The sequence below is a fragment of the Heterodontus francisci genome, chromosome 1 (genome assembly GCF_036365525.1).
Source record: "Heterodontus francisci isolate sHetFra1 chromosome 1, sHetFra1.hap1, whole genome shotgun sequence".
Lineage (NCBI taxonomy): Eukaryota > Metazoa > Chordata > Chondrichthyes > Heterodontiformes > Heterodontidae > Heterodontus > Heterodontus francisci.
The window spans coordinates 270,357,988-270,430,076 of NC_090371.1; positions in this window are offsets into that span (position 1 = coordinate 270,357,988).

The window sequence follows — 72,089 nt, forward strand, 5'->3', positions numbered from 1 at the left end:
CTCCGATAATGCAACAATACAGGTAGGAGTATATCCTTTTAACTAGGTGACAATCTTTGAAAAAATAGGCAACACTGAGTAAAACCTGAGCTTTGCAATCAGCAGCTGCATCAGTAAGCACTTCTTTTGTTATATACCACATAACTTGGAGCTCTTGGGAAAAAACAATCTGGTAGTGATGGCTCTATTCTATGAGGTATAGAATTGTGTACGAGCACAGACATATAACAGAGAGAGGGGGCAGGATTTTCCATGCAGGCTTCAGGACTCTGCTGTCAGGCTCAAATCGAGGTCAGAAGCTCACATTGCAATGAGAACAGTCATTCACCTGTGATTTTTCCCAAATTGCTCAATGAATGGCCTAAGTGTGGGTTCACCATCCAATTAAGAACGGCAGACTGGCTCTCGAATCTGGGGGAGTCAGTAGGAGGCCCTTCAGCTTGGAAGAAGTGGCAAGATGCCATGGCAGGAAAGTGAGGGAGAGGGTGTCCAACATGGAGGTGCCCTCTCTCCAATTTTTAAAATCTAAAATAAAAAAAGACCTCAGCATCTGGGCCACTATTGTGGAGGGGGAAGCCTGCCTGGGGTACTGGTCCCCCAGTCTGCTGCTGAGAAGCCTCCTGCAGGCAGCTGTACTGTCCCCTGCTGCTTGCAGGGACCCGGAGGCTGACTGGGAAATCCCAGCCGGCCTCTGGCTATAGGCCTTAATAGGCCTTTAAGTGCTTCAGTTGGCTACCCTCCACTTGCCGGCAGCTAGCCCTGCAGGAAAATGTCCTAGGGGCAGGATGGAGCCAGAGAATCAGCAAGCTGGCTAGCAGCATGAAATTCCATGCCTGACCACCTCTGTACCTCTCCCAACGGGGGCTAAAAATTCAGCCCAGAGTGTAATGTGTGAATGTGTGTGCAATCATCTGACAATGCCAGCTCTGGTCTTTGGGACATCTTCTGCTGTTTGACTTTAGGCTTACTGGGGTGAGAGGATCTCTGGCTTCATGTAGCTGCTGCTTGGCAGAACATTCTAGAATAAATTGAGAAATTTTAATGTTGGATGCCATTAAACGACATCGAACAACTTGGGTAATAAACTAAAGGGCAAACAGTACAACCCTCCGAGAAATTTACATTCCTCCAATCTGGCCTCCTGCATATCCTCAATTTCCTTTGCACCACCTTTGGTGGTCATACCTTCAGCTGCCTAGGCCTTAGCTCTGGAGTTCCTCCCTAAACCTTTCTGTCTCTCTACCTCTTGTCCTAAGACGTACATTAAGACTTTTTTACCGAGTTTTTGAACACCTGGCCTAATATCTCTTTATGTGGCTTGTGGTCAAATGTTGTCTGATAATGCTCCTTTGAAGCACCTTGGACTGTTTTACTACGTTGAAGGCACGATATAAATGCAAGTTGCTGTGGTTGCCTGTTTCTTGAGAGGTCTCCAATGGTCACAATCAAAACATTTTCATCTTTTAGGTTTTTTTGAGGCCAGGAGGATCAGGCTGTTCCTCTGGGCCGCACAAAAATAGCCCGGCCTGGTGCTGTCCCTTGGGCCTTTCAAGCCTCGCAAGGATAGCCTCACCATTCAGGCCTGGACTGTAAACCAGCCCCACGTAGGACTCAGCTGATTCTCCACTCTCCCCAACCGGTGAGCTCCATTGGAGTGCCAGGTTGGTGCTTGCAGCTGGCCATATCCATGCAAGTGAGGCCTGGGCCTCAAAAATGATTCAAGCCTCACTGTAGCAACTGTGAGCGGTTGACAAGATTACCTGTAATCTGTGCACGCCTGGCCAGAACTTCTAAGCCAGAGATTATAGCGAAATCATCCAAAATGCACTGAAATGTAGGTCCCATCAGATTAAAGATTCTTATTGTTGTTGTTTCTAATCTTTTCAAGTGGCTACATTGCACTGCAAGAATTAGCGCAGAAATTCATGTCAAGTGGAGTCGAGAGGCTCAGGAGAATAGAGCCCATTCAAAAAGTCCCAGCCTACTGGTCTTTGTAGCATTTCACCCTATGAAATACTAAACATTTATTTATGGAACTGACATCACAAAAGTAGTCTTTGAGTGGATTATCATTTAATATAAATTGGACCACAGTTATTCAGCAGTCTTTTTATTTAAAAAAAAAACATTCTTCTTGGGGTGATGCCCAGGTGAGCCACTGTCTCATTCTCTCTCCCTGGGGAGAGCTATATGTGAGAGTCTTTCTCCCGAGTTGTGATATATGGTCTCTTCCCTACTTCGCCCACAACATCACAGTCAAACTACAGAATTCAGTGTCCCGGATATGATTTGCCTGAACCCACATTGTACATTTTTGTACTGGAGGACACTTTGAACAACACCCTTCCTCCTCCCAACCCATCAGAGAATCAGTAAAGGGAAGAATTGATAGTCAAATAACATTGGTGGCAATAAGACTAGCAAATTAAGATGATCAGAGCAAGGTTATTATCATAAGTTGCATCACTTGTAAACTGAAAAAAGATTAACAAGTAACTGGCTGGACCAACAAATCTGATAGAACTATTGAAGTACTTTGAATAACCAGTGAATGACCCTTTGAAAGAAGGCACTGTGTGATAGCGACACATTATTTCAATGTTTGCTCAGTTCTGTATCACAAAAATGGCATGAGCTTTGCTTGCTTAAGGCCAAGAAATCAATGTGACTTTTTCCGCATGATGCTGTTTTGTTGCTGTCTCATAGTTACAAGCACTTTCCTTGGCCTGTGATGCATGAGGGTGTCTCTATGCTTTAGGTTTCCAACCACATTAACAACTCAGGTTTGAAATGATTGAATGTCTCCTGTTACCAGCAGCTGTTAATGCCCATAAATTCAACAGGTTCTGAAAGGCTCAACCCAGTTTTGACTGAATCTGGCTCCGCCAAACTGTCCTGCACTCAGCGTGACTGCTCGTCCTGTTCTACCCTTTGTTAGATTCCCGTCCACACTTATGCCAGTGTTCTACTTTGAATTTGAAAGAACAGCAATTTGCCACAAGCTCTGGTAAAATATTTTCACATTTATTAGTGGCATCATGTATAGCTGCAAATGTAGAGTGAAACAATACAGGGTAACATGCAGAAAATTACTTGGTGCACCCAGATTCAAGCAAGCTGGAAACTCAACTGCTTTGTCTTTATTTAGACTGCAGTTGGGTGCAAGGTTGTTGCAAATCAGATGGAAAGTAGCCCATTGCAACAATAACTTGGATTTATATTGCACCTGTAACTTAGTAAAACGTCCCAAGGCACATCACAGGAATGGTGTCAAACAAAATTTGACACTGAGCCACAAAAGGAGATAATAGGGCACATGATCAAAAGTTTTGTCAAAGAGGTAGGTTTTAGGAAGCACCTTAAAAGAGGAAAGAGAGATAGGGAAGTAGAGAAGCAGAGAGAGTTAGGGAGGGAATTCCAGAGCTTAGGGTTTAGGCAGCTGAAGGCACGGCCATTAATCGTGGAGCGATTAAAATTGGGGATACACAAGAGACCAGAATTAGAGGAGCACAGATATCTCGTAGGTTGTAGGGCTAGAGAAAATTATGGAGATAGTGAGGGGCAAGTCCATGGAGGGATTTGAAAACATGGATGAGAATTTTAACATCAAGGCGTTGCTTAAACAAGAGTCAATGTAGGTCAACAAACACAGGGGTGATGGGTGAATGGGACTTTCTGCGAGTTAGGATCTTTTTGGATGACTTCAAATTTATGGAGGATAGAAAGTGGGATGCAGGCCAGGAGTGAATTGGAATAGTCAAGTCTAGAGGTAATGCTGCAGTTATGACCTTTGTTCCAACACACTAGGGTAGTTTTAGGAATTTGACAGGAACCAAGGATGGGAGCGTGGAGAATAATTAATAATGTAAGGCTTAAGCATGAAATCTAAGCAGGTACTTCAGTACTGAGGGCTTCTCCATTATCAGAGGTGCTGCTTTTCAGGTGGGAAAAGACTGATGCCCCCAACTACCTGACCTGGTGATTCAGGTAGATTCACAGATCCCATGGCACGATTCAAAGAACTCCAGCGAGTTCTGACAGTATCTTGGACCAACAACAGATCAACTGACCATTTGTTTCATTGCTGCTTGAGAGGGGTTTGGCGAACAGAAATCAATGGCTGTGATGGCCTCTATAACAAGTCACTGCATATGGCACTTCATTGTAATTCATTGGCTGTGAAATGCTTTCAGATATCATAGCTTTTGTATAAATGCAGTTCTTACTTATTTATTTTTTAATGACTATATTCTTGTTTAATAACTGCTCTCCCACTAAGATATCTGCCAATATGTCTTCTCAAGTGCTAGAAATGTACAATAACAGATAATCCCCAATAGTAGGTAAATAGGAAGTTTCATAGCTTCTGTTTTTAATAGCTGGGAACAACCCTGTCCTTCACAATAATAATAAAATAAAAACAAGAAATGCTGGAAATACTCAGCAGGTCTGGCAGCATCTGTGGAGAGAGAAGCAGAGTTAACGTTTCAAATCAGTGACTTTTCTTCAGAACTGGAAAATATGAGAAATGTAAAAGGTTATAAGCAAGTAAAGCAGGGGTGGGGCAAGAGATAACAAAGGAGAAGGTATAGATAGGACAAGGTGACAGAATAGCTGACCAGAAGGTTGTGGAGCAAAGGCAAACAATATGTTAATGGTGTGTTGAATGTCCTTTACAAGACAGCCAACTTTTTGTTATTGCTTTGTTTAAATGAACAAACTTACAGCATTTCTTTGCTGTTTGTGTCCAAGGTATATAATAATCACACTTTAGAGATGTTTCTTCATAACCTCCATCAAATGAGTATAAATATTAAGGGGATATCTAAAGGAACTGGGTACCAGAGTATGTTATAATAACTGCCCTTCACCAATGTGACCACAGTTTGAATCCAGTCTCTACCAATAGGATTGAAATTTTCTCTGTCCGATCTCTCTCGGCCTCAGAAGTGAATCTCATTAAACAGGTCTCCTAATGAGCCTGACTTCACACAGCTAACTGCAATCATTTGGAATTGACTGACACTAAATTGGCACTTAAGGTTAAGGTACATTGTTTCAGCAGAGTAGAGATTTCCACCCTCTATTTAACTCTGTGCCAATGGCACTCTGTAATCAGATGAATACAGGGCAGATCACTGAACAATCAGTAGGGCACACAATATATTTCTCCAATATAATGATTAAAAAATTTCCAGTAAAATACAATTTTATGGGAGATTATATAATCTATTGCAGAATGATTGGGTTTCTAGGGGATGAAACAGTAATTATATGTGGAAGAGAAAGTTATAGTTCAAATTTTCCCTTCATGATTGGACTTTCGATGCATTTCCTCACTCACACATCTCATCACAGGTGCATCATACCTCAATTGGCCAACAATCTCTCTGATAGGGAAAACCTGAAGCCCAATCAAGAGCCGAAGACAATCCATAAGGAATTGTTTAGCGAGCAATTCTGATATTTCAAAGGAAATCACCTTTCTCTGTGGATGTCTCAGGAAAACTCAGTTGTTGTGGGGTCTGTTGGTCCCATTGGGCAACATAATGATGGAATTCCTGGGGTTAGCTTGAAAGTTGCTTCAAGGTGCTGTCTTTCCCCAGGATGTTGGGGTGGGGCAGGAGAGGGGGAAAATGGTAGTCCAACTCACTCTCCACCACCCACCCCCCCACTCCTCCAAAATTTAAGGTGTTAGATTTGGCTCAGTAAGTGGCACTCTCACTGCTGAATTAGAGGTCATTTGTTCAAGTCCCACTCCAGAGGCATAAGCGCATAATCTAGGCTGAAGGAGTGCTGCATTGTCAGAGATGCCACCTTTCATATGGTATGCCAAACTGAGGCCCCATCTGCCCTCTGAGGTGGACATCAAATTATTTGAAGAAGACCAGGGGAGTTCCCCTGGTCTTTAGGACATTTAACCTCAACTACTTGGCTAACTCTTCTCACTGCTGTTTTGTGGGACATTGCTGTATACAAAGGCAAAATCTTTGGACCTAAAAATCTGAATAGGCACATGACAGGTCACCTAATGGAGCCACAGTTTGAAGCAGAACCTGGATTCTCCCCATGCAAAGTCCTGCCTCAAAAGAAGAAAGAACTTGCATTTATATAGCGCCTTTCACTATCTCAGGATGACCCAAAGTGTTTCACAGTCACATTTCAGAGCCACGGGGTCATGATGCAGCTGTACAAAACTCTGGTGAGGCCGCACCTGGAGTATTGCGTGCAGTTCTGGTCACCGCATTATAGGAAGGATGTCGAAGCTTTGGAAAGGGTGCAGAGGAGATTTACTAGGATGTTGCCTGGTATGGAAGGAAGGTCTTACGAGGAAAGGCTGAGGGACTTGGGGTTGTTTTCGTTAGAGAGAAGGAGGAGGAGAGGTGACTTAATAGAGACATACAAGATAATCAGAGGGTTAGATAGGGTGGATAGTGAGAGTCTTTTTCCTCGGATGAGGATGGCAAACACGAGGGGACATAGCTTTAAGTTGAGGGGTGAAAGATATAGGACAGATGTCAGAGGTAGTTTCTTTACGCAGAGAGTAGTAGGGGCGTGGAACGCCCTGCCTGCAACAGTAGTAGACTCGCCAACTTTAAGGGCATTTAAGTGGTCATTGGATAGACATATGGATGTAAATGGAATAGTGTAGGTCAGATGATCGGCGCAACATCGAGGGCCGAAGGGCCTGTACTGCGCTGTAATATTCTAATCTAAATTCTAAAAACAGTCGATTAGGTATTTTTAAAGCATTGTAGCTGTTGTAATGTAAGGAGACGAAGCAGTTACTTTTCACACAAAATCCCAGAAATAGCAAACAGATAAGTGACTGGATAATCTGTTTGGTTATGATGGTTGAGAGATAAATACTAAATATACTTACACTCTGAAGGGGAAAGAATTAATGTCAATACAGAAAGACAGATATCTGGGTTATTTAGTGCATCACTCTTCACAGCTCAAGAAAAGGTCATAGAGTCGTACAGCATAGAAACAGGCCCTTCGGCCCACTGCGTCCATGCCGACCATAATGCCTATCTATACTAATCCCACCTGCCTGCATTAATTCCATATCCCTCTATGCCTTTCTCATTTAAGTACCTGTCCAGATGCCTCTTAAATGTTGCTACTGTTCCTGCCTCCACCACCTCCTCTGGCAGCACATTCCAGATACCCACTATTCTTTGTGTGAAAAATTTACCCCTTTGATCCCCTTTAAACCTCCTCCCTCTCACCTTAAATCTTTGCCCTCTAGTTTTAGTCACCCCTACCATGGGAAACAGACTTTGGCTATCTACCCTATCTATGCCTCTCATAATATTATATACCTCTATCATGTCCCCTCTCGGCCTCCTTCGCTCCAGGGAAAACAGACCCAGCCTATCCAATCTCTCTTTATAACTCAAGCCCTCCAAACCAGGCAACATCCTTGTGAATCTTTTCTGCACCCTCTCGAGCTTAATCACATCTTTCCTGTAGTGCGGCGACCAGAACGGCACACAGTACTCCAAATGCGGCCTAACCAATGTTATCTACAACTGTAACATGACGTCCCAACTTTTGTACTCAATGCCTCGGCCGATGAAGGCAAGCATGCCATACGCCTTCTTCACACACTACCTGTGTTGCCACTTTCAGGGAACTATGTACTTGCACCCCAAGGTCTCTCAGCTCAAGAACACTCCCCAGGGCCCTGCCATTTACTGTATACGTCCTGCCCTGGTTTAACTTCCCAAAATGCATCACTTCACACTTGTCTGCATTAAATTCCATTTGCCAATCCCTTGCCCACTTTCCCAGTTGATCTATAGCCTGTTGTAACCTTAGACAACCTTCTTCACTGTCCACTATACCACCAATTGTGGTATCATCTGCAAACTTACTAATCATGCCCCCTACATTCACATCCAAGTCATTAATATATATGACAAACAACAGAGGGACAGGCACCGATCCCTGCGGCACACCACTGGTCACCGGCCTCCAATCTGATAAACAACCCTCCACTACCACTCTCTGCCTCCTATCGCCAAGCCAATTTTGTATCCAATTGGCTAGCTCACCCTGGATCCCATGTGTTCGAACCTTCCAGCCTACCACGCTGGACCTTGTCAAAGGCCTTGCTAAAGCCCATGTTGACAACGTCCATCGCCCTGCCCTCGTCAATCCTCTTGGTCACCTCCTCAAAAAACTCAATCAAAGTCGTGAGACATGATTTCCCACGCACAAAGCCATGCTGACTATCCCTAATCAGACCTTGCCTTTCCAAATCCATATAAATCCTGTCTCTCAGAATCCCTTCCAATAACTTTCCCACCACTGATGTAAGGCTCACCGGCCTGTAGTTCCCTGGCTTATCCCTGCTGCCCTTCTTAAATAAAGGCACAACATTAGCTATCCTCCAGTCGTCCAGTACCTCACTCATGGCTAACGATGACACAAAAATCTCTGCCAGGGCCCCAACAATTGCCTCCCTTGCTTCCCATAGCATCCTAGGATACACCTGGTCAGGCCCTGGGGATGTATCCACTTTAATGTGCTTCAAAACCTCCAACACCTCCTTCTTTGTAACGTTGATATGCTCCAGGATATCGCTGTTCCCTCCCTTGAACTCATTAGCTTCCATGACCTTCTCCACGGTAAATACAGACGAGAAGTATTCATTTAAGACCTCGCCCATTTCCCATGTCTCCACACATAGGTTACCACACTGATCGTTAAGGGGACTTACTCTCTCCCGAGCTACCCTTTTACTCTTAATATACTTAGAGAATCTTTTAGGATTCTCCTTTATCTCATCTGCCAGGGAAATCTCATGGCCCCTTTTTGCCCTCCTAATTTCCTTCTTAAGTGTACTCCTACATCCCCTATACTCCTCGCGGGACTCACTTGATCCCAGCTGCCTATACCTGACATATGCCTCCTTCTTTGTCCTGACTAGATCCTCAATATCCCTCGTCAACCAAGGTTCCCTAAACTTGCCAGCCTTGCCCTTCCATCTAACAGGAACATGCTGGCCCTTGTTGGCCAGGGGCTGCAAGAAATACAGAGTCTGTTACAAACTGTTGCATAGCTCATGAACTAAAGTAACCGGCGCTCAGACACTGTTAGATTGTTTGTGAACGATAGTAACCTGTGCTCAGACACTGGTCTGTGCTGGTAAAAACCAGTTTGAACTAATTCATTTATGTGACAAGACAAAGGAGAGATCACAGGAATAGAACCTTATTTGGACACGGTATGATATCGGGGTCTTTGGGCCTGGGCCAATAAGGAGAAGATACGAACGAGGTGAGCAGGCTTAAACCAACCGGAAAGAGACAGCACAGTTTTGAAGAGATAAGAAAGAGAATAAGTATAGAGATTCTCGGGCATAGAGCCAGCGAGAAATTCCGGAGACCAACCATCGCGGAAGTGGAAGACCCTGCGTGAGCAACGCGGCGACGACGTAAAAGAGAGAGAGAACGGAACGCCTGGCCAGCGTCAGCTCTCCCCTTGATCGGGTATTATCCTTTGTTTTCTGTGACTAGGTCAGGGAAAGGTCAGAGGAACCTAGTGGGTGTGCTTATTGATTCTAACTAGCTTTGTTATTAACTGTATAACCCAGTTTGAGTTGCATGCTTTTGTCTAACCAAGTGTATAAGCCTTATTCTTACAGTGTACAACAACGTGAATAAAGTAAAGTGATAGTTAAAGAAAGGACTGAGTTTCCTCCTCTTTGTACGAAGCCATTAACTGTAGCCGGTGGATTAGGTGGAGGGTGGCTCTCCTGTAACCCGATATCCCAAACACCCAGCCTGAGCCTGAATTAAGAGGACTTAGTCCCACGTGACGGCCAGGATCAAGTGTGTGAAGGGAATAAAGGGGCCAAGGGGGAGTTGACTCCGCACCATGGTTTACATAATTGGCGTCCCTTGGTGGGCACGAGGATAAATCTCTCCGTTGAATCAGCGGGAGACTTGAGCCGAACTGAATTGGCAAAGTACAGAGAGAACAGGAATTTAGAGGTTAATTCGTAGCTACTAGCATAAGATGATGAATCAAAGGGAATCTCCACGCCCTGGAGACTTGGATTGTTTTAACTGGAAGGGACTCCTCCAAAAATACGTAATAGGGAAGTGGCCGCAATACGGGGAGTATGCAGGTCACACTCGCGACAAGGGAAAACCCGTAGGAGAAACCCTTTGGAAGATTGCACAAGCAAAGATGTCAGCTAGGAAATTTTTAAAAATACAGAAGTCAGTAGCTATCGGCTGTTTACTTGAGGAATTGATAGAATGCCAACAGCAGGCTAAAAATGAGCAGAACAGACTCGAGGAAGAGAATAAAAAACTCCGTGAGGAGGCAGCCCGCCTTAGTGAAAAAGTAACTGATTTGCAGGGACAGAGATGTGCAGATTTGATACATATGAACCAATATCAGTTACAGTGCGAAAAACTAGTTACGGAAAAAGTAGGCGAGAGGGAGAAGCCCAAGCAGCTGAAGCTGAGGTGGAAGAATGGAAACAACAATGTAGTGATTTTAAAACTGCCATGAATGTGATTCAGAGAGCAGCTCAGGAACAGGGAAGTAATACAGGTGATCACACAAAGTGTCAAAAATACATAGCGAGACTGCAAGAGCAGCTAGCCGCGCAGAGAGGTATAATCTGTGCTTCTGCACCCGAAGGAAATGAGGAGAACGGTGAAGGGGGCATAGATTGGAATGAATTAGCAGACGAAGCTGCTAGATACGGCCATGATGACGGAGACCCTCTACCCGAGGATCCTCTGCTGGCGTATGAGCCAGAGCCAAAGGAGCCATCGGCCCCCATGGCCCCCCTTGTGACTACTAGGGCAGCGATAGGGGCAGATGGCCAGGTGGCAGCTGGCCTGCGTATGACATATTCCACTCCAATGGGGGTACAGCAATTGAGGGATATTGCGAAAGACATTGGGACGTGCGCACCCGGGGATGATCCGAGGGAGCTATTCCAAGCAGTCAGTCAACAGAGAGGAATACACAGCTTAGATGATGCTGAAGAAAGAAAATTAATTTTAATGTGCCTACACCCACACATACACTCCGCCCTACCAGAGGAGCAAAAACTCAGTACAGGCACAAATGAGGCTTTAAAAGATCAAGTATTAAACGTCATGGGCGCTAACAGAGGGGACCCAGTGGAGGCGCTAACGAAATGCTATCAAAGAAAAGGTGAATACCCTGTCGCGTTTGCGACCCGCATCTGGGCGGTGTTTCAAAGGGTATATAGCGCAAACCTAGATAGAGCAAATCCAACGCCAGAGATTAGAAACCGATGGCTGAGAACGCTGGTGTCGCATGGCACTGAGGAGTCAAGAAGGGCACTAGATCAATTTGATCCCTCTGATGACACGCACACAGAGGCTTGGGTACTCAGGAGGATAGTTAGAGCATGGGAGAAGGAAACAACAAAATTCTCCAAGGCCCCTGGGGGAAAGGCGATGCCTGTCAAAGATCAGACAATAACCTGGAGAAATGAAGGGAGGGGAACTACACAGGGGGCCCCCACCCAGCCTTTCAGACAGGAGGAAGGGGTAGAGGCATCGGGAGAGGAACAGTCCCAGGACCAGGGAGAACTCCGGGCGGGCCAACCCACTGTTATAACTGTGGCCAGGAGGGACATTTCAAAAGAGAATGTCCAAACCCGAGACGAGAAAATGTAGGTCAGGGAGGAGGCCAGAACAAACACCAGAGCCTACCCGTGGAAGGACTGAATAGGTCAAATCCTCAATGTGATATACTAACGATAGCACCGTCTTCTGGGCCGTACCCCGAACCACAACGACAGTCGCAGGCCTCTCCGTTATGGATGTGTGACAGGTGGTGGGATAACACAGGGAGACCCCTAGTGAATGGTAAGGTTGGAGGCCGCCCTGTCACGTTCCTTTGGGATACTGGAGGATCCCGAACCACCGTAAACACCACCAATGTTAGTAAAGTAGATTGGAAAATGCAAAGTAAACTTGTTTTAAGCGGATTCACAGGACATTCACAAATGGGATATGTGAGCGTACCGTTGGAAGTCAGTGTGGGGGACGCAGCAATAGAGCACTCAGTGGTTCTTATTAAGTTACCCAGAAAACAAGAACATATATTAGGGTGTGATTCTATGGCTAAAGCGGGACTCTGTTTTGACCCTGTTAATTGCGCGATTTGGCAAATGCCCTTGGGCATGGGTAGTATAGATCACACATCCATCCCGGTGGGGGAATATCAGGATAGGATATGCACGTTCGGGGAAATGTGGACAAGACCAGATGAAATGAGTAGCGATCGTGAAGTACAACAAATTATCACACGGAATTCAGTAGTATTTGCTCAACATAAACATGATTGTCGGAAAATGACCGGGAGTGTGTGTGTACAGGGTCCAGACCCCAAACCACAGAAGCAGTATGGTTTTCCGAAACAGGCAGAAGAGGAGGTGGGAAAGGTGATATAGAGTTTGCTGCTACAAGGGATACTAAGACCGGTAGCCTCCACTAACAACTCGCCTATTTGGCCAGTGAGGAAACCGGACGGTAGCTGGCGACTGACGATAGACTATCGAGAATTAAATAAGGTAACCCCATTAACGGCCCCTACCGTAGCAACTAGCCCAGAGACAGTAATTAAACAAAATGAGGATGCACAGTGGTTCACGGTTTTAGATATAAGTAACGGTTTTTGGTCTTTTCCACTGGAGACAGAATGCCAGTATAAATTTGCGTTTACCTTCCAAGGACAACAATATACATGGACCGCCCTGGGGCAGGGATTTCATAATTCCCCGTCTATATTTCACCAACATCTAAGGGAAGGGTTAAAAGGGTTCTCAAAGCCTGAATGTCTGGTGCAGTATGTAGACGACTTACTTCTACAAACTGAAATGGAAAAGGAACATTATCAGTTACTAAGTGAATTACTACAATTGTTACATGAATTGGGATTAAAAGTAAACCCTAAAAAAGCGCAGGTTATGAAACAGAAGGTTACTTACTTGGGAGCGATCTTGACACCAGGAAAGAGAGAAATTGACCAACGAAGGGTAGTAGCGGTTGGCAGACTCCCTGTCCCGAGGGATGTAAAAGGGTTGAGATCCTTCCTGGGTTTGGTGGAATATTGCAGGGACCACATTGATGAATTCGCTACAAAAGCGGCCCCATTAATGGAGCTATTGAAAAAGAATGTGGCCTGGGAGTGGAAAACTGAACACACACAGGCCATTTCAGATTTAAAGCAGGCACTAGCTGTTGCGCCTGCTCTGAAAACCCCAAATCCAACTGAGCCGTTTTCATTGGAGGTAGCTACCACAGATACCACCCTCTCAGCAGTTCTGTTACAGGAGACACACGGGGAAATTGAGACCAGTAGCGTATGCCTTGCGTATACTTTCACCGGTAGAGCAGGGGTATACGACGTGCGAGAAACATTTATTAGCAGTTTTTTGGGCAGTACAGTATTTTACTTACATAGTGGGACTGAATCCACTTACAATATTGACAGAACTTGCCCCCTGTACAGTTACTATTAGACGGTAGGATCAAAGATGGGTCAGTAAGTCAGAACAGAATTGCTAGGTGGACACTATTGTTGCAAGGAAGAAACATAAGTGTAAAAGGGGTAAAAGCGACCACTATGTTGGCAGATAACGTAGTGTATCAAGGAGAGAAACATGAGTGTCAAGTCATGATAGCAAATGATCCCAAGGGACTATTTGTATCAAAACAAAAAGGAGGGAGTAGGAGTGGATTGGAGAAAGCAAAGGGGCCCGAAAGCAAAGATGCAAAGGAAACAGAAGAACCCCACTTAAAAATTTTTGTGGATGGTTCCTCATCAGTACAGGATGGCGAGAGGAAAACTGGGTGCGGGATATATGTAGAAGACGGACACGGTCAGGAAAAATTTAGCGCAGCCTTAAAATTGCCTAAAACCATGAGCGCGCAGGCGGCAGAATTAGCAGCCGTCGCATATGTGGTTGGCCACCCAGAATACTTCCCGCCTGGATCGGTTATATATTCTGATAGCATGTATGTCTGTAATAGCCTCACAGAACATTTGCCCTTATGGGAGGCGAGAGGTTTCGTCTCAGCGGATGGGAAGCCCCTTCCATTTGGCCCCATTATTAAGATACATCTTTGAAGGAGCACAGGGGAAAGGACATGGGATCACGAAGGTAAGGGCTCATTCAAAACTTACTCCAGAAGGGAACAGGAAAGCGGATGAGCTAGCCAAACAAGGTGCTGTTAGTGGGCAGGAATGGCAGCCACCGATTGAGGACATTGGGGAACAGCAAGGGAAACAGGTTAAGGTAATGGATTTAACAGAGGAGCAGAAGAAAGATGGATAATTTAAAAAACTGATAGAAGGAGTAGAGTCAGACACATACAAAGAACACAAGAGGGTCTATATTGAGGACGGAGTGGTTTTATGTGAAGGAAAATTTGTAGTGCCAGAGGGGGGACGAAACCAAATAATCCACTGGTACCATGACTTATGGAGACATAAAGGGACAGAGAGTACCCTGGAAAGGATAAAGGAGGTTTGCTGGTGGCCTGGAATGAAAGGTGACGTGGAACACGACGTCAAGAATTGTTTGATCTGTGCACAACACAACCCCGATAGGAATGTCAAGAAAGGGGCCCTCCGACATACTAGACCAGTAGAAGGGCCTCAGACTAATTTACAGATAGACTTTGTAGGACCCCTACCCCCCACTCCAGGAGGGTTTAAGTACATTCTAGTAATAGTAGATACGTTTACCAACTGGGTGGAAGCTTTCCCAACCAGAACAAATACAGCCAAAATCACCACGAAAATTCTGTTAGAAAGGGTATTCACTCGGTGGGGTTTACCCCGAAGCATAGAATCAGATCAGGTAACACATTTTACAGCCCAAGTAATGCAAAATGTAATGACACAGAAATTCCACATACCCTATAGACCACAGTCTAGTGGAATTGTGGAAAGGATGAATCGAACATTGAAAAACATGATAGCTAAAATGGTACAGCAGCACAAGACGACCTGGCAGGTCGTTCTGCCCTATGTGTTGATGGTAATCAGGAATACCACAGCTTCATCAACAGGCTATACTCCCTATACACCCATGGCAGGAAGGGACATGAGAGGAATGGAGGGGTTGGTAGGTTTGGACTTGTCCGAACCTGAGGTTGCCAGTATTATATCAGAAAAATAGGTGCAACAACTAGTAGAAACAGTGAGAGAAGCAAATTACGTAGCAGCCCACCAACAGGGAAAGAAGAGACAGCAAAGCAAGGCTTATTTCGATGCGAAAGCCAGCCCGATAGAGTTGGACCCTGGACAAAGGGTAATGATCAGAATATACCAGCCCACCTCATTCTTGAGTCCCTATGAGACAGTAGATAAAGCTAGTCCATATGTATACAAAGTATTGACGGCACCAGATAAGAGTGGCTGGTATCACATTAATCAGTTAAAGTTAGTAGGAGAAAAACAAGATAATCACAGTTGGCATGTGATGCTTGATGCTACCGATGTTTCGACCGAAGATCAAGAGATCAAGAGCAGGATCAACTGCGGATCCAAGCGGAAGTGTTTGAAAGACAACCTGATGTTGTACATCCACATACAGAGAGAAATCGAGGGGAAAAACAAAAGAAAAATAAAGAAAACAGGGGAAGTAAGTGGGCTAGAAGAAATGGACGGTTAGAATCAGAAACAAATTGGGAACAAGATACAGACAGTCTGGCTCAGTGTATGGAGAGACTGGACTTAAAATAGGATATGAAAGAAAGTGTAAATAAGAGCAGAAATTACACTTGTATATTACAGGTCCAGCCCACAATGAAGAGGGTGAAACATTTTATTGCTATTGGATTGACCATATTTGGGACTATAGGTGAACCCGCATCAGAGCTGTCATGACGAATGAACGCGCCTGAAGCAGTGTCGACGCGGGAAGATTATCCCGTGGCCAGAAACAACTTTGCTCCGCAAATCAAGATAGTTCGAACCAACAAAGGAAAGTGAGAAGATTTAAATTTGTATTATGCAGGAGTGGATGGGTTGGCGTGCGCGGGAAAAAGATTGGGTATACCGGAGGGAACGGAAGTTTGACCTTAACTAACAGAGTGTTAGGTACCTGTGACGAGGATAGAGGAAGATATTATGTTGGGGCAGTGTTTTGTATTCCCCGACACGGAAGCAATTTGACCTACCCTTTAAAGAGAGTCCATAATCTGGGCAAGTACCAAGAGGGTATTTGGATATCTTTAAGTAACCCACCATCTCATGCCATTGTAATGGATGGTGTTGAGAAAGGGGTAGATTTGTCAAATTGTCATCAAGGGGGGCATCACTGGGCCTGTCCGGAAGAGACAACGAGACAGAAACTTACAAATTGCGGGCTCAGCACCTTTTTACAATATGCCCTTGTGGGGCAAACGTATTACATAGCCACGGCTGCTATGAACTACAACAAGGGATGGAAACAGTGGCCTCTGGAGGGACACAATGTAGCCATTCACAATGTAACCTCGGACTTGGTTGTTGGTGGACAAGTCCTGCCTAAGTCAATAACGAGGATCGTGATAAAGGAGAACCTCACGATCCAACGTACTGATACAGATCAAGAGGTACGGGAATATATTGCCACCGAATTACCACCCATCCCACACCTATCAGCGGATTGGGCACAAATAGCAGAAGCGGCAAAAGAGATAATTCATCAATGGAATAAACACACTAAAACAATTAGAACTCATGCCGACAAGGCAAATGAACTGTTGCGTGACCCAGGGTTTTGGAGTAAGTTTTGGAATTGGGGATCTAATGTTCAAATACATCCATGGGTCAGAATTGTATCACATATTGTTGTCATAGTGATTCTATGTGCGCTAATAATTGTTGTACTCAATGTATATCAGCTTAGAAGGTGGAAAAATGAAATTTTGCGAAGATTGGATGATGGGGCTATAATGAAACAGAAGGAACGGTTATCAATATAAACTAAAACTGTAAAAAAAAACAACTGTATATACCAAGTTTTATAAACATATCTTTTTGTATGTAACGGTATTGCACACCCATTGGGGGACAATGACGTTCTCAGGAATGGTCCACAGAGAAGGGAAACTTGATGATCCTAAGATAAGTATCTTTGGATCATGAGGGGGGAGATGTTGGCCAGAGGCTGCAAGAAATACAGAGTCTGTTACAAACTGTTGCATAGCTCATGAACTAAAGTAACCGGCGCTCAGACACTGTTAGATTGTTTGTGAACGATAGTAATCTGTGCTCAGACACTGGTCTGTGCTGGTAAAAACCAGTTTGAACTAATTCATTTATGTGACAAGACAAAGGAGAGATCACAGGAATAGAGCCTTATTTGGACATGATACCGGGGTCTTTGGGCCTGGGCCAATAAGGAGAAGATACGAACGAGGTGAGCAGGCTTAAACCAACCGGAAAGAGACAGCACAGTTTTGAAGAGATAAGAAAGAGAAAACGTATAGAGATTCTCGGGCATAGAGCCAGCGAGAAACTCGGGAGACCAACCATCGCAGAAGTGGAAGACCCTGCGTGAGCAATGCGGCGACGACGTAAAAGAGAGAGAGAACGGAATGCCTGGCCAGCATCAGCTCTCCCCTTTTTCGGGTATTATCCTTTGTTTTCTGTGACTAGGTCAGGGAAAGGTCAGAGGAACCTAGTGGGTGTGCTTATTGATTCTAACTAGCTTTGTTATTAACTGTATAACCCAGTTTGAGTTGCATGCTTTTGTCTAACCAAGTGTATAAGCCCTATTCTTGCATTTGTACAACAAAGTGAATAAAGTAAAGTGATAGTTAAAGAAAGGACTGAGTTTCTTCCTCTTTGTACTAAGCCATTAACTGTAGCCGGTGGATTAGGTGGAGGGTGGCTCTCCTGTAACCCGATATCCCAAACACCCAGCCTGAGCCTGAATTAAGAGGACTTAGTCCCACGTGACGGCCAGGATCAAGTGTGTGAAGGGAATAAAGGGGCCAAGGGGGAGTTGACTCCGCGCCACGGTTTACACCCTGAACTCTTCCTATCTCACTTTTAAAAGCCTCCCACTTGTCAGACGTCCCTTTACCTGTAAACAGCCTCTCCCATTCAACTTTTAGCCTTCCCCCAATTTAGGACTTCAACCTGAGGACCAGTTCTATCCTTTTCCATAACTAGCTTGAAGCTAATAGAGTTATGGTCACTGGTCCCAAAGTGCTCCCCCACTGACACATCAACCAACTGCCCATCCTCATTTCCCAAGAGGAGTTCGAGTGTAGTCCCTTCTCTAGTAGGGCCATCCACATACTGCTTCAGAAAACTATCCTGGACACACTTAACAAATTCTTCCCCATCTGATCCCTTAGCACTAAGGCAGTCCCAGTCAATATTAGGGAAGTTAAAATCACCTACTATTACAACCCTATAATTCCTACACCTATCTGTGATTTCCCTACATATATGCTCCTCCAGTTCCCTCTGACAATTGGGGGGCCTATAGTATAATCCCATCAAAGTGATCACCCCTTTCTTATTTCTAAGTTCTACCCAAATGGTCTCGTTGGACGTTTCCCCCGGGATATCCTCTCTAAATACTGCCGTGATGTCCTCCCTAATCAATAGTGCAACCCTCCCTCCTCTCTTACCTCCACCTCTGTCACGCCGGAAGGGTCGGTACCCTGGAACATTGAGCTGCCAGTCCTGCCCATCCCTCAACCACGTTTCCGTAATAGCTATAATATCACAATCCCATGTACTGATCCATGCTCTGAGTTCATCTGCCTTACCTGTAAGGCTTCTTGCATTAAAGTAAATGCAGTTTGGCCTACCAGACCTTCCATGCTCCCTGTCCTGCTCCTGCCCGGCCTGCCAACTGGACTTGCTTGCTTTAACCTCTACATTTGCCTCAACTATCTCATCGGAGAGACTACTACCTTGGGTTCCACCCCCCTGCAAGACTAGTTTAAACCCTTCCGAGTAGTGCTAGAAAACCTCCACGCAAGGATATTGGTCCCCTTCCAGTTCAGATGCAACCCGTCCCTCTTGTACAGGTCACCTCTGCACCAGAAGAGATCCCAATGATCCAGTAGCTGAAGCCCTCCCGCCTACACCAGCTCTTCAGCCATGCATTCATTTGTCTTATCCTCCTATTCCTACCCTCACTAGCACTAATCCTGAGATTACAACCCTAGAGGTCCTGCTTTTTAACTTTCTACTTAACTCCCTATATTCACTTTGCAGGACTTCATCTCTCTTCCTGCCTATGTCGTTAGTACCAATATGGACCACGACCTCTGGCTGCTCACCTTCCCCTTTCAGAATGTCCTGCAGCTGCTCCGTGACATCCTTGACCCTAGCACCAGGGAGGCAACATACCAACCTGGAGTCTTGTTTGTGGCCACAGAAACGCCCATCTGCACCCCTTACGATAGAATCCCATATCACTATAGCTCTTCCACCCCTTTTCCTTCCGTGGTGCCACAGACCTGGCTGTTGCTGCTTTCCCCTGGGAAGTCATTCCGCTCCAACAGTATCCAAAGCCGTATATCTGTTTGAGAGGAGGCTGGCCACAGGAAACTCCTGCACTCCCTGTCTGCGCCTACTACTCAGTCTGGTGGTCACCCATCCCTTTTCTGCCTGTGCAGCCATTACCTGCGGTGTGACCACCTCACTAAATGTGCTATCCACGACGTCCTCAGCATCGCAGATGCTCCACAGTGAATTCACCTGCAGTTCCAGCTCCCTGATTTCCCATATAACGCAGGAGGAGCATATCATTGGACTGAGCTCTCCTGCCATGTCTTACCTTTAAATTAATTTAGTTACTCCCTTTAAAAAATACTAATTACACTAGGGGCCTTGTTCTACCCACTACAATCTAAAACCCTTGATAAGCTACACTGAATTTAAAAAAAATACTTTAGTAGTACTCACCTTATCACCAGAGGCTTCTTTTTAGCAACAAAAAAACTTTCCCCCTTTTTTTTCTTACCTGAGATATTTACCCAGCTATTTAGAGCTATTCCCTAACAGCACTGTTGGCTTTTTTTTTCAAAACTCAGGCACGCTGCTGCTGCTCTTTTTAAATACTGCTGGTCTCACTCAGTCTCGTTCTTTCCCGCTGCCGCTGCACTTTTTAAACACCGCTGGTCTCACTCAGTCTCGGGTTCTAGGGTGCATTTGCAGGACAATTCACTATAGAACAGAATATACTATTTTGTCCTTGTACAGAGCTTGGTTAGGCCTCAGATAGAATATGGTGCCCTGTTTGGTTCTCCTCAGATGGTGGGAGTTATTGAGGCTTTGGAAAGGATGCAGAGGAGGTCCACAAGATTAATGGCCATTTTAGGCTCAAAAAAGCTGGGCCTCTATGCTTTGGAGAAGCATGGATGCAGGGGTGGTTTGACTAAGGTTGATTAAAATAACGAAGGCATGGTGTTTATGTGGACCAATTACTTCAACTACATAACTTAGGGAGAAGCAGGGGTCACACTTATAAGTTACATAAGGGCAGAACTAGATTGGATGTTAGGTAGTTATTTTTCCAGACAATACTGGACGTAAAAGAAACCATGGTACTATTCAAAGATGAGCAGGTGAGTTCTCCCTGGTTTCCTGGCTAATATCAATCCCACAACCAATATTTTTTAAACTAAAATGATCATTTGGTTATCACATTGCTGTTTGTGCGAGCTTGCTGTGTGCAAATTGGTATCGTGATTCCTACATTACAACAATGACTACACTTCAAAGGTACCTAATTAACGGTAAAGAGTTTTGGGATGCCCTGAGTTTGTAAAAGTTACTTTATAAATGCAATATTTTTATGGAGAGATTTGTAAATAAGGATAAGTATTTGGAATGCACTGGGGATAGGGGCCAGTGGAGAACACTGAAGACTGGAGTGAAGGATGAGTAGATCACAAAGTTTTGGAGGAGTTTTAGTTTCTGTCGGGTGGAACTGGGTAAAAGGGTTTCAGTAGTTGTTGGGGAGGGGGGGGGGAGGTGCGGGTGCAGACGTTGGTGGCGAATGGTCAAGTAAGCACAAAGGTGGGTGTTGCCCCTCTAAAAGATTGACTCTTGTGGTTTCAGACACTGGGTAATTTAGCACAAAGGAACATGTTTGTGGTTGTTGGAGGCCAATCATCTCAGCAACAGGACATCAGGGCAGAAGAACACAAGAAATAGGAGCAGGAGTAGACCATATGGCACATGGAGCCTGCTCCACCATTCAATACGATCATGGCTGTTCTTGGGCTTCAATTCCACTTTCCTCCCCACTCCCCAAATCCCTTGATTTCCTGTAAGAACAAAAGTCTATCTATCCTTTCCTTAAATGTATTGAACGATGGAGCATCCACAACCCTCTGCGGTAGAAAATTCCAAAGATTCACAACCCTTTGTGTGTACCTCAGGATAGTGTCCTAGGCCCAATCATCTTCAGCTGTTCCATCAATGACCTTCCGTCCATCATAAGGTCAGAAGGGGGAGGTTCACTGATGATTGCATAGTGTCCAGTACCATTTGCACGCCCGTAGATATTGAAGCAGTCCATGCCCTGGACAACATTCAGGCTTGAGCTGATAAGTGGCAATAAGTTGATTTGCACCACAAAAGTGCCAGGCAATGACCATCTCCAACAAGCCAGTCTAATAACCTCCCCTTGACATTCAACAATATTACCATGATTGAATTCACCGCCATCGACAACCTGGGGTGACCATTGACCAAAATCAAACTGGACCAGTCACATATATACGGTGGCTATAACAACCAGTCAGAGGCTGAGTATTTCACAGCGAATAACTTATCTCCTGACTCCCCAAAGCCTGTCCACCATCTACAAGGCTTAAGTCAGCAGTGTGATGGAATACTCTCCACTTGCTTGGATGACTGCAACTCCAACAACACTCAAGAAGCTCGATATCATCCAGGGCAAGTGGCCCATCCACCACCTTAAACATTCACTCCCTTTATCATTGGTGCACAGAGGCAGCAGTGTGTGCCATCTACAAGATGCAGTGCAACAACTCACCAAGGCTCCTTCGGCAGCACCTTCCAAACCCATGACCTCTAACACTTAGAAGGATAAGGGCAGGAGGCTCATGGAAACACCACCACCTGCAGGTTCCCTTCCAAGTCACACACTGTCCTGATTTGGAACTATGTCACTGTTCCTTCATCGTTGCTTGATAAAATCCAGGAACTCCCTATCTAACAGCATTGCAAGTAGACCATACTGACTGCAGTGGTTCAAGAAGTGGGTGTACCACAACCATCTCAAGGTCAATTTGGGATGGACAATAAATGCTGGCCTTGTCAGCAATGCCCAGATCCTGTGAATAAATTAGAAAAACATTAAATAATCAACAATTTTGTTTGATAACTGAGATATTCAGAAAGATATAACATTACTAAGGATATTATAGACACACACACATTACAGCTTTATCAAAGCTACCACTTCAACATGATAACAGTAACGGTTATACTGATAAAATAATTCAGTAACTTTTCCATTCTCTTGTAAATTCATAACAGTAAAGCAGCACACACATCAGCTCAACAAAATTTCACCTGTCTGAGAATAAACCAGTCTGTTCGCAATCTTTGTGTCTTATTTGACCCTGAGATGAGCTTCTGACTACATATTCGCACCATCACAAAGACCGCCTATTTCCACTGTCGTAACATCGCCTGACTTTGCCCCTGTCTCAGCTTATCTGCTGTGGAAACCCTCACTCCTGCCTTGATTGTGAAGAGGATATAAGGAAGCTACAAAGGGATATAGATAGGTTAAGTGAGTGGGCAAAGATTTGGCAAATGGAGTATAATGTGGGAAAATGTGAAATTGTCCATTTCAGTACGAAGAATAAAAAATAAGCATATTATCTAAATGGGGAGAGATTGCAGAGCTCTGAGATGTAGAGGGATCTGGATGTCCTAGTGTATGAATCGCAAAAGGCTAATATGCATGTTCAGCAAGTAATTAGGAAAGCTAATAGAATGTTATCATTTATTGTGGGGGGAATTGAATACAAAAGTAGGGAAGTTCTGCTTCAGTTATACAGGACATTGGTGAGACCACATCTGCAGTACTGTGTACAGTATTGGTCTCCTTATTTGAGGAAGAATGTAAATGCATTGGAAGCAGTTCAGAGAAGGATTACTAGACTAATAGCTGGAATGTCTTATGAGGAAAGGTTGGACAGGCTAGGCTTGTATCCGCAGAATTTAGAAGAGTAAGAGGAAAATTGCTTGAAACATATAAGATCCTGAGGGGTCTTGACAGGGTGGATGTAGAAAGGATGTTTCCCCTTGCAGGAGAACCTAGAACTAGGCGTCACTGTTTAAAACTCAGGGGTCACCCATTTAAGACAGAGATGAGGAGAAATATTTTCTCTCAGAGGGTCGTGAGTCTTTGGAAATCTCTTTCTCAAAAGATGGTGGAAGCAAAGTCTTTAAATATTTTTAAGGCTGAGGTAGATAGATTCTTGATAAGCAAGGGAGTGAAAGGTTATTGGGGCTAGGCAGGAATATGGAGTTGAGGTTATAATCAGATCAACTATGAACTTATTGAATGATGGAGCAGGCTCGAGGAGCCGACTGGCCTACTCCTGCTGCTAATTCTTATGTTACCTCTAGACTTGACAATTCCAACTGGCCTATCACATTCTACCCTCCGAAAACTTGAGGTCATCCAAAACTCTGCTGCCCGTGTCTTAACTTCCACCAAGTCCCATTTCCCTTTCATTCCCTGTGCTCACTGATGTACATCGGCTGCTGGTCAAGCACTGTCTTGATTTTAAAATTCTCATCCTTATTTTCAAATCCCTCCATGGCCTCGCTCCTCCCTATCTCTGTAATCTCCTCCAGCCTCACAACCCTCTGAAATATCTGCGGTCATCTAATTCTAGCCTCTTGAACATCCATCTGGGTTTAACTGCTCCACCGTTGGTGTCCACATCTTCAGCTGTGTAGGCCCTAAGTGCTGGAATTTCCTCCCTACACCTCTCTCCCTCTCTTTCCTACTTTAAGACATTCCTTAAATCCTACCTCTTTGACCAAGCCTTTAGTCATCTGACCTAATATCTCCTTATGTGGCTTGGTGTCATATTTTGTTTTATAGTGCTCCTGTGAAGTGCCTTGGGATGTTTTATTACATTAAAGGTGTTATATAACTAGAAGTTATTGTTATAACAATGAGTTATAATGGTAAGACTAGAAGAATTGATAACATTACACAGCAGTACAAGGTGTGTACACAAGCATTATGGTCAGATGATTCTGGCTAGCCACAGGTTTACACTACTTGAGTGATGTTGTATAGATGGAAGTAAATAGTTTTGGTGATGGATAGGTTATGGGGTTTGAAGCTTATGTCAAGGTCAAACAGGACACTGAGGGGAGCACCATCTGGTTCGGCCTGAATTCATCAGTTGGACAGGGATGTGGAATCAGCAGCAAAAGTACCTAGGTTTTTGGCAGGAGCTGAATAAAATGGCTTTGGCCTTCTCAATAGTCACTATAGACTGTTTTGATTCAACTGTGATTTAATGATGGACAAGCAGTCTGACAACATGGAGTTGTGGGTGGTGGAGAGGTTGAGTTTGGTATCATCACTGTCCATGCAAAATTTAACTCCAGGCCGATAAATGTTGCAACCAAAAGGTAACATATAAATAAGAGACCAAGTTGAAACCACGAGTTACCTGGAGGTGAATGTGTCAAAGTGGGTGGAAAAGAGTTCTGGCTATGTTGGGACAAGTCGGAATGGAACCAAGCAAGGGTGGTGTCACAGAGGTGGACAATAGAAAAAAGGGGATAGAGGCAGCTGGAATGATCAGTCATGTCACATACTAAGAATAGGTAAAGAAAAATAGGAGGGATACCTCAGGGCTCAGGAAGACCCAGCTGATGTGGATTATGCTGGATGGAATTCCTGGGGTAGTTTGGAAATGCCCTCAAGCATATACCCTGGCTCCAGGATGTGGTGGGAGAGGGTGCAGGTGAAAGCTTTAATCACTCCCCCCACACCATCACCCCACCCCCCACCATCAAACCCACACTCAACCAGAATTTAAGGTGATGAGAGGAAGGTAGTGTTAATGTTTTAGGTTGATCACCTTTCGTCAGAGCCAGTGATGACTTTAAGATGACCTTCCTCTTTCCATAGATGCTGCCTGACCTGCTGAATCTTTGCAATACTTTGTTTTTATTTCAGATTTCCAGCACCTGCAGGGGAATTTTTGTTTTATGGAGAAATTGGAGATTGTATTTCCAAGCAGCCAATTGGAGAACCTTATTGGCAGATTAGATCTTAGCCAATGATTGTTCCCAGAGCAAGAAAGAAATAGGACAATGACAAACATACAAGTTGTAAAAGGGGAAACGAAACAAATACTTGTTCATTTGTCGCCTTGGCAAGAGGCATAGTTTTCCTTTTATATTTCCTTTGTTTTTAATTTTGTTTCTTTTTAGCCATAAAGAACGAAGAAGGTTCTCTTTTCAAACCCTTTTTCCTTAAATAAATGGCACACAGGGCATTCTGGAATCCTGAGAAAATGTGGGGGGGGGGGTGGGGGTGGGGTGGGGTGCGGGGGGAAGTAAAGCCTGGCTACCCGACCCGAATCCGACTACGTGTCGGGTTCTGGTCAAAATTCCGAGTCCAGCATTCGAGCTCAGGTTGGGTTGGGCTGGACGGTGCTGCTTCCGGGAAGTCACGGGATCAGGCTTACCCATGATTCCCCACAACTCCAGCTGCAGGAATAGCCTGCTGCCGGAACAGATGAAGGAGATTCGTTTCGGGTCATGTCGGGCGTGAAAAAAAATTAAAGGGCTCGGCTTCGGGTTGGGTTGGGTTTTAATTTTATACCCGAGCCAGGCTTTAGGGGGAAGGGGAGGGGGAGCAGGTGGTCCTGAACCTCAATTGGTTTTCTCGGAGTTTGCTTCGTCCTTAGGACGGGGTTGCTAACCCTCCAGGACTGTCCTGGAGTCTCCGAGAGTTTATTTTATTTATTTAGAGATACAGCACTAAAACAGGCCCTTCGGCCCACCAAGTCTGTGCCGACCAACAATCACCCATTCATACTAACCCGACAGTAATCCCATATTCCCTAACACCTACCTACACTGGGGGCAATTTACAACGGCCAATTTACCTATTACCTGCAAGTCTTTGGCTGTGGGAGGAAACCGGAGCACCCGGCGAAAACCCACACGGTCACAGGGAGAACTTGCAAACTCCGCACAGGCAGTACCCAGAATCGAACCCGGGTCCCTGGAGCTGTGAGGCTGCGGTGCTAACCACTGCGCCGCCCAAATTGAAGATGAATTTCCAGGACACTGCTGCAAGGAAAATAAAAACAGAAAGGGCTGGAAATACTCATCAGGTCTGGCAGCACCTGTGAAGAGAAAAGCAGAGTTAACATTTCAGGTCAGTGACCCTTCATGAGGAGGAAAATCATTGGGGCAAGAAAAAAATTGTGTTTTTTTCATATTCTTTAAACACTTTTGTTTTACTTAGAGAAATGCTGGAAGTGGGAAAGAATTATTATTTAAATCTGGATTTTTCAAATTAGCACCTATGGGCAAATTTAAAGTAAAACATGTTTGGAAAAAGCAAGAAAATATCTGCTTACTGTGCTGGGTGGGGTAGACAGGGTTAAGAAATTCACCAGAGTCCCACATTGAGACTCCTAACTGAAAGTTTGTACTTGGAAGTGCCGCAGAGAATCCCACCCCTCAGTTTCTGATCTTTGGGCGACCTTTTAATCTACAATTCACACCACACTACGGATCACTGGGTCTTCACAGGACTAAGGCGTGTTCTGGTAACATTCTGCTACCCTCTCCCCCAAAATAACCTCCCCGATTTATGACTGATTAACATTCATTGGTCTCAGTTCCTCTCCGCCGACGCGCTATTCACGACATGGTCTTAATTCAAAAGTTTAAGTAATGACACATGATGCATTTCGCGCTCCAGAGACTCAGACTTCATTTAAAGGCTTACAACGCGGATGTTGGGTTGGGGGGGGGAAGAGACCCGGGCAATCTTGCCTCCCTTTAATTTCATTATCCAGACATGATACAAAGTGAATTGCGGCGACATCTGTACCCGCTGCGAGTCTGGCCACCGAACAAAGGCACAAAGGTTAAGTCAACCCTTGCTGCACCAGCTGCTAACCTAGGTAGTGAAGCGAATTATTGCCCCGGGACACTCTAGAACTGGGCTGGGTAGCTTTTGCTGTAATATAATTATCTAAGCATGCTAGTAATCTTAACAAATCTGATTCTATCTCGACCGTTTAAACGATATTAGTCGTAAACTGGATTTACATATTTTAATCTTGTTTTATTTGTGCATCGCTGGGCAATTAAAGGTAAAAGCCTCCTGCTCTTCTGATTTAACCGTCCATTAAGTAGATCTGTAATAGCATTAGAAGAGATTCAGATTTCCAAGCCAAAAAGAAAGCCGCCTCTGTTTTGTATTGAAATTTTAAATTGCATTCCTATTTCTTGACTGTGACGACTTCCAGCGTTCGTAGAAGCTTGTGTAAATACCAAGGCTTTTTTAAAATTAAGTTGCACTTTATCCAACAATCTTTGTAAACTGTGACTGCCAGGGTTAGTTTAATATAATCGGCCACATTTTTGTTCCAACGGACTCGCAATCCGCCCACGAGAAACGCCAAAGGCAATAACTGACACTAAATTAAGGCGACATCATTTAAAGGGAATGCAGTTTTTCTCTTCAGGGGTAAGAAGTTTTTAATAAGTCAAATAAAATCCTTCCCTGTTCCCCAAAATATACAATTGTAATGTTTCTAGTTGTGGAGTTATATTTATTGAGAACACCATTCAAGAAAATCAAACTCAATGTTTGTTAATTAGACCTTGTCATTCCAATATCCCGACAGGTGCTTTATCCAATTCCATTTTGAAAGCCACGATTGAATCTGCCTCCACCATACTCTCAGGTAGCATATTCCAGATCCTAACCACTTTTTAAAAAATTCATTCATAGGATGTGGGCATCACTGGCTAGGCCAGCATTTATTGCCCATCCCTCATTGCCCTTGAACTAAGTGTCTTGCTGGGCCATTTCAGAGGGCATTTTAAGAGTCAACCATATTGTTGTGGGTCTGGAGTCGCATGTCGGCCAAACCAGGTAAGGACGGCAGATTTCCTTCCCTAAAGGACGTGAATGAACCAGATGGGTTTTTACAACAATCTACAATGGTTTCATGGTCGCTATTAGACTAGCTTTTATTTCCAGATTTATTAATTGAATTGAGATTTCACCAGCTGCCATGGTGAGATTTAAACCCATGTCCCCAGAGCATTAGCCTGGGTTTCTGGATCACTAGTCCAGTGACATTGCCACTATGCCACTCTCCCTGTGTAAAAAAGGGTTTTCCTCATGTTGCCGTTGGTTCTTTTGCCATTCACCCTAAACTTGAGACAGGTGCTTAGAATACAATTGATTTTCCAAAACTAAACCGTACAGTGCTTTTAAAATATACGCTAAACGGATTGAACAGTTTGTGGTCTGTCATTCCGAATCATACCTTTGGCATGGTTGGAGGTTTAAGATTTTATTTTATTTAATGACCTATCATTCCCTGGAGAGAGAAAAATTCCATTCAGTTATCTGCAGTTCCCCAAAAGACCATCACATGCTGGGAAGTGGGCTTCATTCAAAGCATTGGTCTCCAACTAAATCATTGAATAATGAACATATAACCAGTTGAAGTTAAATGACTTTTTATTGATTCGTGTCCTCAAAATAAAAACTTGGGCATTTCAAATCTTTTTAATAAGCAAAGCAATAAATTAAAGCCAATGGAATTTTGAAGTAAGTACAATTCTCTCTCTACATAATAAACCATGTAACAATTACATGGGCTGTTCCTTTAGCCTTTAAACATTAAATGGAAGCTGATTATTCTTTACCTTCAAATTTTTATTGGATTGAAAAAAATCACAAGTCCATTTGTTCTAATAAATCTATCAGTCGAACATATTCCTCTTTAGATGCCATATTGCTACATCCCAGTCATTTCTCATGGAAGAATTTAATTCACATTATGAATTGAAAAACAGTTTGGACCCCTTCCCTCCCTCCAAAACACAGAAGACAAGCTGAGATGCTCTTTCAAAATTGCAACACTAAATGTGAAATAGTTACCAAAGTGGTCACTCCTTTTCCTGTATTCTCAAGAGATAAAACCTCTCCTATTGCTGGCAGTTTTGAGGTTAAAATATTGATTTAAATCTCTTGTTTTTGTGGAGTTCATCTGTGGGGCTTCACTTTCTGATAATTTTGGTATGAAATTTTTGGTGATTTGTTTTAGTGAGCTGCAGAGCCAGCTCAGAAGAAACTTTTTATAGCACAAATTCCGTCTCTTTTCTAGTGCTCTCAGATTTGTTTCACACTTTCTTGTACATTGTGTTTCTCTGATCCTGTCCCTGTACCTTTTTCTGTACACAAACAAGTTAGAGAACACCAAGAAAACATGTTTTATTAAAAAAGTCCAAATTGGTAAGCTTGCAAACTTTTGCCCCACTGCTTGAGATTTCACACTCTCAGCACATAATTTTGCACATCGGCCTGCATGCTGGTTTGCCAGCACCTTCCTGTCCTTGAGCCAGTTTCCGGAGGGGCAGAATGGCTCCCCACCCATGAAGGGCAGGTAGCTTAAGGTAGTTAAAAGGCCAATTAAGGTCATTGATCAGAAGCTGACTAGAATTTTCCAGTTGGCCTGTGGCAGACTGCGAAGCTAGCACTCCAGGATGACTCTGAGGCCACACAATAATGATCTGGCAGCTGTGGCCACTTTTTAGTTTAAATCCTTTAAAAGTGCTGAGAGGGTGCCACAGATCAAAGTGCCCTCTTTCTCTCATACCCGCAACAGCAGGCTGCAGCTCCTTCTGTGCTGGAGGGCCTCCTATTGGCTCTTCTGCTTTGAGAGTCCACCCACCATCCTTAATTGGACAGTGAGCTTTCTCTCTGGTCTCTGGTTGGCCAATCCAAGCAAAAACCGATGTCGGGTGACTGCTCCCAACACAGTGCGGGGTCGGGACTCGCATTTGGCCCAGACGACAGGGTCCCAACCCAAAATGGAAAATCCTGCTCTCAGTGTCTGTGAGCTGGGATGATCCAGGGAATGCATTGGTCAACAAACAGAGCTTGACCCCAACAGCCAGCTTCCCAATGATGTCACAAGTTTAAGAATGTCATTGTCAAACCAAAGAACATATGTGTCATTGCCCCTGAGAAGCCATACAGCTGAGTAACAAGGATGATTTGGAGTATTAGGAATTCAATTATGAGGAAAGATTGAAGAACATTGAATGGAAGCTGATTATTCTTTACCTTCAAGACATAAGTAATTCCTGAATTTTTATTGGATTGAAAAAGATCACTCGAGTCCATTTGTTCTAATAAATCTCAGTAGAACATATTTCCCTTTAAATGCTGTATTGCTACAGCCATCCATTTCTCTTCGGAACAATTTAATTCACATTATGAATTGGAAAACAATTATGAACCTTCCCCTCCCTCCAAGGCACATTAAACATAGGGTGAGTTGTTCTCAGCTTGAAGAAGTTGGGCTCATGTCAAAATTGACGATCATTTCTGCTAAGCATCTTAGGACATTTTTATGGCATTAAAAGTGCTACATAAATGCAAGTTGGTATTATTATTATTATGCTCTCTGAAAAGCAGAGACTTTGAGGTTGACATTTTCAGCTTATGAAGGTAATTGTTAAAATGATTGGTGGCAGATTACACATGGAGGTGAATGGTTCAAATATGAGGAAAGATATGTCAAAAACGAGGAAGTTAAGAGGAAGGGGGAAGTCAAATGAAAGGTAATGAATTGTGGCTTAAGTATCCATGGAAGATCACTGAAGGAGACAGTGTGATCGTTTCACAAGACTACTGGATGCATTCTTGCAGCGAGAAGAGATTGAGGGATATGGTAAGTGGATAGGTCAGTGGGTTAATCAAAGTAGAAGGGATGGACTTGTTTTTATTGTTATGAAGCAAGATTTTTATTTCAGAAGTAATTTCCTGCATGATTATTATTAGGATCAGGAGTGACATGAGAAATGTCTTCAAAAATGAAGCAGAAACACTAAACTATAAAAGTTTACAGGATAGAAGGCAGCCATTTGGCCCATCATGTATGTGATGGCCTTTTCCTGGAGTAATCAAAACTAGCCCTAGTGCCCTGCTTTCTCTTGATAGCCTGATATCTTCCCCTGCTTGAGACATTTATTTAATGTTCCCTTAAAATGCAGTGGTTTCTGCTTACTGTAGCAAAACATTCCATGTTCTGAGTAAAGATATTTCTCCTAACTTATTTCCACTCTATTACTCAAAATTTAAATTGATGATCTCTCTTCACTGACTCCCCAACCAGAATTAATAATCTTTCCCTATTCTCTTTATTAAAACCATTCATAATGTTAGAAATTCTATTTAATCTCTTCTAAATCTTCTCTGCTCCATTGGAAATAGTCCCTGTATCTCAGGTCTCTCCTCATAGTTTCCAAACCCTAGAATCTTCCTGGTGAATCTACACTGTACAATCTCTATGGCTGTAATATAATTTTAATAATGGGATGCCCAAGACTGTCCTCAGTACACTTACTATGAGTTAACATCAATTGACAATGTAATTAGTGTTGAAGATCATTCTCATGAGTGGAGATATTTATTCTATCATATGTATTTATTAGTTATGAAATATCGATGAATATGTGGTTTGACTAACAAAACAAATTGTAAGCACAGATTTGGTAGTAGTGGGAGATGGTCTTGGTGATTGGTAGCACAGGGACATGGTTCTAAGCTTTAGTAACACTGAAAGATGATCCTGGAATTTGGCAGAAAAGGGGTGGGGATCCTGGAGTTTAACAGTCCTGCAGCTGAGTTCTCGGAGTTTGACAGCAATAGCGGGAGGGGTTCCTTTGATCTGCTGTTACTGTGAAACAGAAACCTGTGGTTTGGTAGAACAGGATTGGTGTAATGTTGGATTTGTAGTGTCTGTTAGCAGTGAAGGTAGGAGCAGGACATGGAGCTAAACATGACTGAGTGGGGAAATGACACATTTGGCAGCGCTGGCTTTAAATTTCTAAGGGATCTCTGTAAACATTGAATTTGGTGGTTTGTTGTGGATTTCTGGACATTTATCTGTCTCTCTCACTCCTACACAGAGCAGTAAATAATCTAAACTTTCTAATTACAAGCTCAGTTTGAACATTCTAATTATTGTCTTTGTTTCAAATTCAAATATTTATTTCTAATTAATTTGAAAACTCAAATTAAGATGAGGAAAGTTGCTCTTACCAGCAATACCCACGAGAGTAGAACTACCACTCACCCAGCTAACACTGCTGCAACCCTCACCCATTTTTGGGGTTCATTATGCATGCACTGTAGGTTCCTGGTGAAATTCCCACAGCCAAGACAGAACCTGGAATTGACAAAGAAATGCCAGTGCTGCTGCAGCAAGAATGGCCCTGCACCTCCAGAAGGGATGGCAAGGATTTTTAAAAAGGGAAAGACAGCCTTCGAGATGGTAGCAGCTTGATGACTTAGTGGATGGCCCTTATACTTATAAGACTGAGGAAAATTACCAAGACTTTTCTTGATTCTGCAAAGGAAAACCTTGCCATTGATTTTGGACCATCTTTGCTGTTGATCCTTAGTCAGGTCCGGGAAAGGATCCTGGCGGCTTGCAGTTGGTGTAGGTCCCACAGGACCTATGGTGATGCTCTGAGTGGAAATCCCAGGGTAGCCTGGGAATGTCTTTTCCTATTAGACCCCCAAAGCAGTGCTATGATGTAGGGAGTCAAGCAGATGATTTGCCAGCTTTCCCCGACCCCCCCCACCCACCCACCCACTCCAGTCTGGAATTTTGACAGTGTAGAAACTCTGAAGATCTGGGTTCTATCCTAAATTACAGGTCACCTACAGATAATTCTCTCGACTTTTGCACCTCACTGAAAATTCAGGACTCAAATATCTAGTAACAGGATTTGCCATTCCTGCATATTCTTAGTTTTAAAAATCAATATAAAGCTGTGGGTAAAGGTCACTTATTTATGGTTTTCACAAGATATGTATGGATAAGGAAGACCATTTGGCCTATCTTAATTCATCCCTCCAGAATGACCCTAAATCCCTCAGTGCTGCATAAAAATTGTTTCATAATTGATTCTGGGATTTTCTAATCCACTAGTCTACCTCGGAGTTCCTTCCAAGTGTTAATCATAGGAACCTAGGAACAGGACTAGTCCATTCAGCCTCTCGAGCCTGTTTGGCTAATCAGTTAGATCAATACTGAACTGTAACTCAATTCTTTTTACATATCTTTTCTCCATATCTCAAATTCCCTTCAATTGTCCCAGCATCCAGCTTTTTGGGGAGTGTTCTAGATTTTCACTACTCTTTGAGTGAAAAGTGCTTTTGAATTCCACTCCAAAATGGCCCAGCTTTTATTTTAAGACTATTAGAGACCTACAAAACATTTGCAGTCAAACTAGTATCTTTATTGCAACAGTACTTCTTTAAATATAGGATTTCTAGTTATTCTTTCACCAAAGATGTAAACAGAATCAAAACTTCTCACTTTTTTTTAATTCATTCAGGGATGTGGGCGTCACTGGCCAGGCCAGCATTTATTGCCCATCCCTAATTGACCTTGAGAAGGTGGTGGTGAGCTGCCTTCTTGAACCGCTGCAGTCCATATGAGGTAGGCACACCCATAGTGCTGTTAGGAAGGGAGTTCCAGGATTTTGACCCAGCGACCGTGAAGGAATGGCAATATAGTTCCAAGTCAGGATGGTGTGTGACTTGGAGGGGAACTTGCAGATGGTGATGTTCCCATGCATCTGCTGCTCTTGTTCTTCGAGGTGGTAGAGGTCATGGGTTTGGAAGGTGCTGTCTAAGGAGCCTTGGTGCGTTGCTGCAGTGCATCTTGTAGATGGTTCACACTGCTGCCACTTCTCACTCTGGAAAAAGCTGCAAAAAGCTGTCCAAATGTAAAAACCTGCCTCGAAATTTAAATACAAATTTTGTCAAGAATCTGGCCTTGTGACTTTTTTATAGTCACAGAATATGAAAGTCTAATTGGGAACTGTTTTCTCCTGAGTCGAAAAGGCCGGTTTACATCTGATGGGCTCAATATTATTCAAAGCAGAAACACTTTATTTCCTTGAAATCTGCCTGTTATAATTTCAGCATCTGTCATCAAAGAAAACAGCTTCCTAGCTACCAATCTTGTTCCATGACAAAGTCCTTGTTTATGAGTCAAATTTCATCGCAACATTATAACTGACCCTTCCTTGAGTCTGAGTTTGTGTGGGAGCATGTCCATTGGAGTTAGACTGTGTAGAAACTCTGGAGGGTATAGACTATCATCTTCTTCATTTATAGAATCAACGCTGATATATTCTTTTAATTCACTTGTCAGCTTTTCTAAAAAAATTTCATTCAAATCTAGTGAATCTTAATTTTAGCACAAAGAATAGCTTTTGAATAATAAGTTGCATCAAATAATTGTCCCTGCCATTTTGCCACATTTAACCAATTCCATCATCTCATCCACCCCTCCCATGCCAACCCTCCTTCCCATGTTAAACATCCCTATGCCATCCCCATTCCATTCTTTCCATCTTTCCATGCCATCTGCATCCCTCATGGAAGCAATCTCTCCAGCCGGAGTAATATTGTTGTTGGGCTGCCCTTACCTTCCACTGTTTTTGCTCTCCACCAACACCCTCACCTGCTGCCACTGCCACCAATCGTTGGCAGCTGCACATGCATCATGCGCTCCAGTCCTCCACACACCCCACATGCCTCCATGTGCTCCAGGCACTGCCCAACAACAGACATACCCCTTAAACAGACCAATCAAAACAGTCTAGACAGATAAAAACAGATTATTATTATAGATCATTCCGTCGTTCTGGAATTCCCCCACTAGGGGAAAATGTGTGCTCTGCATCAGCCCTATCCAATTACTTTATCATTTTAAACACCTCAAGTAGATCACCCCTCTATATTCTAAATTTAAGGGAATACCAGCCATGTTTATGCAACTGGTCCTTAATCTAACCCTTTAAGCCCTGTATCATTCTGCTGTACCCTCTGAGGTTTGATGTTCAAAACTGAAAGTAATACACCAGATGGGATCTGACTAAGGCTCAGGACAACTGATGGCTAAAATCCTCACTTTTACATTCCAGTCACTCTAAGTGAAGAAAAACTTACTATCAATCAGAACTTTGCCTTTTACTACTTTGAACCAGTCGATTTATCCTACTTCTCAGAATATTACATAGAATTGCTTGGAGTATATAGCACAGAAATAGGCCACTCAGCCCAACCAGTTCATGCTGGCATTTGTGCTCCACTCAAGCCTCCTCACCTAACTCTCAGCATAATCCTCAATTCCCTTCTCCCTTATCTGCTTATGTAGTCGCCCCTTAAATCCATTATGCTATTCACCTCAACTACTCCCTATGGTAGCGAGTTCCTCATTCTCACCACCCTGAGGGTAAAGAAGCTCCTCTGAATTCCCTATTTAATTTTTTGGTGACTTATACTGATGGCCTCTAATTTTGCTCTTCCCCGTGTGGAAACACTCTGTTAACTCGATCAAAATCTTTCATAATTTTAAAGACCTCTAGTAGGTCTTCAGCCTTCTCTTTTCAAGAAGGAGATGGCCCAGCCTGTTCATCCTTTCCTGATAGGTATAACCTCACAGCTCATGTCAATCTTTTTGTACTCTCTCCAGTGCCTCTATATCCTTATAATATGGTAACGACTGTACACAGTACTCCAAGCGTGGTCTAACCAAGGTTTGATACAAGTTTAACCTAACCCCTGCTTTCCCTCTAGTGCTTGCTTTGCTTTTTTATAGCCCTATTACCCTGCACCACTATTTTTAGTGATGTGTATTTGTACTCCCAGATCCCTGGCACTCTAAGACCATAATTTTTTTTTTTTAAATGTGCTCTGATTGACAGACAACTTTTGTATCCTTTAATATATCAGGCCTTCTCATTTGTGAACACTCCACAGCAAATGCAACTCATAGCCTTTTTCTTAATTTTACTTCTCCTGCATGCTGCCATTTTATTCGTGTCCTCTTTTACTGTGGCCACGTATTTCTTTAGAGCTGGTCCTGCTTCCTCACCATATGTTGGCTGACGAAGTTATGACAGAGGAGCTGCAAGGAAATTCCCAGCTGATCTTATCCAAGATGTGTCTTTTATTTTACTGCTTACTGGGTTCGATTTTTAATCTTTGCATCCTTCGGATGTCCTTATTCAAAAGTTTACTTCCTTTGGTCGTCTGATTTAATACCACCTTGCCTCAGTGCACCTTTTAAGTAACAGTTACGTTGTCGCCTCAATTTTTAAAATTTTCATCCTTATTTTCAAATCCCTCCCTAGTTTAGACCTTCCCTATGACTGTAACCTACTCCAGCCATGCAACCTTCCCAGATATTTGCACTGCTCCAATTCTGGCCTATTGTGCATTCTTGATTTTCTTCCCTCCACCATTGGTGGCTGTGCCTTCAGCTGCCTAGGCCCTAAGCTCCGGAATTTCCCCTCAACCTCTTTCCCTCCCAGCTCCTTTAAGACTCTCCCTAAAACCGGCATCTTTGGCCAAACGTTTGGTCATCTGCTGTAATATCTCCTTATGTGGCTTGGTGCCAAATAACGTTCCAGTTGAAGCATCTCAACATATTTTACTATGTTAAAGGTCCGATATAAATGCTTCATCTTGTTCACAACTTTTCCAAGCTGCTGTCATCTTAAAACAGTTACTTCTGTGTTGTCCTTTAAGTAAAAGCAAACATCTGACCTTATTCCCCTTGGTTTATCCGAGACCTGCTTGTTGCCTTCCCCAAGCTTCAGAGTGGAGCTGTCCCAGGGTGAAGTCATTTTCGCCCCTTTAAATTTGGTCTGATATTGATAGCTTTCAATGAAGTTTCTGCCAACTTTATATCAGCGATCTTTGGTCCATCTTCAGCATCTGTGCACTTGGGTACCTTTTGATTGAAAAATCACTGAAATAAACAGTCATGAGAACTCTCCCATGGAACACTGGTCATCCAGAAATCATTACCACTGTAGAGTCACAGAATTTAATCGCCAAAGCACTTGGTAAAATCTCAGAATATGGTGTAATAAAAACAGAGTTCAAATGATCCAGGCACCGTAAATCAGCAACCCTGACCATTCATCGTGTATTGCTTGGCAGAGCACCACTCAACTCCCAGCCATCAGCTCAGATACTTTCACTCAGGGAGGGTGGGGAGGAGCAGTTAGTGTCAGTGAGGATGTGATTCACAGAACACAAGGAAGTTGGAGGAGTTGAGGAGTGGGGAGGTGGGCTGAAGAAAAAGCTATCTATGACATCCATGTCATGGGACCAAGAATGTTTGGATATTTGCCTGAACAGAAGGATGTTTGCATACCTTATTGCAGCATTCCTGCTGCAGTTCTTGGTGGAATCATAATCCATGGGAGCACCCAAAACCATCATTCGGCCTGTTTTCCTTCCCTGAAGAGGGGCTGAATTCCAAAGGATGAGTAAAGTTCTAGCACATCTAGAATTGACCTTTAGAATCCTCTTGCATGTTGTCACATGCAATCTGTACGGATGCCTTCCCTTTGAGCGAGCTGAGGGAGAAAACTGTCAGAAGCAAGTGCAGATCTGTGGAGACAGAATAGGGGAAAAAAGCTGCAAGCAAGTATTTCCCAATGGACAAATCGCTCGTTAAACTCTCAAGCTCAGAGTTTCCTCAGTTCTGCACGTCAGCGAACTCTAGCAGCAGCTTGTATAACAGGTGTAAAAGCAGGAAAATTGGAGCTGCAGTGCCGCTGGCTCTCATTAAAAGAAAACAAAGAAGGACTCGCATTCCTATAGCCTTTCAAGACATCCCAAAGCACTTTTCAACTTCTGAAATAAAGAAGCATAGAAAATGTATGGCACAGTTTGAGGCCATTCAGCCCATTGTGTCTGTGCCGGCCAAAGAAAGAGCTATCCCATTTTTAGCTCTTGGCAGTAGCCCTGTAGGTTTCGGCACCTCCAGCACATATCCAAGTGTTTTTTTAAATGCGATGAGTGTTTCTGCCTCTATCATCCTTTCAGGCAATGAGTTCCAGACTCCCACCACCCTCTGGGTGAAAAAACCCTCAATTTCCCTTTAATCCTTGTACCAATTACTTTAAAGCTATGTCTCTGGGTTATTGACCTTTTCTACTAATGGAAATAGGTCCTTCCAACCCACTCCGTCTAAGCCTCTCGTAATTTTACAAACCTCAATCAAATCTCCCCTCAGCCTCCTCCATTCCAAAGAAAACAACCCCAGCCGAGTCAAGCTTTCTTCAAAGCTAAAACTCTCATTCCTGGAAACATCTTCGTAAATCCCCTCTGTACCCTCTCTAGTTCAATCACATCCTTCCTGTAATGTGGTGACTAGAACTCTACGCAGTACTCTAGCTGCAGTCTAACTAGTGTTTTATACAGTTTTAGCATAACCTCCCTGCTCCAATACTCTAGGCATTGATCAATAAAGCAAAGTATTCCAGATGCCTTCTTGATCACCTTCTCTACTTGTCCTACTACCTACAGGGATCTGTAGACATAAACTCCAAGTTTTCTTATGTCCCTCTACACTTCTCAGAATCCTACCATTTAGTGTGTATTCCCTTGCCTTGTTTGTCCTCCTCACATGCATTACCTTAAATCCACTTTGATTTGCCACTTTTCTGCCCAGCTGACCTGTCCATTGATATCTTCCTGCAGTGTGGTCACTGTTGTATGTAGGGAACATTGCAGCCAATTTGCATTCAAGTTCTCACAAACAGCAATGTAATCTTTTCTTTCTTTTGGGCCTCCTTATCTCGAGAGACAATGGATACGCGCCTGGAGGTGGTCAGTGGTTTGTGAAGCAGCGCCTGGAGTGGCTATAAAGGCCAATTCTGGAGTTACAGGCTCTTCCACAGGTGCTGCAGAGAAATTTGTTTGTTGGGGCTGTTGCACAGTTGGCTCTCCCCTTGCGTCTTTTTTCCTGCCAACTACTAAGTCTCTTCGACTCGCCACAATTTAGCCCTGTCTTTATGGCTGCCCGCCAGCTCTGGCGAATGCTGGCAACTGACTCCCACGACTTGTGATCAATGTCACACGATTTCATGTCGCGTTTGCAGACGTCTTTATAACGGAGACATGGACGGCCGGTGGGTCTGATACCAGTGGCGAGCTCGCTGTACAATGTGTCTTTGGGGATCCTGCCATCTTCCATGCGGCTCACATGGCCAAGCCATCTCAAGCGCCGCTGACTCAGTAGTGTGTATAAGCTGGGGATGTTGGCCGCTTCAAGGACTTCTGTGTTGGAGATATAGTCCTGCCACCTGATGCCAAGTATTCTCCGAAGGCAGCGAAGATGGAATGAATTGAGACGTCGCTCTTGGCTGGCATACGTTGTCCAGGCCTCGCTGCCGTAGAGCAAGGTACTGAGGACACAGGCCTGATACACTCGGACTTTTGTGTTCCGTGTCAGTGCGCCATTTTCCCACACTCTCTTGGCCAGTCTGAACATAGCAGTGGAAGCCTTACCCATGCGCTTGTTGATTTCTGCATCTAGAGACAGGTTACTGGTGATAGTTGAGCCTAGGTAGGTGAACTCTTGAACCACTTCCAGAGCGTGGTCGCCAATATTGATGGATGGAGCATTTCTGACATCCTGCCCCATGATGTTCGTTTTCTTGAGGCTGATGGTTAGGCCAAATTCATTGCAGGCAGACGCAAACCTGTCGATGAGACTCTGCAGGCATTCTTCAGTGTGAGATGTTAAAGCAGCATCGTCAGCAAAGAGGAGTTCTCTGATGAGGACTTTCCGTACTTTGGACTTCGCTCTTAGACGGGCAAGGTTGAACAACCTGCCCCCTGATCTTGTGTGGAGGAAAATTCCTTCTTCAGAGGATTTGAACGCATGTGAAAGCAGCAGGGAGAAGAAAATCCCAAAAAATGTGGGTGCGAGAACACAGCCCTGCTTCACACCACTCAGGATAGGAAAGGGCTCTGATGAGGAGCCACCATGTTGAATTGTGCCTTTCATATAGTCATGGAATGAGGTGATGATACTTAGTAGCTTTGGTGGACATCCGATCTTTTCTAGTAGTCTGAAGAGACCACGTCTGCTGACGAGGTCAAAGGCTTTGGTGAGATCAATGAAAGCAATGTAGAGGGGCATCTGTTGTTCACGGCATTTCTCCTGTATCTGACGAAGGGAGAACAGCATGTCAATAGTCGATCTCTCTGCACGAAAGCCACACTGTGCCTCAGGGTAGACGCGCTCGGCCAGCTTCTGGAGCCTGTTCAGAGCGACTCGAGCAAAGACTTTCCCCACTATGCTGAGCAGGGAGATTCCACGGTAGTTGTTGCAGTCACCGCGGTCACCTTTGTTTTTATAGAGGGTGATGATGTTGGCATCGCGCATGTCCTGGGGTACTGCTCCCTCGTCCCAGCACAGGCATAGCAGTTCATGTAGTGCTGAGAGTATAGCAGGCTTGGCACTCTTGATTATTTCAGGGGTAATGCTGTCCTTCCCAGGGGCTTTTCCGCTGGCTAGGGAATCAATGGCATCACTGAGTTCCGATTTGGTTGGCTGTATGTCCAGCTCATCCATGACTGGTAGAGGCTGGGCTGCATTGAGGGCAGTCTCAGTGACAGCATTCTCCCTGGAGTACAGTTCTAGGTAGTGTTCAACCCAGCGGTCCATCTGTTTGCGTTGGTCAGTGATTATGTCCCCCGATTTAGATTTGAGGGGGGTGATCTTCTTGATGGTTGGCCCAAGAGCTCTCTTCATGCCATCATACATTCCTCTGATGTTTCCGGTGTCTGAGGCCAGCTGAATATGACTGCATAGGTGTTGCCAGTAGTCGTTTGCGCAACGCCTAGCTGTTCTTTGTGCAGTACTTCTGGCTGCTTTAAGTGCTGCGGATGTTAAATCGCTGGGGGCTTTCTTGTAGTTCAAAGGTGCAATGCGCTTAGCGGCTATGACAGGTTCCAGCTCTTCATTATGAGATTGAAACCAGTCTGCATTTCTCTTCGCACTTTTGCCGTAGGTGGTCAAAGCTGACTCATAGATGGCGTCTCTGATGTGGGCCCACTTGGTCTCAGCATCCCCTGTGGGAGTGTTTTGAAGGGCTGTTACAAGTGAATTTAGAAATTTTTGTAACAGCTGTGGGTGAGAAATTCTGCTCGTGTTGATGCGCGGGTGGCTCTTCTGCTTGGAATGATGCAACTTCTTTGGTCTGAGTCTAACCTTGCTGCACACCAGGGAGTGGTCGGTGTCGCAGTCCGCACTGTGGAAGCTGCGTGTGATTTGAACACTGTTTAAGGCGGCTCGCCTTGTGACAATGAGGTCTAGCTGGTGCCAACGACGTGATCTTGGGTGCCTCCATGAAACCTGGTGACAGGGTTTAGTGTGAAAGAACGAGTTGGTGATGCAGAGGTTATGATAGGTACACAACTCAAGCAGTCTCTGCCCGTTCTCATTCATCCTTCCAACGCCATAGTGCCCAAGGCAGGAGGGCCATGAGTCATGGTCGGCCCCAACCCTGGCATTAAAGTCCCCCAGCAGGAATAGGTGTTCGGTGTTGGGGATGCTGCTAATGATGTTATGGAGTTGTTCATAGAACTGGTCTTTAGCTTCAGGTGCGGAACAGAGTGTTGGAGCATAGATGCTGAGTAGGTGTACTGGACCAGAGGTGGTGAGCAGTCGGATGGACAGTATGCGTTCCGAGCCATTTGAGGGAGGCTCTATCATGCTGAGCAAGGAGTTTCTGATGGCGAAGCCCACTCCATGCTGTCTTGGTTCTTCAGGATCCCTGCCCTGCCAGAAGAAGGTGTAGTCTTGCTCTGCTAGAGAGCCACTCGCGGGGAGGCGAGTCTCCTGAAGTGCTGCAATGTCCACATTGAGTCTACTGAGCTCGTTGTTAATGATGGCGGTCTTCCGAGAATCGTTGATTTGTGTAAGGTCTTCCGACAGGCCAGGACACATAGTTCTGACGTTCCAGCTTGCAAAGCGAAGGGCTGGTACCTTCTTTCCTTTTTTCATGTTGTTTGGTGCGGTGTATCAGTCCACCTTTCGGGCAATGACCCTGAGCTCCAAGCACCCATTGAAGCAGGCAGACTGTGGCGGGACAGAACCTTATTGACCGGGGGCTGCCCGGTTTGAGGCGGGCGGTAGCTGTCCAGTGAGGTGCAATGACCTCTCCCACCGACAAAGGCAACCCGTGGCGCCCAGTTTCTACGCCAATTTATCTGGACTTATAACCCGTAACTGCTGCCTTCCGTGTTGTTTCAGTCGCTGTGAGGCAACTATGGAGTGACCTCTCCATGGCGCATGCCTGGGCAAATTTATGGAGGTTGAGAGTTGCCCAGTCGTCAAAACCCCCCTCTCGGCCTTTCTGGTGGGGTCCAAAGGAGTGCAGGACACGACGTTTGGCACCAGTATGGCTGCAGGAACTGCCGGAAACATGCCAAAGGTGACACATGACCGCCTACGGGGTTCCGCTCCGGATTTTCTGTTAGGGTTTACTCCCTTAGCCTTGGTCTCTCCCGAGACGCCCACAAGGCAGTGGGGTTGTTGGGGCCCCTACACAGGTGTAGGTTGGTGCCGGTGGGAGGAGGGGATGCAAGGGGGAGGGGTAGAGGGAGGGGGTGGGGGGGGGGTGCAGGGGAAGGGGGTGCGGGGTGAAGATGGTGCGAGGGGGGGGCGGGCTGGGACGGGGTTGTGAGGGGGTGAGCTGAGAGGGTGGAGCAGGGAAGGGGACGGGGGAGGGGGGGTGGAATCTGGTGCAGGTAATAAGCCATTTCCTCAGTGCCCACCATCGACGTCCGGAAAGCTCATCCACGTCCTTCGGGAGGTGAAGCATCATTTGGCAGACTTAGAGGTGATTACATTTGCTAAGGGTTTTTTTTTTTAATAATGACCAAATAATCTGTGTTTTTAGTGATGTTGATTGAAGGATAAATACTGGCCATGATACCAAGGATAATTCCACTGGTGTTCTTCCAATAGTGCAATAGGATCTTTTACATTCACCTTAGACAGCAGATTTATCTTCACATCCAAAATACAGCATCTTTAAACATTTTGGTTGTTATGAAAATAGTGTAGACAATGGAAACCAGGTTTTTTGACTGACAGTCAAGAATCATCCAATCATTCACTTTCCAAATAACCTGGGAAGGTAGGGCACTGTGAGTATGTTGGGCGACCAATGGTAGGCGAGTAGAGGCGGGCCAGTTGGAGACAGAAGGTCATGTGGTGACACATCCAGGAAGCTGTCCAACCAAAGTTAGCAGCACCAGCGTGGTTAGAAAATGTGAGGGCTGCGATTGAGGTGAACATAAGAACACACAGCCCCTCGAGCCTGCTCCACCATTTAATACAATCATGGCTGACCTGCTGCCTGAACTCCACTTTCCTGCCTGCTCCCCATATCCCTTGATTCAGAGGCTGGGATTTTATGTTAAGCAGGAGGCCCCGCCCACCGGCCGAAAAGTCGGTGGCAAGCCTGCCTCTGCCAGTGCTGGGGAGCCAGGCTGGGATTTTTAGCACCTCAGGCCCTTAATTGCTCTTGGGCAGGACTTCCACCTCCTTGAGGCAGGAGGTCCCGTCTAATGGAGCTGCCAGCCAATCAGTGGGCCGGCAGCTCTTAGTCCCAGCAGCACCACCAGGAGCGGTGGCCACTGCTGGGACTACACCCAGCCGTCAAGGATAAGTGGTAAGTAACATTCATGCCACACAAATGCCAGGCAATGACCATTTCCAACAAGAGAGAATCCAACCATCTCCCCTTGACATTAATGGCATTACCATCGCTGAATGCCCCACTATCAATGTCCTGGGGGTTACCATTGACTAGAAACTGAACTGAACCAGCCATTTAAATACTGTTACTACAAGAGCAGGTCAGAAGCTGGGAATTCTGTGGCGAGTAACTCACCTCCTGACTCCCCAAAGCCTGAATAGGTGCTGCTCCAACATTCAAGAAGCTCGACACCATCCAGCACAAAGTAGCCTGCTTGTTCAGCACCCCATCCGCCAACTTAACCATTCACTTCATCCACAACCGATGCACAGTGGCAGCAGTCTGTATCATCTACAAGATGCACTGCAGCAATTCACCAAGGCTCCTTTGACAGCACCTTCCAAACTTACAACCTCTACCACCTAGAAGGACAAGGGCAGCAGACACATGGGCACACCATCACCTGAAAGTTTCCCTCCAAGTCACACACCATCTTGATTTGGAACGATATAAAGTGGATTTGTCTTTGTGAGTATGAAGGATGGAGTTGAGCTTCTTGGATGACTTATGTCAGACTGCTATGTCTGTTGACTTAAGTATGCATTGTAGTCTGTACAAAGTGGAGCCAATGAATGGGAGGCTGACTCTTGTCTTGGTTGAGGTAGTTGTTGCAGTGCGAGTAACAGGTGGACGTCTGTTAATCTTGTGGGAAGGAAATCCGTTGAGTTGAAGTATCTTCTTGGCTTATGAGTGAATTCCTATTTGATGAACAGAATCATATAATTTACAGCAAGACGGATGCGCTTCAGCCCATTCTGTTGATGTCAGTGCTATCCTCTTCAACCGGAGCTGTCCTTTCTCTGCCCTTTCGCCACATCTTTAGATATTCCTCAATTACTTATCCCAGTCTCTTTTAAATGATGCTATAATCTCTGCCTCATTTGTACTAAAGCAGAAATAACCCTCTGCATATGAAAAATGTTCCTCACAATTCGACAGTCTTTTCAATAACTTGTTGTGATGGACTTCAGTCTACCTCCAACTTGTGAAACAATCCATCACTAGTTACTTTCTCAAACATTTTTTTCCCAAATTTTGGAAACCTCTTTTGGAATGCCTCTTAACTTTCTCTGCACCATTGGAAAAAAAAAGACCCAGTTTTCAAACCTGTCCTAAGAACTGCAATCTTTCATTCTGGGCATCATTCTCATGAATCTTTTTTTAATAGCCTGCCTACCAAGCAGTGTCCAGAACTACACACAATACTCTGATCGTGACCTCACCACCATTGTTGTACAATGTATTGTACAAATTTAACATTACTTCCCTGCTTTTCTATCACTTGCATCACACTGATCCTAAATGTGCAGCTTAACAGTGGTCACGATGGTAACTGCAGTAGGTTGACTGCTCTAGCACTGTGGTTGTCTGTTTTAACCACTGCTGCAAGGCTTGTAAACAGCACAATGTGCTCACTTTTTCAATGGACCTCGGCACCTAATTTCTCTCTTTTGCTCGTTCATTCTTGAGTTGAAAGCAACTGTCTAATGGGTTAAAACTTTTTCAGAGATCTAAAATGCAGTCTAAACAGATTAACAACAAGGTGCTTTCAGTGGCATAAATAGGCTCACAGTACAACACTTCAGTTAATATTCCAGCACCAACATCTCACTCCACAGACATCAGTAACACTACCCTCCAATGGTAACAAGAGGAATAGCAGCTCCCCAACCCCAACCCCCACCATACAGGAAAATCCTTACAGCAAAAGGTAAAGCAATCTCAGAAAAGTATTAAATTCATTTGGCTGAAATGCAGGTGAGGTTGAGGTACAGTATTAATGGTACTGGTACTGTCCATTTCTCTATATTGTCCAGGTTTCATTAGAAATTCACTTCACAGAAGGAATATCCAGGCTTGGGCTGATAAGTCGCAAGTAACATTCGCGCCATGCAAGCGCCAGGCAATCACCATCTCCAATAAGAGAGAATCTAACCATCCCCCCTTGACATTCAATGGCATTACGATTGCTGAATCCCCCACTATCAACATCCTGGAGGTTACCATTGACCAGAAACTGAACTGGAGTAGCCATATAAATACCGTGGCTACAAGAGCAGGTCAGAGGCTAGGAATCCAGTAACTCACCTCCTGACTCCCCAAAGCCTGTCCACCATCTACAAGGCACAAGTCAGGAGTGTGATGAATACTCTCCACTTGCTTGGATGGGTGCAGCTCCAACAACACTCAAGAAGCTCGACACCATCCAGGACAAAGCAGCCCGCTTGATTGACAGTCCATCCACAAACATTCATTCCCTCCACCACTGATGCACAGTGGCAGCAGTGTGTATCATCTACAAGATGCACTGCAGCAATGCACCAAGGCTCCTTAGACAGCACCTTCCAAACCCATGACCTCTACCACCTAGAAGGACAAGGGCAGCAGATGCACGGGAATATCACCGTCTGCAAGTTCCCGTCCAAGTCACACACCATCCTGACTTGGAACTATATCGTCGTTCCTTCACTGTCACTGGGTCAAAATCTTGGCACTCCCTTCCTAACAGCACTGTGGGTGTACTTATCCCACATGGACTGCAGCAGTTCAAGAAGGCAGTTCACCATCACCTTCTCGAGGGCAATAAATGCTGGCCTAGCCAGCCACGCCCACATCCCATGAATGAATAAAGAAATAGAAGGTCAATCTCCCATATTGTGCACAGGAAGTCAAGACTTGAGTATGGTCTTCAGGTGATGAGGGGCTCAGAGGGCAGGGAGTAATTCAACTGGGGTGAACAGATATAATTCAGTTGCCATTTTAAAGTCATACAGTCTGTCTTTATTTTGTATAATATGTTGATTTTGCATCCTTACTTATAGTTAAATCAGAAAATGTACAGCCATTTGGGAAGCAGACAAGTAGGTTTGGTTGGAACACAAGCATTTCTCTGCAATACAGGTTGAGGAGCTGGGTGACTGACAGACTGCAGTGCTATCACTGGCAGGAGGTTGCAATTACAGCATGATAAGTTTACATAGGTAGTTCCCATTATTAATATGGACATAGGAATTTATAATGGAGAAAGCTAACATGAAGTGTGACAAAAAAAACTTGAAAACAGGAAGTAAGGTTTTATAAATTGGGAGAATGTATGGACATCTGTTTTGTTTCTTTAGTGCTCAACCCCTAGAGCTGTATCAGAATGAGTGTGAAGCACAAAAGTGGGCCTTTCACTTCAATCAACTTGAATTAAATCGGGTAGGAGAATTCCTGGAATGACTCAGTTGTATAATTAGAAGTCCAGTGTAGAACTGAGCTGCACATACCACCAGGGTGTCAGGTTCTGTCCTCAGTTCAAGCTGCATTAGCTGATCTTAGCCAGCATGTTGCAGTTTGTCCTGTCTTCCTAAATTAAGGAAGGACAAATCCGATGAGGTTTGATCATTCCTTTCAGGAACCGACATCGACCATTTGTAATTTAATGTAATTGCATTAAACATTAAATTAAATCAACAATGTTATTTCCTAATAAATCAAGCCCTAATTAAGGAAAGTTGAGCAACAGAAGGACATTTCTGCAGCAGGGGAAGATATTCAAGGCTGTGGTACACACAGCATGGCAAGAGGTCCCCCTGAGACAATTAACAGCAGCACCACCATCCACAGAACATGGACACGATGCAGGAAGGAATTTAATAACTTTGCAATCACATGTATAATGTTTGAGAGGCCCCTGGCAACAAGCTCCTGTTCCCCTCATACAATATGACATCCTCAAAATTACATAACTATGGTTTTCAGAGAATCTCCTGGCCAATTGGGAAGACCTCTGGCCATTATTTCCGTACAATAACTGCACACAAGAATGTAATGCTCGGACCTCTTGTAGCATCACCTGCCACTTTAGGACAGTAGCTTCCTCCTGCATAGAGAGAGGTCTCAGTTAATGTTGGTGCATTTTATGCTCAATATGCTGCTGTCAGTCATATCACAGCAGAAGTCAATGTTTAACAGAAGCCAACTGAGAACAACCAGAAGAGGACCCACCACTGCTCAAGACACCTCACAGTTTGAGTATAAGGTCATCCAACTGCAGGGATGGAACTTGACAGAGGGGACTTGTGATGGTGAAACAGGGGACCTTGTACCAAACCCGGATTTAGAGTTCCCTGCTGTACCCTTCCCTCTGAATCATAGTAAAATCCCCCCAAATTCCACACTAATGAAACATTCTGGAATTTCAAAAGTTATGCTCCAGCTGAATGATTATTACTTAAGATCTTATTGCATTTGCCCTTATGATTGTCCAACTTTCCAACTTCCCAGTTTGCTTGCTATCAATGTTACCAGTTATTATTTCATACACTTTGTCCAATCATATTTGGAGTTCTTTGGAACCTATCACATCAGAAAGAACAATTGATCTGACAGCGAAGACGAGGGATGGGGCAACAGTCAGGGTATGGCTGTGATTTGAACTCTTCATGTTTTCTTTGTTAATATTCATCAAAAACCTTCACCACTATTGTCTCCATAACCACATCATGCTAAAATGAGTAGATGTCTTATTAATAGGTCTTTGTGTGTCTGGTTCACATTTGAGAAATTTCTGGACAGTTTCCTCCAAACGATCTCCAGTCCAAAAGGAGATGGGTGGGAAACCAAATAAGGTCATCCACCAAGTGTGAGGTTCATCAAGTGGTATAATGGAATCTTGATATATTACTGTTTAGTTTTGACCTGGAACTGGTTCGATTTGTGCCTTGCTCAACTATTTTTATACCAGGGTGAGTGGATGGAGCAGTTTTTAGAATTTGAATTGAACTACATGTGCAATCACAATATAGAGAGGAGCATAAACACCATCATGGACTGGTTGGGCTGAATGGCCTGTTTCTGTGCTATATATTCTATATAATATTTGTCAAGTGTTCTATCACTGGGAACAGTGTTATGAGGATATAAATTGTCAAAAGCTGTTCTCGGTGGAAGGTGTCAGCAACCAGACTGGAGTTGATAATGTTATTCTGAATTGGAACCTTCTGCTTGTGTTTGTGAAAAAAAGATTAATTTAAACAAAGTAAAATCAGGATAGTTTTAATATGTGATGCTAATTTCAAAAATCAAGAAACATGTCTTTCCCTTAGTCTGTTGGGTACACATTCACTGATTCCTGATGATCTGTTCAACTGGCTTTCACTAACATTGCACCTACAGGACTCCAGAAGGTTGTCATTCCATCAATTCCTGTTAAAGTAAGTATAATTATAGTATGAATGTCACTTAACAAGTCCGTCTGGTGATGGCAAATTAGTTTTGGCATAGCCTTTATCGGACAATGTTCACCCCTGCAGGAACTATCCATCAGACCTCATTTACTGTGGGAATTCAGTTCACAATATACAGCAGAGCTCAGTCTGTTTACATCAGGCTAGTGCCCTGGATTATTAGTCCAGGCCTCTGGATTACTAGTCCAGTAGCGGATGTGTTACACTACCCTAGCCCTGGTACCTGAGCTACCATGTTGTTCTATGTACAAATAGCCCTAATTCACTTCGTGTTGTGATTTTATTAAACAAGTGATGTCATTGATTAGTGTTCACATGAGGGAGACCTTGGAAAAATAAAGCTGTGAATTATCATTTTTGGAAATTTCCTCTGGCACATCAGGACTATTTGCCTGAAGGTCAATAGAAGATAAGGTGACAGTTGTCCTAATTTCCTTCATGTTTTGCCTCCACAGCAGAGTCTGTCTCAGTGAATAGGTCATTCATTGTTGATGACTATGGTCAATAAGGTGAAACTCAGTGTGTGCCCTGGCATTGTCAGAAATCCAATTCATCTTATTAAACAGTACTCATTCCAAATATTATTTCTTCTCTTTTTTTACTTTACTGTTGATACCTTTAACCCATGTTCCATGGGTATTAAACGTTGAATGAATGAACTAAATCAATGACATGTGCAAACAGTTCCAATTTCATCCTTTTGACCTTTGCAGGATGAGACTGTATGCAGCACACTTTGCATTTCTGCTAACGTAGCTCTGGTGTCCAACATTAATAAAGAATGGCAACTTCTTTTCAATAAGTAGAACATTAACAATATCATCAGAGAGATGGTCCTCAGTACTTCATATCCTACATCAGCTGGAGAAATAGTGTCCTATGTGCCATTACATCGCATACATGATTAAAAATTCAGATCACGATAAACAGATGAACAGGAGTAAACCCCTTGGACCTGTTCTGCCATTCAATTTGATCGTGGTTGATCTGAACCTCAACTCCATTTACCCACCTTTGTTCCATTTCCCTTAATAACTAACAAAAATCTATCAAACTGAGTCTTCAAAATTTCAGTGATGTCCAGCATCCACAGCCTTTTGTGGGAATTATGGATTTCACTGCCCTTTGTGTGGAAAGTGTTTCCTCTCCAGCTTTTTCACAAATGACACCACTTCTCTCTTTCACTCTCCATTACTGGTGGTGAGTTGGTAAGTGTACCACATGATGAGGTATTCAACCTTATAGAGCAGAATGGCCAAGATATGAATACTGGCCTGTTTAACCTAAGCTAATTAACCAAAACCAGGAATAGTACAGAACATATGAAAACTAAATGAGAAGAAAGAACCTACTGGTCCATCCAGCCTGTCCCATATACTCGGCATGTCTTATGCATCACAATATATACCCTCCCCATGATTTGGCTTCAGTGCTCCTGGACTAAAGAGAGAAAAGATAAGCCAGAGTTCTGCTTTTTACCATTACAATTAATGTTGTTGGGTGTGTGTTTGTACAGACTGTAGATTGGGACTGGGCTGTACTATGATGAGCTAGCACAGTTGAATTACCTGCCAATACAGTGATGCCTCTTTTCATAAAAAATGTTCACTTGGACAAAATCCTGAATGGTGGCTACTGACTGTGGAACATTTTTTCCTTAAGGAGAGATGGGAGTGAGAGGAAAAAATGAAGAAAGCTTGACAGGAAAAAGGCCAGTAATCTCAATAATATGAGAAAGTAAGGACAATAAAAGACCATTACACCAATAATCTTCAGCTGCTTCATCAACAACCTTCCCTCCATCATAAGTGGGGATGTTCGCTGATGACTGCACAATGTTCAGTCCCATTTGTGACACTTTAGATACGGAAGCAGTCTGTGTCCATATGCAGCAAGACCTGGACAACATTCAGGCTTGGGCTGATAATTGACAAGTAACATTCATGCCACATAAGTGCCAGGCAATGACCATCTCCAACAAGAGAAAATCTAACCATCTCCCCTTGCCATTCAATGGCATTACCATCGTTGAATGCCTCCACTATCAACATCCTGGGGGCTACCATTGACCAGAAACTGAACTTAACTAGCCATATAGATACTGTGGCTACAAGAACAGGTCAGAGACTGGGAATTCTGAGATGAGTAACTCACCTCCTGACTCCCCAAATCCTGTCCACCATCTACAAGGCACAAGTCAGGAGTGTGATGGAATACTCTTCACTTGCCTGGACAAATATGACTCCAACAACACTCTGGAAGCTCGGCTCCATCCAGGACAAAGCAGTCTGCTTGATCAGCACCCAATCCACCACCTTCGACATTCACTCCCTCCACCACCGACCCACAGTGGCAGCAGTGTGTACCATCTACAAGATGCCCTGCAGCAACTCACCAAGGCTCCTTCGACAGCACCTTCCAAACATGCAACCTCTTCCACCTAGAAGGACAAGGGCAGCAGATACATGGGAACACCACCACCTGCAGGTTCCCCTCCAAGCCACACACCATTCTGACTTAGAACTATATCGCCGTTCCTTCACTGTCGCTGGGTCAAAATCCTGGAACTCCCTTCAAAGCAGCTCTGTGGGTGTACAAACCAGATGCACTGCAGCAGTTCATGAAGGCGGCTCACCACAACCTTCTCAATGGCAATTAGGGATGGGCAACAAATATCGCCTTGCCAGCGACGCCAATATCCCATGAAAGGATACAAAAAATCCTGTCCTGTTGTTCAGGTTTATGCGCATGACCTGCTTAGACCATATTTTTGGCTCCTTAGCTTGGCTCCAAACCCAAATTCCTCTAATCTCTGTTTGTTTCTGAACGCTTTGGCCATGCATACATTCATCGTCAGCTACTTGCTGGGCATTCCTTCAGAGCGACAGAGGAACCAATTACAGAATTATTTTTCTTGGAACCAAAATGTGGAAACAAAGGGAGCTCAGCCTTGAATTAAAAAGCATACTCAATGAGTATGGGAGACAGAAATTTCCACCGGAGAATAACCATCATGCCTGATGAATAAAGAGGTATGGAGAACTATTGCAAACAGGACTGGTGATAGTTGTTTGATTGTGGTGTTAGGAGTCAGTTCCATGTGAGGGTGAAGCAGGTACCCAAATCCTGTTTAACTTCTGTGGAGTTGATTTTTGAGACATCTGTAGATCCAACTATTGGGCATTCTGTTCAGAAATGGAGAGGAAATGGACATTTTTAAATAATTTATAACCCAGTAAACAAATTGCAAGAGTTCAGAACTTTAGAATGTGAATTCCTGAGAATGTGATTTTGTTTCAATTATTACACACCTGTAATAGTGCTACTTTAATATTTCCCAAAGACCACCATCAACAGCAACAACTTGTAAATGCAGGAAAATGCATACTGAACACATGAAGGTTCCAGTTCAGTGTCTCTTTATTCCACTGGCACGAAACATGAAAGTACACTCATGAAGGGAAAAAGAACATATCTTAAAGAAACAAACTCATTACAGTGGATGACCATTGCTCACCCCGAAGCAGGAGAACCATTGAGAGTTTAACTCTTTGTTTCAAATCAGCGGCGTTAAACAATGGGATGCAGAAATGCCTTGTCTTCAGCAGGAGTGCAGGTTTGTGATCCTGAACCTTTCTCTCTCTCTCTCTTCACAAGGTGGTTTTAGACTTAAATACTGTACTTGAAGCACCGCACGAACAAAGTTGAGAGCAGGCGACTTATGGCCCTCCTATTGCTAGTTCCACTTCAACCTACGAGCCACAGATTACCCTGATATCCAGATCACCAGAGGTGTCTTCAGCATCTCAGAGGTTCTCAATCTCTGGGGCTTCTGTGCTCCTTAGCGAGTCCTCCGTGGCCCTTAGTAGCTGGATGACACCCCAATTCCCCCTTGCCGGCACCATTTCCCAATCACTAATGCAGACCTTAGGCCCCTCCCTCCAGCTCTTTTTTCTTCTGTCCACGCTTCTGCCTGCTGCAAATAGCTCCCTGGCTGCACCCCCGAGCCTGCCAATCACACTACTCCAGACCCCAAAGGGACTTCTGGGCACCAAAAACTGCCCCAGCCCATCGCTTTCCACCATCACTGCCATCTACTGGCCCGGAGGTGCGCACGCTAAGGAGGATCTCTGATGAAGCAGAAGCTGCTCCAAACTGCGAGGAAATGCTTGCTCATCAGTTCACGGCAGCACGACCCTCCCACTACACTTGTATTAATATAGCACTTTTAACATAGTAAAACTGTCCAAGAGGTTTCACAGGAGTGTTATCAAACAAAGTTTGACACTGAGCCGCAAAATGAGATATTACGGTTAATGACCAAAAGCGTGGTCAAAAAGGTAGGTTTTAGGAAGCGTCTTAAAGGAGGAAAGAGAGTTAGAGAGGCTGAGAGGTTTAGGGAGGGACTTCCAGACATTAGTGCCTTGACAACTGAAGGCACAGCCACCACTGATAGAGTGAACAAATTAGAGATGCTCAGGAGGCCAGAATTGAAGCAGCACCGATATCTCAGAGGTTTGTAGGGCTGGAGGAGATTACAGCGATAGGAAAGGGCGAGACCACGGAGGAATTTGAAACAAGGATGAACATTTTAAAATCCAGGCATTGCTTAACCAGGAGCCAATGTAGGTCAGTGAGCACAGGGGTGATGGGAGAACGGGACTTGGTACGAGTTAGGACACAGGCAGCAGAGCTTTGGATGACCTCAAGTTTATGGAAGGTAGAATGTGAGAGGCCAGTCAGGAAATCATTGGAATAGTCAATTCTAGAGGTAACAAAGACACTGTTGCTATGTAGATGATGAAATATCATGAGCTACTTAATTGGTATGAATGTCCGAAAAGTTATTAATCCATCTGTGGACTACGCATCTTTCGAGCAAAATGATTCAATATGAAGTTCAAAAAACTGTCCTACCAAGCAGGTCCTGGAAGTCCCAGCTGACTTGCGTGTGGAGCATATTTTCATCTTCAGATGGTGGAGGACAGTGTCCAAGTATTTAAAATGTGGCAGAACATGAGGGAAAGAGGGAAAGAATATCATTGGCTCAGGAGATTCAGATGAAAACAGACTTGTAATATTTGGTATCTTATCACATCTCTCAGGACGTCCCAAAGCAGATTGCATACAACTTGAAATTGCAGTCACTGTTATTATATAAATGATGAAATTACATAACTTAAAGAAAGACAAGGCAAATTATCAACACTGGACACATATGGATATGAAAGACAATAACATCTGTAAAAGATATATATACAAAAATATTAGACTGACATACTGAAATACTAGCAAGAATTGGGAAGCAAAATATTTGAGATCAAATAGCAGCATTATGCAAATTAATTTATAGATTCCGGAATGTGAAAGAGAATGGTAGGAAGAATGTCAATGGGCCAAATAATCCTGTCTTACTGCTGTTATGTATCAAGGCACCCAAGACAGGTCCAGCTTGGTTCAAGAGGTGAATCCTACAACCAAGAACAACTGACTGCATGGGCTTAATTTTCCCAGGCCCACGCAGGCGGCATTGGAGGTGGGGGCACAAGGAGATTTGGAAAAATGTGCATCAGGTCGGCTCCCTGACACATTCCTGCCTCCAAGTGCTTTTCCCGGTGGCGGAGCAGTGGGTTCGACAGCAAGCTGCCCAGCAGCGACAGAAATCTACTTAAGGATGGTAATGAGCCACCTATCCTCAATTTTCCAGGCTGCAAGAGATTTTCCCAATGGCCCACGGCAATCCCTCCCCCACAACCCCCCCCACCCCCACTCTGTGCCAGGAGCCCAAAAATGGATAGGAGGCAGCTTCACAGCAGGAGGCCTGAGCTATGACTCATTTGTGGGTTTAAAATTATTTGCCAAAAGTGATTCACAAAGTGGGTCTGTCCCCAGGCAGCAGGAGCCCTTACAGCCACTTCATGGACACTGGTGTCTCCGCTAATGCTTGATCTGTTGCAAAGGCAGCTACTTCCCGCACACTGAAGGTGTCTCCAAGGTGACAGTATCTCTCCTGCTGATGGGCAGGTATCGGCCACACTGCAAAGGCAGCCAGCGACCCTACCCACAGGCAGTGCTGATTGAACCTCCTGATGCTGGAACCCAGCCGCTGTCCCTAATTGGACAGGGTTCCCGGAGGCAGCTTCCTAATTGCCTGCCTTCTGGGATGATCACATCCGTAGTCCCACCACATCCACTTCCGGGTTACTGCCCCAGAATTCATCCCGACGGTGGGATTGTGATCCATCTGGGAAAATTCAGTCCCATATGTGGAACTATTTGAGGTGGAGTGTCTGGAAGGGTTTGAAACATAGTAGACCAATCAGCTCATTGGGCCTGCTTCATCATTTAATTTGATTATGGTGGATCTGCACCTCAACTCCATGCACCTGCTTTTACTTCATATCCCTTGTTGTCCTTACCTAATAAAAATCTACCAATCTTAATATTGAAAGTTCCAATTGTACCAGCATCCACAGCCTTTTTGGAGAGAGAATTCTAAATTATTGTGGAGACTGGAGGCAGGCACAAGACTGTATATACAATATACAATGTTAAACTTATAACTTACGCTATGGATGCTATATCACCTCCTAATGATTATGCGCAAGTGCATAATCACAATATAGGGGTAGATTTTCCTGGCTGTCCTGTTCCTCTACCTCCCATTTCCCCTCCCCACCGCCCCCCCCCCCCTCACCTCCTCACCTCACCCTGCTGCTGGACAGGAGCAGTGCACTTTGTTGCACCTATTCAGACCTCGGGGCAGCTACATTTTTGTTCCTGGACCCTTCATATGGCCTGGGGCATTCTTTGCATGGATCACTCCCTAGCTGGATCTAACATTGGAAAATAGAGCAGGAAACCAGTGTGCAGCTGCAGGCTTGAGAGGCCTGAACAACAAAACGCCACAAGCTCCAAGGCCCAAAGATCCTCTGGCAAAGAAATGCAAAACTTACATTGGGGGCCCAGTTCAGCTTGGTGCCAGACCTCTGCAACTCTTTTGAACTGAGGAATGTCCCAATGAAAGACTCCAAAGCCCCATGATGAAAGAATAATGATGTTGAGTGGGAGGGCTAGAAACCACAACCCCCCACCACCACCATCCCTCCTGACTCATTAGCATAACAATGCTTACTGCAGGTGCAGGCCTTGCTCTGTGTCCCTCTCCCCCAGAGAAGCCCCAGTAATCTCAAGGACAGTGTGAAGGTGGTGTAACTTTGTTAAAACCTCACTTTTGGAGTTTTTCTTTAAGTGACCTTTCTCCACAGTGTTTGTAGGAACGTACCCCACCATTGATATTTTCTATGAAAAGATCACCACTCATTGGCCAGTGTCCAATCAGCTGCTAAAACATCGTTGATCGGAGTTAACTCGAATAGGAAGTTCTCTGAGTCAGCACTGGATGTCTGAAATGGCACAGGACTCCATTGACCCAGCACTAACATGCCTTGCTTTGATGAGCACAGAAACAGGATATATACTGTTTTATCTGGAGTTCATTAGTATTGCCAGCCCAGGAATTTATAAAGTATTTCTTCATTGTCAACCTATATTATTATTCCCATGTTTAGATTCAATACTGTTGATTCTGAATCTGAATTATCTGTAATGAAAACCTCACATTAGACTATAACTACTTTTACGTTTTACATACCAAGCTGGACTGACTGGACACATCCCCTGATTAAGTGCCAGCGTTTATAGATAATCAATCACTTTTATCAAACAGAGCCAAACTTGCACTGAGCTAAGTGCACACAAAGATTATGATCAATGACAGCCACTTATTGTGGCCTCAGTCATTCTCAGTGAATGTTGGCACTAATGTTTTTAATTCAGTTGCAATATTTTCTAATGAAATTCTTGAGCAAAGCTTTAAGTGACAATATTAATATTTTACCTGTTATAATACACAGAATGTGTTTTTTAAGAATGAATTTCCAGTGATTAGTTGTTTTATGCAATATTAATATAATGGATTGATGTATCATTAGTATATCAGTTTGTATCACGTGACAAAATCAAGTTTTTCCCATGCATGCAAGCTCTAACCATATTATCCCATAACTTCCACATGTGACTAAATCCCAGCTGCCTGCAGAGTGGCCTATCATTCACACTGACATTGAAACTTCTATCAATCTGTTTCACAGCTGCATTGTTTCAGCCCCCACAGATCCTAGGCAGTCTTTCAGTCACCCCTTTCCTCTGATACAACAGACTCATACCCATTGACTTCAGATTAGAACGTGCAAACCTGCCTGGCTGTCCACTATGAGATCTGGGTTGACCAGTTCAAGCTATACTGCCTATCAATCTCTATGGTGAAAAACACTACTATTCCCAGAATCATCCTGGAGAGGAAGAACAACCCAAACTACTCTTCACTGTCACAAGCCTCCTCTTCTGACACCCTGGCCCCACATCCTCACCTTTGATGCTAAATGTGGGGAGCTCGTGGACTTCTTTGTGTACCAAAATAGATGCTATCTGTTCTACTGCCTCCTCACCCTACTCCTCACACCCAACCTTTTAGTTCATCCCTATAATCTCCGACAACCCTCATCTTTCCCATGAAGCCCACCATCTGCCCCCTTGGATAAGTCTTGACCTAGCTCCTGATTACTCAACTTCCCCTTCTTGGCTTCATGTTACAAACATAGTCAATCTGTCCCTATCATCTGACACTCTCCCTACTCCTTTCAAAATTTCTCATCATTGCCTTCTTAAAAAACCTGCCCCGACCATTTTATTTTCTTTACTTACCACTCCAATTTTGTTATCTGACCCCTCCCTCTACTGCTGCTGAAACCCCAATCCATATCATCATCACTGGAATGATTTACTTAGACATATACTTCCCCATCATTGCCAAGATCCATTAGCTACTTATGCCCTGGTGAATCAACGTCAAGATCTTTATTGTCAGCTTCAAATCCCTCCATGCTTTCACTCTAGTCTGTCTGAGTGATTTTCTCCAACCTTACATCCCTCTACTCTTCTAATAGCAGATCACTGCTGGTTTCCCATTTCCCTTTACTCCATCATTGCAAAATGATCTTTCAGTCACCATGCCCTTACCCTCCAGGATTCCGATCCTCTCCTTCCATCTCACTACTTCCCTGCTTGCTTCAAAAGTTTCCTTAAAAAATCCTTGTTATTGACCGTGCCATCAGTCTTCATGTCGTAAACTTTCCTCACGCTCGACCTGCACCTGTCTGTCTGATTAAACACTCAAACATTTTCTTTTCTGTGAAGATCTCTATAGTAATGCAAATTGTTCCACATTAACTTCATTTCTTGATCGATTATTGTACCACCACAGTTTAATTCACAGAGACATGAAAATAGATTCTCATGGTTGCCTGAATGAGTGATGTCAGACTACCAATCCTCAGGACCACCATTTTGATCTGAACCCTTGTTTTTTGTCAGGAGGGACCCTAAAAATTGGTAGAAATGGGGCAAGTAAAGATGTAAAACTTGGCAAGTTTATTTCCAGGGCCAGAAACATTGGGTTAGATCTTACCAAGCCCACGACACCGGGCTACATGGCAGGGGGGGCCAGAATATGGGTCCGGCAGAGGCCCGCCACAGAGGCGACGCTGGGAGGGCCCAGCCCGATCCTCCTGGTGGTGGTGAGACTCCGTGGCCGCTGAGCGACGGGAACTGAATCTAAATATTTAAATGAATGACTTGAAATATTCCGGGACCGCCACGATCTCTGGTGCGGTGGCCGGCCCTCCTGTGCCTTCAATTCCCCGTCTGGGGAAAGCCAGCTTGACACTGGTGGGGAGGGGGAGGAGTTAAGATTTTCAGTTGCGGTGAGGGGGGGGGAAGGGGTCAAATAAACGTAATGGGTCTAGGGGATGGTGAGAAGGCGTGAACATTAAACTTTGTGCAGTCTGAGGGGAGAAGGTCAGATTTAAAAAGTGTTTTCAGGGGGAAGGGCAAATACATAACGTGATTGTTACTGTGGGGTGTGAAAGGGGCGTTAGAAATTTATTTGATAAATTTTGTGGGGTATATCTTTTAAAAATTTAAATATGCCAATAGGGTTGTCTGTCCTTTAAAAATGGTGCCAGCTGACACCATTGCCGGCGACGGACAAGCTCGCCCCCACCACGTGATTGGGGGTGGGGCGGGGGGGGGGTTGCGGGCCGCCCCAGCTATTTAAAAGAGCCGCGCGGGAGATCGTGGCAGCTCTTTGGCGTGCACTTAAGCTCGCTGCCGAGATCGGCGACAGGCTCTTAAAATCCAGCCCATTGTCTAATTTTCTCCATTTTGTTATATGTAACTTATAAATTCTTTAAAAATAATTGGTAAAGAACTAGTAGTGCCCAATTCTGATAGCACGAATGGGAGTCGAACAGTGCTGTCTGTAAAATCACACCAAGTATTCAAAATCTATAGCTACCTGTCAACCACTAATACAGACTTAGCGACGAGCTCTATCAAACTCTCGACCTTTGGACTAACAATAGATATATCTCACCTGAGGTGGAGAGCAATGCATTAAGGAAGATAGCTCACCTCTTTTTAAGTCATCGATTAAGAGTATTGTGCAAAGATTATGAACTGAATGTTTTGCACTCCTCTGTATTGTACAGAGTGGGATTCAGACATTAACACTTGTTGGCACTGCAGGATACCACATGTACATAGGTCCACTTCCAGTGCAAGTTCAGTAAAGTGCACATGCTGAAGGAAAGCTCAACTTGAAACCAAGTCATTAGCTAATTATAATTTTTAAATCCTTATTGCCCAGATCTGGAGGTATTAGGAGAGTGCCACTGTCCGATAGGCTGTAATAGCAACGTGAAAGCAATCATGAGCATCTTCTTTTGACGACTGATAAACAAAGCCTCCCATCACTGTGGACAACTGATATGAAAGACCCTGTAGCATGTATGAAAGTTGCAATAGTCACGCAAGCCGATTCCCTCCCCCTTCTGTAAAGTTCTTTGGGACACCCTGAGATCGTGGAAGGCACTATATAAATGCATGTTTCTTCCTTTCACCAACAACTAGGAAGGCTTCATAAAGGTGATAAGAACATATAGCATGCTTTGGTATTGGTGAGGGGTGTATTTATGACAGCAATATCTGGTTATGGGTATTAAGCATTTAATTATCATTGCTATGAAGTACAATTTACACGATATGTAAAAATAACAGAAACGTGCATATAACAAAATGGGTTGGGATTTACAACTTAAGTTAAAGTAGTACTTATTTAGCAGGATTTGCTTAACCTGACTATCCATACAGGTTCAACCAGGCAGTATTGTTAATTGAAAAGATGTTTGACTATTATAAACAGAAGTAATTCCATGTTTAATGGATTATGAAAATGTAGTTATGAACTTATTTTGCTTTCATTGGCCTGGAGACCTGTGCATCAGCGGGATGTCAGAACAATAGCTACCAGCTTTTCTCAAATGAAAATCTGATGTCAAAGGTCATCCTACAAGTTTGTTTTCACTTCTTAAAAATGCACTGTAAGTTGTCTTTACCAAACCCATTTCACATCTACACAGATGACAGTAATCCCTAAAACAAGAGTTGACACAAATACAATTTGAGCTTTTTAGTTGCTGTGTGTGGAAGGTTTAGACCCCTGAAGCCCAGTCCAACAGACTTGCCTCATACTGTTTCTTCAAATATACTTCGAGAATGCTGTGATATGGGAAGTTGCTTTGATGTAGGGCCATGAACGGATGAACTGTACTTTTCTTATGCCTATGCAAATAAACTGAAGCATTTTCGTTACTGTGTAAACAATTAAAGTTTTCTAATGCTCTGGGTATAAAATTATGTTGTATAAACTTTTCAAGGAGATGATGTCCCTTCTGTTAGTCTCTAGGTTAGAGTTCAGAAAACGAGAGGATCAAAACTCAAACCACATAGCATTCGCATTTCTGCAAGGTCATCCCCCAAAATAAACAAAATAAAAAGTTTGGTTCAGTAACAAGTGGAAGCTCTTAACTACAGCTTGGAAATCTTGTGTCTGTGCTCTGTTAAAAGCTGTGTTATAAATATCAAAAATTCAGAAAACATTCGTTCAGTTTAGTTTCAATCTAACAACAGTTAATACTAAAGGAAAAGTATGATACTACTGGTGCTGCACATTTATGATAAAGTCGTTTATATTTATGTCATCCTTTGAATCTTTGGCTTGCTTATAAATTTAGAAAACAAGAGGTACAAACATTCATTATCCTTTTTTTCAAATCCCTCCATGGCCTCACCGCTCCTTAGCCTTGGAATCTCCCACAGTCTTACAGCCCCCGCCCCCCCCCCCCCCCCCCCCCCCCGCCGAGATCTCTGTGCTCTGCCAATTCTGACCTCTTGCGCATTCCCGATTTTAATCGCTCAACCATTGGCAGTCATACCATCATCAGCAAAGACCCCAAGCTCTGGAATTCTTGCCGCAATCCTCTCCGTCTCTCTTTCCTCCTTTAAGATGCTCCTTAAAACCTATCTTCTTGACCAAGCTTTTAGTCATCTGGCCTTCTATCTCCTTATGTGACTCGGTGTCAAATTGTTTGATAATACTTGTAAGTGCTTGTTGTGTGGCACTCTCACCGTGCTAAATGGGATAGATTTCGAACAGCTCTAGCAATGCAAAACTGGGCATCCATGAGGCGCTGTGGGCCATCAGCGGCAGCAGAATTGTACTCAACCACAATCTGTAACCTCATGGCCCAGCATATCCCCCACTCTACCATTACCATCAAGCCAGGAGACCAATCCTGGTTCAATGAAGAGTGCAGGAGGGCATGCCAGGAGCAGCACCAGGCATACCTCAAAATGAGGTGTCAACCTGGTGAAGCTACAACAGAGGACTACTTGTGTGCCAAACTGCATAAGTAGCATGCAATAGACAGAGCTAAGCGATCCCATAACCAACGGATCAGATCTAAGCTCTGCAGTCCTGCCACATCCAGTCGTGAATGGTGGTGGACAATTAAACAACAAACTGGAGGAGGTGGCTCCACAAATATCCCCATCCTGAATGATGGGGGAGCCCAGCACATCAGTGTGAAAGATGAGGCTGAAGCATTTGCAACAATCTTCAGCCAGAAGTACTGAGTTGATGATCCATCTCGGTCTCCTCATGAAGTCCCCAGCATCACAGATGCCAGACTTCAGCCAATTCGATTCACTCCGCGTGATTTCAAGAACCGACTGAAGGCACTGGATACTGCAAAAGCTATGGGCCCTGACAATATTCCAGCAATAGCACTGAAGACCTATGCTCCAGAACTTGCCGCGCCCCTAGCCAAGCTGTTCCAGTACAGCTACAACACTGGCATCTATCCTGTAATGTGGAAAATTGCCCAGGTATTTTAGAACATTACAGCGCAGTACAGGCCCTTCGGCCCTCGATGTTGCGCCGACCTGTGAAACCATCTGACCTACACTATTCCATTTTCATCCATATATCTATCCAATGACCACTTAAATGCCCTTAAAGTTGGCGAGTCTACTACTGTTGCAGGCAGGGCGTTCCACGCCCCTACTACTCTCTGAGTAAAGAAACTACCTCTAACATCTGTCCTATATCTATCACCCCTCATCACCATCCGAGGAAAAAGACTCTCACTATCCACCCTATCTAACCCTCTGATTATCTTATATGTCTCTATTAAGTCACCTCTCCTCCTCCTTCTCTCCAACGAAAACAACCTCAAGTCCCTCAGCCTTTCCTCGTAAGAACTTCCCTCCATACCAGGCAACATCCTAGTAAATCTCCTCTCCACCCCTTCCAAAGCTTCCACATCCTTCCTATAATGCGGTGACCAGAACTGCACGCAATACTCCAGGTGCGGTCGCACCAGAGTTTTGTACAGCTGCAGCATGACCTCGTGGCTCCGAAACTCGATCCCCCTACTAATAAAAACTAACACACCATATGCCTTCTTAACAGCCCTATTAACCTGGGTAGCAACTTTCAGGGATTTATGTACCTGGACACCAAGATCTCTCTGTTCATCTACACTACCAAGAATCTTCCCATTAGCCCAGTACTCTGCATTCCTGTTACTCCTTCCAAAGTGAATCACCTCACACTTTTCCGCATTAAACTCCATTTGCCATCTCTCAGCCCAGCTCTGCAGCCTATCTATGTCCCTCTGTACCCTACAATATCCTTCGGCACTATCCACAACTCCACCGACCTTAGTGTCATCCGCAAATTTACTAACCCACCCTTCTACACCCTCTTCCAGGTCATTTATAAAAATGACAAACAGCAGTGGCCCCAAAACAGATCCTTGCGGTACACCACTAGTAACTAAACTCCAGGATGAACATTTGCCATCAACCACCACCCTCTACAGGTATGTCCTGTACACAAAAAGGAGGACAAGTCCAACCCGGCCAATTACCGCCCGATCAGCCTACTCTCAATCATCAGTAAAGTGATGGAAGGTGTCATCAACAGTGCAATCAAGCGGCACTTGCTTAGCAATAACCTGCTCAGTGATGCTCAGTTTGGGTTCTGCCAGGGCCACTCAGCTCCTGACCTCATTACAGCCTTGGTTCAAACATGGACAAAAGAGCTGAACTCAAGAGGTGAGGTGAGAGTGACTGCCCTTGACATCAAGGCAGCATTTGACCGAGTATGGCATCAAGGAGCCCTAGCAAAACTGGAGTCAATGGGAATCAGGGGGAAAACCCTCCACTGGCTGGAGTCATACCCAGCGCAAAGGAAGATGGTTGTGGTTGTTGGAGGTCAATCATCTGAGTTCCAGGACATCACTGCAGGAGTTCCTCAGGGTAGTGTCCTAGGCCCAACCATCTTCAGCTGCTTCATCAATGACCTTCCTTCAATCATAAGGTTAGAAGTGGAGATGTTTGCTGACGATTGCACAATGTTCAGCACCATTCGTGACTCCTCAGATGCTGAAGCAGTCCGTGTAGAAATGTAGCAAGACCTGGACAATATCCAGGCTTGGACTGATAATTGACAAGTAACATTCGCGCCACACAAGTTCCAGGCAATGACCATCTCTAACAAGAGAGAATCTAACCATCTCCCCTTGACATTCAACAGCATTACCATCGCTGAATCCCCACTATCAACATCCTAGGAGCTACCATTGACAAGAAACTGAACTGGAGTAGCCATATAAATACCGTGGCTACAAGAGCACGTCAGAGGCTAGGAATCCTGAGGTGAGTAACTCACCTCCTGACTCCCCAAAGCCTGTCCACCATCTACAAGGCACAAGTCAGGAGTGTGATGGAATACTCTCCACTTGCCTGGATAGGTGCAGCTCCAACAACACTCCAGATGCTCGACACCATCCAGGACAAAGCAGCCCGCTTGATTGGCACCCCACCCACAAACATTCGCTGATGCACAGTGGCAGCAGTGTGTACCATCTACAAGATGCACTGCAGCAATGCACCAAGGCAGCTTAGACAGCACCTTCCAAACCCACGACCTCTACCACCTCGAAGGCCAAGGGCAGCAAATACATGGGAACACCACCACCTGCAAGTTCCCCTCCAAGTCACACACCATCCTGACTTGGAACTATATCACCGTTCCTTCACTGTCGCTGGGTCAAAATCCTGGAACTCCCTTCTTAACAGCACTGTGGGTCTGCCTACCCCAAATGGACTGCAGCGGTTCAAGAAGACAGCTCACCACCACCTTCTCAAGGGCAATTAGGGATGGGCAATAAATGCTGGCCTGGCCAGCGTCACCCACATCCCATGAATGAATAAAAAAAAACTTGTCTACTACTCATGCCCATTGATGTGTTTTGGAACTATGATTAATTAGATGCTATTGCTACTAGGAAAGGCCTGAGCATATCACACTCTGACCCATTGTGGGACCTTTGACTCTCTGCTTTGTGAAGCACTGTCATTTTGTGCACGACTTCAGGAACACAACTCGATAAAAGCTGAGCCCATGATGGAGAGAGCTCTCAAAGCTCATAGCTTCATTTCATTCAATTTTTCTCCACCTAATTGTAGCAACAAATATCATTATTGAAAAGTTCCTTTGGAGAATGTTGGAATCTGTGGCACAACAGACAAAGAATAACACTTTTGCTACATTGTTTAATTTCATCATTATGAAAATGTCACATGCAGAATTCAGGATCTGTAATAATTCTGCTTTATTTCAATAAGTAAAACACGTAATCAGGAACTAAGTGTGTGTTAAAACACAGTCAGTGATGTTGCATAGACTAGGCTTGTATTCCCTCAAGTATTGAAGATTAAGGTGTGATCGTATTGAGGTATTTAAATGATCAAAGAAGTTGATAGGATAGATAGAAAGAAGTAATTTCCTCTGGTGAGGAAGTCCAGAACAAGGGGGCACAACCTTAAAATTAGAGTTAGGCTGTTCAGGGGTGATGTCAGGAAAAACTTCTTCACTCAAAGGAAATCTACAACTCTCCCTCCTAAAAAGGTGTTGAGGCTAAGACATTTGGAAACTTGAAAATTGAGATTGATAGATTTTCATTAAGTGATATGAAAATAAAGCAGGTAGTGTTCTATTCCAGAAATCTTGTTGATGAAGGATGATGCTGGAGTCAATCTTTACTCAATCTTACATTTATTTTGCAGAATAAAAGGATTACAAATATGTAATCCCTCACTTCAACCTCCACCAGACTCAGTATTGTCTCCTTATATGTGCTCAAGTTAGACCCCAATTAACACCCTCCATCTGCATATAATCAAACAATTGATATACAATTAACAGGTAGATGGAGTTAAGATACAGACCAGCCATGATTTAATTGAATGACAGAACAGGCTTGAGACTTTGAATGAACACAGAAACAATGATATCTTTAATACCTATAGCAATATAGGAAACAGAAGCAGGAATGGGACATTCAGCCCCTCGAGCCTGCCGCACCATGGCTGATCATCTACCTCAATGCCATTTTCCCACAATATCCCCATATCCCTTGATATCTTTGGATGACTCATGGCCAACTCCTCTTCCTATGTGGCTGGAGAGGTAATGAATTTTTATCTGTTGATGTGACTGCAATTTGAATAAGACCCATTTCACTTGCTCCTGATAATTGATGGTATTCAAACTGAGAGGAAAGTATAAAACAACATATCCACAGGAAAGACTCAGACTGACCCTGATATATATATGTGCCAGTATCCTAACTGCCAATCCTGTCAACTGCCACGGAAACCATATCGTGAATGAGAAACTGTTGCATTATCTCGATCGTGCCAATTTACTATCACCAATTTTAATTCAGAGCAAATCAGATGAATAGTTTGTCAGCTCTGGCTCAGTTGGTAACACCCTTGCCTCTAAGTTACAAGATTCTGGATTCAAGCCCCACTTAGGGGCTTGCGCACAAAAATCAAGGCTGACACTCCAGTGAAATAGTGAGGGAGTGCTGCACTGTCAGAGGTGCTGTCTTTCAGATGTGATGTTAAACGGAGGCTGCACCTGCCTGCTTGGGTGGATGTAAAAGAACCCCTGGCACTATTTCAAAGAAGAGCAGGGGAGTTATTTTCGGTTTCCTGGCCAATATTTATCCCTCAATCAATATCACAAAAACAGATCATCTGGTCATTATCACATTGCTGTTTGCTGTGTGCAAATTGGCTGCCACATTTCCTACATTACAACAGTGACTACACTTCAAAAGTACTTCATTGGCTGTAAAGCACTTTGCGACGTCCAGTGCTCATGAAAAGCACTATAAAAATGCTAGTCTTTTCTTTTTTAAATGATATTCTCAATCTCTTGGACCAGAAATAGTTAAGTCAGTGCAGCGGCCCTTGGCAGTTTCATTGAGACGGCTTATGGTCATATCGAACAAGATACTTCACTTTGTTAGAACCATGTGTTTGTCTTATGGCCTCGTCATCTTGGGGAATCCAATAAGCAATTTCTTTACTCAAAAAGTGATTAAATTATGGAATCTGCAACCACCTGTAGTATTTGAGGTGAATAGCATAGATGCATTTAAGGGTAAGCTAGATAAGTACATGAGGGAGAAAGAAATAGAAGGAAAGGTTGAAAGGATGAAATGAAGTAAGGTGGGAGGAAACTCGTGTGGAGCATAAACATCAGCATAAACCAGTTGGGACGAATGGCCTGTTTCTGTGCTGCAAATTCTAAGTAATCATGGGAATTCCTCCGGGAACCAAGCTTGGCTCCTTCTAGCTCCTTCAATCACCTGATGGAAGTCATCAAGAGAAATGCTGAACACTTTTCTGATGATAATCCTTTTTATATAGTGGTTACCTCTCCATCTGAGGGACAAGCAGACTTTCAGTGATTGGAATTGGTCAAATGTTAAATTATCTTTCTCACTGAGAAGTGCATGAAGACTGATGCCCACCCATCTTTCCTCTCTTCAGTTAGAAATATTTAACATCTTGGTATGGTAACCAATTGGCACTGGTGCAAACATTTAATCAAACTAAAAGATAGTCGAGAAGTGGAATGTCTAAGAAAGCTGTTCCATACTATGCACTGCCAACAAATCAAAGGTCCACAAAGCCTGCTCAGTAATGGAACATTGTAGTTACATCTGGTAGAACACAAAGCAAACCCATGTCTTTGTCTTCAATCCACTATAAAACATGAGAAAATAAAAAGCATGGAATAAGAAAGGGCCATTTGCTCTATCAATTCCACTCCTTCCTAAAACTGTATTCAAATTACTCTGTAAAGGACTCTACCAGATCATTTAAATGTCCTTTTACATAAATACTTCCAGATCCCCAAAAGTTCAGAAACAAAACTCCAGAATATTCATACATCCTCACATCAGTACTATTCATCTCTGTGCTGCAGCCCTGCAGAGTAACAATCTCCCACTCCACGCCCTAGTAACATAGCAACTATCTTGTGCAATGAGGCGTTTTGATCACTTCAGTACAATAAATAACTAGAAAGACTCAGTACAATCTAAAGTCATTCAGACTGGTAGACTTGATAAAGATCATGACCTATTCCATTGTAAGAATTCACTCTCTACAACATCAGAGAGAGGGGCCTGGGCTGGGCTGTCAGATGATGATCTACAAGATGGTCCTTGACACAGCTTAATAAGGACTGTTGGTGCTTAAGCTTGTGCTTCATATATAAGGAACACAGTGGCTGCTACTCTTATCAATTCAATATATTTGCACCAAGTAGCAGTGCTGCCTATGTAACTTCCCTCCTCAAACACAGAAATGTAATTAGAGTTATCGTTGCTGACTCCATGATTATTCATTTTGCTTGAGAGGAAGACATATCGAAAGTGATGCATCAAAATTTTCACATGATTTATTCATTTTTAAAATTTATTCTTTAGATGTTGCCATCGTCATCAAGGGAATTTTTATTGTCTGTCTCAGTTGCTATGAGAAGGTGATGGTGGGCCTTCTCCATGAACCCATGCAATTCTGTGCTATTCTTTATAGCAATTTGATCCAACTTATTGACTTGCTAGGCCAATTCAAATGGTAGTTAAGAGTCAACCACATTGGTGTGGGAGTTACATATAGGTCAGACTGGGTAAGGATGGCCATTGTGTTCAAACAAGTGGAAAAAAAGCTTTGCTTTATGAAAAATAGTGCCACCTGCTTGCTGAACAAGAGCTGATGAAGCAGTTGTTAGACCTCAGGAAATATATGGCCTGGTCACTTGTTCCCAAGCGATTTTCTCAGTCTTTCTAGGGCACAGTTTAGAAGCTGTCTATCTTTGTTATAGTTGGTTTCAGTTGTACCCTGTTATTGTGATAGTAATTGAATAATTCTGCTCGCAGGGCTGGTGTTGTTGCATTATTTGAGGGGCTAGAACCATTGCATACAGTTACAATTTTTGCCATTGCACAAAAGGACTAAATAAGAGACTCAATAGTTAGTCCTATGCAAAGAAAATATATCATTCAATGGGATAAACTTTTAAAATTTACCTCAATAGATCAAGTATACAGATCAAAGGAATTGTGAGAACTGCAGCTGAAAAATTGCTATTTGCAATATTAGCATATGGATCTGACACATTTATATGACATTTCTACGTCCATTATTTGAATAGAGGAATTAAAATATTAAAGAAATGACATGTGGGCAAGTTAAGTGTTCATACGTAAATATCTGGAACAGTAATTTCTGGCTCCTAATTTGTGTGTGTTATAGCTGAGGTCCTCATGAATTTGACGTTGTCATTTCCAAGCAATGTTTGCATTTCAAAAATTCAAGCTGGAAAGAAAAGCACAGCTGAGCAACACAAATGTAATTCAGAGGGGCAAGGTTGGCTGTTTGAAGTGGGAGGTCTGAAAGTAGCCTGTGGGGATGCACACCAGGCCATCTCATTAACCATATCATCAAAGCTGATCTCAGCAAATCATAACATTATCACTGACATTACCACACAAATACAAGGTTCCTTACACAGTCTATAAACATGCCTGTACTAACCAATTCATTGCAGCTTGACACCCATGCAAGGGCTCGATGCCCTTTGCCAGGAGGCATGAATGGTCCTAGTCATTCATCAAAGTTTCTTGGAGTGCATTTCACACAGCATTAGATTTAATTAAAGCAGCATTGACTGCATGATAATCCTCTGGAGGTCTTCACGAGAAATCACTGAGAACACTTTCAGTTAGATACCTATTCTTTCCTAGCTTATAGTGAATTGATTGTATGAGTCCTACCTGGCACTTTATTAACTCTTATGAACTAAAAATTAATAATAAGAATTTTTTGGAAATAGGAAAGGCAATTAGACTCAAAAGGCCTGTTTCTTTCTGATCAAGCTCAAACCCACGTAGCTGCTTTTTCACCATAGCCCCAACTCTCTTCTGTTTCCGAAAATGCACCTAATTGTCCCTTGAATCACCTTGACATGTTTTTTCTATGTTAAAGGTGCTATATAAATGCAAGTTGCTGTTGTTATTGAATCCAGCAATGTATCCACAAGTCTATTAATCTTTGTGTGTCAAAGTTCTAATTAACTCACATTCTTACGTATAACTACTTCCTTTTCAATAGCTAAGCCAGAATATCTTTTTTAATTTCTGTAGATTTAGCAGCAACTCTTTGAGCTTATAGAAACCGTGGTTACAAGCAATTGCCTGTTTGCCTCCCAGTCCAAAGGCTGCGACTTAAAATCACATTACGCAGGGGCAACCAGCTCAGTTAATCGAGTGATTTTGGGTTTTTGGCTTGCAGGGGTAAGGGAACACTGAGCACTCTGCGGTAATCAGATGCTTCATATCATGGGGAGAGGAAGAACTGATGTTTGGCACCTCCTGTCATTGAGAAACTGACAACATAGGGCATCACTTCATCACAGTTGTAGGGAGATTCTGGCGCAGTGAGCAAAATGGTGAAGAACTGACTCTTTACCTTCAAAAATTAAAACACCAAGATTATTACTGACACAGAGGTTAAAGTGACCTCACACCTCTCAGTCTGTTTAATGGTGTTGAAATGTCATGACAGTTTTGCAGTGACCTTGGACCTTTTGAGTTAGATGGTGGATCAAATAGGCTATTCAATGATAGCCACTCTCAAGGGAACATGACATGATGCGATGCCACACTGTCCTTGCCCTCCAGAGGCCATAGTTCACATGCAACCGTGCTAGATGAGATGAGGTTTCCTCTCTGTCAGAGTTTGTACCATCTGATTTTTGCTCCCACTGGGCTGCAGCTGAGGTACAACGCCATGCAATGGGCAATTCAATAATAACTGAGTGACTTTTCGCTCTAAACCTCAGACTAAACTCCATCTGTAAAGCTGTGTGAGTTGTTTATGTATGAACTGCAGCAACTGTGCTGATGTAAAAATATTCAGTTATTTATTCCCAGTTTAATGCACAATTTGCGATTTATTTATTCTGGTGCAAAATCTGGATTTGCTGCTAGAAAAACCATGGAATTATAAAGGCACGTACATCTTTAAAATTGATCAATGGCAGTTTGGATGGAGATGTAATTCAGAATGGCATTAAAAATTTAAGTCACCAAAGAAAATCATTGATCTTTTTGATGTGTTAATACAAATCTGTTTTTGCAATGACTAGAATATGATCACATGATTGCTCAGCTATATTAAACTCATTTAAAAGGTACCAGGACATGCACCTGAAGTGCTGTAACCTGCAAGGATATGAACCAGTTGCTGGAAGGTGGGATTAGACTGGGTGGCTAGATTTTTCAGCCGATGCAGACGCAATGGGCTGAATGGCCTCCTTCTGTGTCATAATGTTTCTATGGTTCGATATCAATGGAATCTTCTATCCTTCAAAAAAGAAAGGATAATGAAAACACTGGACGGCAGTATGGGCTGCAATATGCCATACTGAGGGGTGGGGGAAGAGAAGGATTAGAGAGTGATTGACGGTTGCAGTTAAAGCCATTGAGCTCAAGAAGCCTGTCCCTCACCCATCTTATACTGAACAGGTGCAGAATGGCTATAATAATAGTGATGTTAAGAACATAAAATTCAGAGCAAAATGCCTTGCATAATGTGTTAGAACCCAGCCCACACTGATAGGAGGAATATATTCTCTTCCTGTTGACCAGAAAGAAAGAACAAACTTGCATTTATAAAGTGCCTTTCACAACCTCTGGACATCCTAAAACACTTTACAGCCAATTAAATAATTTTGGAGTGCAGTCACAGATGTAACGTCGGAATCAAGGTAGCCAAATTGGGCAGAGCAAGATCCCACAAACAACAATCAGATTAATGATGAAATAATCTGTTTTAGTGAGCTTGGTTGAGGGACATGTGCGTCTGCATTGCGTCTGCATCGGCTGAAAAATCTAGCCACCCAGTCTAATCCCACCTTCCAGCAACTGGTCCATATCCTTGCAGGTTATAGCACTTCAGGTGCATGTCCTGGTACCTTGCTCTATGGCAGCAAGGCCTGGACAACGTATGTCCGCCAAGAGCGACGTCTCAATT